We start from the raw sequence: 70,953 nt of genomic DNA, 5'->3' as shown, positions 1-70,953 counted from the left end.
TTTTTTTAACGAAGAGATTTTGTGGTGCTGGCATTTAAGCAAAACCCCACTAGGTGTCCCCCGTCTGTTAGAATTACTCAGAGGAGAATGTTGGAATTACTGGGAAGCAAAGCTGGAGCAGCCTGGTGAGCTTTGGGAGGGTTTGGGCTCCCTGCTCCTCCTCCTGCCCCCAGAACAGAGCTCAAATTTGGTTCTGATCCTCAGAACATTCCTGTGTCACTAGTGAGGCACCCATCAGTGTGTCCATGCTGCAATGAGACTTTTAAATGTGTGTTCTCTGGGTATGACTTCACACACACACTGTAGGTGTGCTGTGCACTTAGAAGAGGATCAGACATCCAATCCCAGCAATTTAAAACCTCAATATTTATCAGTATTCAGTGTGGAGATACCCAAGTGCATGTGCAGGCAACCAGATTTTAGCTGAGCTTGCAAACCTCTCGAGTCAGTGAAGGTCACCTGGTAATCAGACGACTTTTCTTCTGATTTTTTGGGGCATTTTTTGCTGTGGGGTTAGGGATACTCCACTCACTGCTGTGCTACCGCTTCCTCAGATCTCTCATTTTGCTTTGCTGGAGGTGGTGGGAAGGGTGTAGAAATCTCTGCATCACTTCAGTGGACCCCATTTAATCTCACACATTGCCTTTTGGGTTGTATTTTTGGACAGCAGAAGTTCAAAATCTCTGTAGAAAGCAGAGGTGTTTGAAGCCTTTCAGGGAGAAAATCAGCATGCAGACAAGGACTGTGGTTCAGAGTGTCTGCAACCCAAATTTAGCCTTACTAAATAAAAACCAAACCAAAAATCCCACTGGTTATTTTCTGAGTAGTTCTGGAATTTTTGTCCTAGTATTCCTAATGAGCTTTGTAAATAATCTTTAATCAAAATCTGGACTAAAGCTCTGTGAGGGGCACAGTGACCTCATGACTAAACTTGTAATTACAAATCTGTGCTCAGTGTTGTTTATGGTCTACTACACATCAGTGTCAAAGGGGGTTGGATTTTAGATTTTAAGGGGGCTGAGAAGGAAGGCAAAACCATTAGAAGGCACAAACCCCGGTACCCTTAGGTATCTATCCCAGTGCTATATTTGTTTTTAATATTTAATTCTGCTTCTGAAACATAATAGAAAACAATCTTATTTGAATGTTTCAGTAATCTTTTTAATAAGTCTGAACACTAGGTCTCCATAGGACCTCAAACATTGCTGTTTCAAAATATTGAAACTATCCTCTATTTCCACAAGAAAATTGTTTGTAATGAACAGAGACTGCAAGCTCAAAATAGAAATTAGCAAAAACCAGATTATTAAGTGCTCATGAGACTTGCAAATTGATAACTGGAGAGAAGAAAGTTCCCTGTGTAGCCCCGGGGCAAATAAAGCAAGGGCAGAACAAACACCAAGTGCTGCAAGATTGGCCCCAGGTCGCCCTGTTTCCAGCCTGGCTGAATGCTCAGCCTCCCTTCCCCAGGGCTGCTGCTCCTTCTCCTTCTCTCGACTCCTCCAGGGCACATCTGTGGCCCTGTCACCTCCTCTGGGTAATTTCTTTTCCCCCTTCTCCTAATGCTGATGTTGCTGATGGGGCTCTGGATGGCTCTGGCGCCTTGGTGCTTATCTTGCTGTGAAATGGGAGGTTGTGCCATGAATTCCCTGAAGGAAACCCCTCCGTGGGCACATCCAAGAGGGGACCTGGACCTTTCCAGCAAGGCAGACCTTGCTCTTGTGTCCTAAAAGGCAGAGTCAGGGCAGGAGCTGCTGTGACTCACCCTAGGTTTGAGTGACACGTTTCCTGATCCAACACTTCTCCCAGCATATTTCTCATCTCATTCTGATCTTAGTCATACAGTTTTATGAGTGCTTTTCTTCCTGGCCTTTTTACCCTAGCTCAACGCTGCTAAGCAGCCCTTTGTTCCTTTTAGTCATCCACCCACAGCTTTCCCAGTTTTATGACTGCCAAGATGAATGCTCCTGCTTCTCTAGGCCATTCAGCACATATTGATTCACCCAACTTCTAATCAGCCTTTTCTTATTCTCCGGTGTGGGACTGGGAATCACCTGAAATTTAAATAGAATCCTGCAGATTAGGATGTCTGCCGAAGCAGATCCTCTTTTGTACGGGGCAGAAGATAAGCTTTAGGTTTCCAAATGCTCCAGCAATCTCTCTGACATGATTAGCACTCCAGGGAGTGCTCCTGTTATCCAGAAGGGCTTTAATTGTGCCCTCGGGGTATTGTGAGGTGGGAGGGGAGCCGACCTGTGCTAGGGAAAGATAAATCATCTATCGCATATCTGGGTGTTTTGAAAGCCCCAGCAAACATCAGGTTGGAGCAGGAAGCCCAGCCACCATTCCTGCTGGGGGGAATTAGCTCAGGGATCATTCCCTGGTGGGGGAGGTTGGCACATCACCTGCCTCCAGGAGATCTGCTCTGTCCAAGGCACTCTTTGGCAGCTGTCAGGGCAGACCAGGTGTGCTGTGGCTGCTCCCCATCACTTACAGTGCTGGCAGTTCAGGGTGAGAGGGATCTCAAGGATTTCTCTCTGGCCTCATGGGCAGCAAAATTTGTTGTTTTTTTAATTTTTATTTGTAGCTCCTTTATAGGAATAGCTATCTCTAAAGTCAGGGCTTCATCTGGTAGAAAAAACCTTGTTATCAAGAAGTAGAGAGGGAGCAAGGTTATAATTTTTCACTGGTCTTTAATTAGTGGGATTTTTTTAATGGCTCTTTCACAGGCTAGCCCTTAAGGTTGCTGCTATTTCTGACTTGTCTGACTCTGCTGCCTCCTCCTTTCTCTCCCTCTCATTTCCACTTTTGGGTCTTTCCTTCCTGTTTTGTTGCATTTCCCTCCCTGCAGAGTTTGTGATCTCACACCTACCCCAGGCTTTGATGCAGAAAGGTCAGAGTTGCAGAGCCAGCGTGGACACTGACCTGTCACTGCTGTCACTCTGCTGCACGTGGCCAAGGGAGGTCTGGCTGCCGAGTCATTGTCTGGAGACCTCTGCAAGCTTGAGCTTGTGGGGCTGTCTCTGCTCGGTTCTTTTTCTTTTGGCAGGGCTCCCCTGTGACAAACAAGGGCTGGAGTCTTGTATACTAAAAGCCTTGAAAAGCAAAACAGCCCTCAACTCATATTTAATGTCCAGGTTTCCACCTGGAGCAAACCAGGCTTACAACCACGTGCTCTGCTATCCTTCTGCACAGGCATGTCCTGCTCTTTGTGGAGCTTAACTTCTGCTGTAGGAGTAGCACTGAGACTGATATTTAGTTGGCTCCCAAGCCTTAATATTCATGGAAATAGATACAGAAAAAAATATCAATCTATAAATTTGGGATTGCTTGCATGCCAGGTGGATTCTAGAGCACACAAAAAAATAAGTCCAGTTACAGTTATACCAAGTGGACAGCATGAACAAGAAGCTGAAGAACATTTGGTTTAAGGATATTTTAATATAGAATTAAACTAACTTAAGTGAGTGAATGGCACACTTGAGTCGACTCCCACCTGAGTCAGCAGCAAGATCAGCTCCACAAAAACGAAAATGATGCTTAAATAGGAGAAGCTCGATGTGACCATCAGGCTTCTCATGCAAAGGAAGAGCAGAGGCTAGACCAGTGTGCATTAAGCAAGCAGAGAAGAGGTGACTGCTCAGAGGCCAAACCCTGGTTGCCCTCTCCCTGCACACCCCAGTATCCTCAGCCTGGCTCCCTGCCCTGGCGTGGGCGGAGGGAGGAGGAGGAAGGAAGGAAGGAGAGCAGGAGCTTCCAGCTGTGGAGTGAGCCTTGCCTTGAACTGCTGCCTGGGAGCAGGGCATGGAGCACAGGGGCAGGGCAGGGGCAGCAGTCACCCTGCCAGGGCTGCTGAGGATGGAGCTGGGTGTGACCCTGAGCTGCACAGGGACAGCTGGGAGGGGATGCTCAGAAAAACCATCTGTGTTTTCTTCCTGAGGCTGTCTTTCTTTGTTTTCACAGCATTATTTGAAATACCTTCACTGAAGAAACAATTTTCCAAATACCAAATTTCTTGGGAGAGCAGCACAATTATTTCAAAAGCATTTTTTGGGGGAAAGTACACACACACAAAGTCTGTCAGGGAGAACCCTTAGTAACTTTCATGAAATATCATTCTAAAATCTGAGCATCTTTCAACACAGGAATCTAATTAATAGGCACAGAATTTTCATCATAAATGAAGCAATCCTCTCTAAGGCTGTTGTGCCAGCTGTGTGCTGGGGCTGGGAATTCAGGTATTTGTAGACAGGTTACCCATGGGATGCTGAAAGGAATGATCTCCTGTTTCTTGTGACCAAGGGTGACTTGGTGATGAGTGTCTGTCCCAATGCCACAAGGTAGAGCCTGGCACAGACAGATTTGCCTTGCAATGATGATACATTATTGATACAAGAAGTATTTCACCCAGTTACCCTGCAGACCTCTCCCACAATATCGTCTTGAGCAAGTGCATTGAAATCTCTGTTGACATTGAGTGTGCCCGGCTGTGTCATTCTGTTTCCAAACAAGCCACTCCTCCTCCCCATTGTTTCCTAAACCTCACGCCGAAGAAATTATTTATTTCAGTACTGAGCCACAACAAGAAAAATAAATATATATATACATATATAGAAAGCAAGCCCAAAAAATCTGTAGGAGAACACTTTTCAACTACTAAAAGAAGGAAATGCTTTTTGGGGGAGTGGCTTTAGGGGCAATTCTTTTATTGCATTCTACTACATTTTTTTTCTTCTTCATGCTGAAATTTTTCAGGAGAGGGAGATGACTTGCACTGAGCAGATCCATTACCTGACAAGTGTCTTATCTGAATTTCATGAATTAATTTCCCCCAAAAGAACTATTTTGTTAACCTTTTCTGGTTTTCTGCCCTAAACATGAATGCTTTGGGATGGTAACTTGTCTGCTGACACACTGTCTTCCTTCCCAAAGTATTCATCCACACTTAAAATACTTGAGATTTTTTGAGGGGAGGAGAGACTCTTGGGAGTTTTTTGTTTGTTTGGGGTTTTTGGGATTTCTTTTAATCATAGTGTTTGATTATCAACAGTACTGGGTTGTATAAAGATGTGGAACAAAGGGACCCTTTCACAGAAGCACAAGTTTACTGTCAGCCCAAGAATATCTTGAAAAATGTACAGAGTTCAGTGCCCAGGACAGGTGATATTCTGTGTCTCTACAGATATGAGTAGATAAGGAGATATTTACTGGCAATGAAACCTGGAATTCCTGTCAGTTGAAAAGTTTAAATGTTTTTATGCCAACCATAAAACTGTCTTAAAAGCAAAAAATTGGTCCATAAATCATTCAGATTGGAGCCTGTCAGTTGCTGCCACTGGATTTTCAGGTGTCCAGTTAGAACTGGAATTAGGGCATGTCATGTCCTCTCTTCATTTAGGATCAAGCTTCTATGTTGAAAAATATCTCCACTGAGGAAATATATATTATATGGCTTGGATAAGTAGAAAAGATATGATAAAAATCTAAATGTTCTAAGAAATCCAGCTCATTAGGAAACAATAAGGACACATCTGTCCAGTGTGAGTGATTTTAGAAAGGTGGTGTGAAGCTGCCCAGAAAAACCTGAAAATGCACCAAAAAAAAAAAAAAAAAAAAAAAAAAAAAAAAAAAAAAAAAATAAAATTCTGAGGTCAGAGTAATTTTTCATTCAAAAATATTTTTGCCAGGAAACTCAGGCTTGTATATGAAAATGTATGAAAATGGCAGAGGTGATTTCTGTGTAACTCTGCACGTACACTTGTTGCCTCCTGTATGCAGTCTGCAAAGCAGTCACACAATGACAAAGTTCAAGTGAGTAATGGGGTTTTTTCTTAAGGGTTTATGTGTGCAGGGATTTATATATCCTGTTGCAATGAGTTATCCTGTGTGGTAACTTCAGAAATAGATTTAGAGTGAACTTCCTTGCCAGTTAAGGAAAGTTATATATGTCCGCATAGTTATTCAGTAAAATGCCAGATACAGAGCAAGCTCTATAAGACCAATGGTAATGGGCCAAAAAATAAAAAAATAAATCTGGTGAGTCTGTAGTCATCCTGCACTGAATAGTAAATGTGGCACTGTTCAAAATGAGAGGAGCCTTATGTCAACTCATTTGGTCAGTTTTGAAATCTGAATTTCTTCATGTTTTCAAAAGGAACCCGTCAGGTGCTGTAGGCCTGTCTGCTTTGGGGTTCTTACCCAATTTCCTTATTTGAGCACACTTCTAATTGTGCCAGTTAAACAGTAAAACGAGGTTAAAAAACTCATTTGGACCAGAAATGTCCACGGTGGTTTAAGGTCAATGTGGCTTTTGGCAGCAGCAGTTTGCCTTCAGCGGCAGAGATTGTGCACCTGTGCTTTGGTGCCAAGAGACTGCCCATAGCAGGGTCTGAACCTGAGCTCAGCCCTGATGTTTTACAGCCCTGCAGTGCAATGGCCTGGGTTGCAAACACTCAGCAGGTAGCAGCATCCTAAATTGCAGCTATTAAACTTGGCATTGCCTGCTCGACCCCTGCCCTGCAGAGCTCTGCTGGAACTGCTCTCCTTTAAGCTGGTAACACCAAGACCTTTGCAATCTCTGTGCTTGTTTTAGCAAACTGATCTTATCTGCAGATCAAAATAGATTCTAAAGGTGCCAAACACTGGCAGTATATCTCCTATAGCAACACTTTTGTTGCAACAGGTGAAGGTTTAAGACTGAACAGAATGTTGGGCTTGGCTGCTCTCTGTGCTCCCTTCAGCTTCAGGGAGGCTGTGGGAGGGATGTGAGCCCCTCCACTGCACAGAGATGTGACTTTGGGGCTCTTTGCAGAGTGCATGGCACTCTGGGCCCCGATTTTGGCTGTTATCACTATGTTTCACAAGGACAACATTTGCTTTGACACACGTGGTGTTTTTCTTTCCTGTGCCTTACTATTAAATCAACAACTAAAAGCACGTTGCTGTGTAATTACACACACATGTCTTGCTTTGGGTTTAGAAATAAAATTGCAGGCATCTGCAAGGGGCATCTCTATCAATTCAAACAAGTAAGAGCCCTCTTGTAAAACTTGCCCTGTTTGTTCTTTCAGCCTCAGCTGGAATGAATTCTGCAATGACCCTTGGTGGCAGAGATCTGTGAAGGTGCCAGATTTTTATCTTCCATCTTCAGAAATGATGTTGTGATGATGCTGAAATGCTCTACAGCACTTAAAGGGTGTTATATAACCAGTTAAGTGTGTGCTTGGAGGAGCTGGAACACTTTGGCCAGGAAATTGGGCTGGGGTGAAGAGTCATCGTGGGTCAGGCCTGTGTCAGGGTGTGCAGTGGGGAGGAGGTCAGGCAGCCTTGGAATTTTGGAACAGAGCCAGACTGGAGACACTGCTGCTTTGGGATTTCTTCCCAAAAATTCTGATTGTGAAGGAGCATTAAACCACAGAAGGGACAGGGTGTCTGTCAGTCCATGGGCAGTGCTGGAGAGGGTTTTCCTGAGAGCTGGACAGAGAGCTTCTTCATGAGCTGTGCCCTAGGTAGTGAATGTCTGCTTGTGGGCAGAGCCAAAATCAGGGGGGCAGAGGGTGTTCAAGTGCCTTCCTTGCCCCAAGAACCCCACCTGCCCCACAGCCCTCAGCAAAGACAGCACAAGGTCACATCTTTGGTGCCATAGTCACAGCACCTTATGGGACAGGAGATGGTGGATGAAACCCAGCCATGGAAAACACTGCCTGTGCCTGGTGGAAAAGTCCCTGACCATCCTGCAGTCCAGCAGCAGAGCTGGATTTCCCTGCCACCATCCCTGGAGCACACTCAAAGCCTGCAGTGAGTTTACACCTGTGCACCTCCAAGCTGTGCTCTGGCTGCAGCAGGGAGCTGGACCCCAGATGTTTCCCAGGTGCATCACAGGTGCCATTAAACACAGCAGGGGGAAAAGAAAACAGACTTGTCTAGTGCTGTTTTGTCAAAATACAACCAGGACAAGTGCAAACTAATTAGAAATCGAGACAACTCCCATCCAAAACGCAATGGTGTGTCATGTGTGTGCCAACAGGCAAAGTGATTACTCAGTTGTTGTTCAGGCAAAAATTCCCACTGAGTAAGGTCAGAGTAATCACCTCAGGATCTGTCCCTGCTGTGCTTGCCCCCAGTTGCCACCGTGCTATCCATGAGAGGAGCTCCAGGCACTTTCTGCTCAGGGCTTTGCTGACTCAAGGCAAGGCTTGGCACGACAGCTGGACCAGCTGTGCTCTGGGAGAGGAGACACAGCTCATGGTCTGCCATGGTCCTCCTGCCAGCCCCTCCATCCCTGTGCCCACCCAAACTGGCACAGGGATTAGGCACTGCTGCTGTGGGAGTGATCACAGTCAGCTGAGCACCTTCCCCTGCCTCTCCACACCCTTCCCCAAAAGCTGTGCTGGCCTTTTTTCCACTGCAATGAGAGAGGATTGCTGGAGCCTGCTGTTTCCATCTGCCCCCTGAGGCAGGTGTATGTTTTCTTCCATTTGTACTTTTTTAGGGTGTGTATGCACTGGGGATTCCTCCTGTGTTCTCTTGAGATCTGTAATGGTAGAGCTGTGGTATTTTTGGTCAAAATCCTGGATGTGTCAGACCTTTCCCACTTCTCCCTGAATCAGCGTCACTCCTCACAGCCCAGCTCCAGGGCCTGTCTTTACCTGGAGGTCCCTGGCTTGGTCTGGTTGCCTTATTCTGCATCAGCTTTCAGGATCCTGGGCCAAAGTTTTTGGTCTCCAAAAGCAGGAGAGGGTGGGTGTGGTTTTTTCAAGGGATAGGATTCTGGTGGCTGCAGTCCTTTTAGTAGCTTGGGTAGTCCTTAACATCAGTGTAACAAACACTGCTAGACATTAAACTGTGTCACACTGTGTCCTCATCCTTCTATTTCAGCGATTTTCAGTTCCCTGCATCCTTTTCCCTTCCTCTGACATCTCCCTGCAGGGATGGATTGCATTCCCAACTTAAATACCAGGAGCTCTCATCATCCTCCCACTGCTCCCCCTCGCTGTCCTGGGCAAGGAGCTCCCCTGCCCCTCTCCTGAGCTGTGGGTTCTTTCACTCCTGCCCCAGGCCAGCTCCCCTCTGCTCCCCTTTCCTCCCTGGGCCCCACCCAGCTTTATCTTGGAGGCAGACAGAGATATGACACAGAGCTGTGTTCACCTGCCTGATGATGTGTCCCCAATCAGCCCAAATGCAAGCTAGCACAGCAAGAAGGAAAGGAAGTTACAGGGAGGGTTTGAGAGAAAATGTCCTGCTCTGTGGCAACAGCAAAGGAAGAAGAAAAAGAATTTTATTTATATAAAAAAGGAGGCTGCAAGGTGGATTTCTGGGCCAGTTAGCAGGACTTATCCACAGACAGGACAGCTCCCACTTTAACTTAATTTTCTTATGCTCAGTAATGGTTTTCTCTTTATATTTCTCTTTATGTGCCCCTGGCTTGATGAACCATAAAATCACAGAATGGTTTGGCTTGAAAGGAACATTAAAAATCAACTCCTTCCAACCCCCTGGCATGGGAGGGAACCTCCCACTAGAAAAGATGGAGATGTAGCTTTTGAGATTGTGTAAGAGCAGTGCTCTGGGAGGAAATGTCTCCCTTTCTGCTTGTGTGGGTATTAAGTGTGGCTGCTGGGAAGGAAAAGGCCTGTCCTTTGGGAGAGTCTTATTAAGGGAAACCAGCTATTAACAGGTATATATGGAAAGGGTGGGGTTCCTTATTACTGCACTCATTTCAGCATCTCCTATCTGCCTCAGGAGTGCATCATGGTGATATCAGCCTTTATTAATATAAAACTCACTATTACACACCCCTGATTACCCCACAGGTGTAATTCAGTGGGTCTCTGACACTGCAGCCTATCTGATTAAAGTGCCAGTGGAGTGATCAGCGACACCAAATTAAGCTGTCAGTGTCAAGGATCTTTTGGTGTAAAGTTAAATTATATCCAAGGATTAAAACCTGGGAGACTGTGATCTAATTAGCTGAAGTTTATCCTGTGAGTGGTTGGGATGTAATAACTTGGTGATGCAGAGATGAAAATGCCCAATGGCCAATTTTCTCTGTGGGAAAGTGAGAAGTTACTTAGGTTTGGTATGTGCTGCATGACTCTTCTGTGTGTTTTTTTGATTATTTTTTTTTTTTCAGTCTAAGAAATATACATACCATTGTGGAAAGATGTAGTCACTTTAATTCTTTTCTGGATTACAGAATTTTCTCTCTCTCTTTGAGGAAAAGTATCTTTATCTCATTCCTGCCTTTATTACAGAGTTACCACAAAACTCTAATTAGGGGAAGCTTGTTTTTAGTGGTGGGGCTGCTAAGAAATTAGTACTTCTGTTCTGAAGTCCAGGGTTGATATTTAAATGCTGTGTGAGAATAAAAAAGCCTGCACTTCTTGTAAAACAAAACCCAATTATTCCAGAAATCTTTCATTTTTATAGTACGGGTGTCTCATACTCTATTTTAATACAGATTTTAATAGAGAGATGACAGTTTAAAAAACACCCCATCAAAACAATTTTCTCATTAATTTTGTTAATATGAAAAATGGTTTGGTTTCTTGCTTTCTTGTTTTTATCAAGACAATTCTGAAAACCATTTAATTCTGTTTAAAATTACTTTTTCATTGTTGTTTTAGTAGAAACTCTTCCCTCAGGTGTTTAGATCACCTTTATTCAGCACAGGAGTGGCCCAGTGTTTCACCTGGGAGCTGCAGGGTGGCTTCAGATGGATTTTATGGGACTCAGCACAGCTCAGCGTGAGTCCCACGATATTTACCCAGGCATGAGACAAGCAGGTGCAATTATATTGGCTTTTATCATTTTCTCATGGCTGATAAGCTGCCCTTGGTGAGGGTTGCACGTTTCTGTGGCTGTGAGTGCACACAGACACCAGGGCTCCCCACTGGACCATTCCAGCCCCAAAGGGAGAGGAAACTCTACTCATTTGTCAGAATTGAGGTTTTTCTTGTCCTGCTGTTGGTAGTGAGGACTCTGGATGCTCCTTCCCCTTTTAACCTTCTCCTTCCTCCATACTTTGCTCAAACTGACCCTTCTTCAAAGAGCCTGGTGCCCAAACTGGCCTCATTCTGCACAACTTGGAAATAAATAACATTTCTCCAAATGCCATTATGCATGTAAACAGGCAGGAGAAGTCAAATTGGCCTTAAGGCAAAAGATGAGCTGGAAAAAAAGTGTATTTCAATGACAGTGAGAAAGTGATACAAGGGATGAAAACAATTGTGTGCAACTTAAGGAATGAAAAATATCCCAGATTGTTCTTTTCAATTTCTTTCTCTATATGTCAATATTTAACTGTACAATTTTAGGGAAGGGTTATCTTGGGATCAATACTTGTGTTTCAAGCAGTGCCTTTGACCCACTCACATGACAAGTTGTTACTTGGTGTCTAAATAAAAGCTCTGCTGGTGAGTAACCAATGCTGCTCCTGAGTGAACTGTACAGGAAATGTGCTGGTTTTTTACTCAGTTTCCAGCTGGGGAGACAGACTCTGGAGTGAAAGCTGAGCCTGGGCTCATGACTGTAAATGGAAATGGTCATCATCGCTCACAGCTGGTCTGCTTCCCATTCCCCAGCACCTTTTTGTTGTTACTTTGTCAGGTTTCTCTCATGAGGGATGTATTTTCCGCTCTTTTCACCTCTCTCATTTCTCTTTCCCTCAGTATTGCAGTTCCTGTGGAGCTTCCTCATACCTTCCCACACCTCTTGAGGCCAGAAAATTCTCCATTCACCTCCAAACCATCTCTGGGGAGAAGGAGCAGGAGTATTTGGGATGATGTGAGGAGCTGGGGTTACATTTCTACAGTGGGTTTGGGACGGTTATTTTAAGGGCAAAACCTGTAATTTGCTCAGAATTTATATTCATTTCATGAAAACAAAGTTCTGCTTCATGTTCCATTTTTAATTGGCACTTTTAATATATCCTACTGTGTGCTAGCAAGAAGAAACATGTTCTCTTTATGCTTCCTCCCAGTTTTTGATTATTTTCCTTTCACTCTGTTCACTTCCAACATCTGATCAGCCAATTTGTCTACCTAAGGTCTCTCAAAATATATGATTTGCCATGTGCACCAAAACATGATAAATGGACCAAAAATAAGGAATGTTAAGGTTTTTTAAGTCCTCAAATCTCTATATATTATATTAATTTTCGCAATAAAAGTTTCATGAATTATTTTGGAGATGTTTCATATAATGAGGACTCTTTCAGTCTTCTCCTCTTGATGCCTTTTTTTCCCCCTAACCAGAAATACATGTTCTTTTGCCTGATGCCATTTTTATACTCCTACCATTATCTCCCATGTATACTTTTTCATTTTAGTGTTTAATTGATGCTGGAGACTGTGCCCTGTTCAAAAACAATTACATTAATTCCTGTATTTTTCACATAATGTGCTATGTGTCTGCTGCAGCCTACAAAGGCTTAATAACAAGACTAAATGCTCTCTGTGGGTGCAGTGAAGATTAAGCTGGTCTGAGTAAGGAAAGTGCAGAAAGGAAAGTGGAGGGGAAGGGTTTTTTGTTCAACTGAAGTGGGGTGAGAAACCTTTTCCTCACCTGGGGCTACACAGGGTTCCCAGGCACCAGTGTCTCTGTGGCACCAGTCTGTATTTCCTTATCACCCAGCCCTGGGATGAGAACACAGCTACAGATCCCAGTGGGATCTGTGCCCCTTCCTGCCCCACAGCACCAGGATCCTTCAGCCTGCTGAGCCTGAAGCCCCCAGGGATGGGATGGGATGACACAGCCCCCACCTGGCACCTGTGTGGAGTTCTGCTCCCCCAGCACCAGAATCTGAACTGTGGGAGTGAAGGCGATCACAGGGCTGGAGCACCTTTCCTGTGAAGGCAGGCTGAGAGATTTGGGATTGTTTAGCCTGCAGAAGAAAAGGCTCCAGAGACACCTTAGAGCATCTTCCAGTACCTAAAGGGGTTATAAGAGAGCTGGAGGACTTTTCACAAAGGCATGTAGTGATAGGACCCAGGGGACTGGCCTTAAGCTGAAGGAGAACAGATTTAAATGAGATGTTAGGAAGAAATTCTTCCCTGTGAGGATGGTGAGGCCCTGGAATAGGTTGTTCACAGAGATTGTGGACTCCTCATCCCTGGAAGTGCCCAAGGCCAGGTTGAATGGGAGCAGCCTGGGACAGTGGGAGGTGTCCCTGCCCATGGCAGGGGGTTGGAACAAGATGATCTTTTAGGTCCCTTCCAACCCAAATCATTCTATCAGTAGGGAAATGGGAGTCCAGGAGCATCTTTGGGACAGAAGAGTGGAAATAGAGACTGGACAAAGATCAGTAGAGAGGATGAGGAACAGGGGTGGGACTTTGCAGGGCACTGGGGAATGTGCCTTAAAATTTCACACCTCTGTGCTCAAGAGTTCAGCTTTCAAACTCAACCAAGCAAGGAAACAGCTCAGTCCTAGCCCTGTGCAGTGAGAGCTCTGTGTGCACAGGGACATTCCCTGGTGGAAAACTGCACTTGTGGTTACAGCAGAGGGAGAAGCTCATGTTTTTGGGGAGGGTAATGGCAGGAGAGGAGGGATGCCCACACTGGTGTGTGCACAGGCAAGGTGTTGCAAAATTAGAGTTGTGTCAGCAGCTGGCCAAGCCACGTGGATGTAGTGAGGCAGAACTTGTTGCCTTTAGCCTCATTCTAGGGAGCCAGACTGGGTGAAACAAATTTATTAACCCAGGATTTAATTTATAATTTCTCCTGGAGGACAAAATTCAGAACTCATCTGCTTTCCTCCCCCCTCTACTCTTGCCATGCCCAAAAGGACAAGTAACCAGCTGAGGTTTCAGGTGTCTGGCAGCAGCCCTGATGCAATGGCAGTGCAGGGTGAAATAACCAGCTGCAAACGCTGCCTGGGAGCGTGGAAGATTTGCTGGTGCCATGCTGAGGGACAAAGCTGTCCCTGGTGCCCGTGGCTTCCCAGGCACAGTCCCACCCTTTCAGCCTCTGGTGTGGGCACTGCCCCAGGTGTTCCTGCCTCAGCAGCCAGAAGTGCTGAGCCAGGTGCTCTCAGGGTTCCCATCCTGTCTCCCAGAGAATCAGAGTTGTGTAAGGGCACAGACTGGGCTGGGGCATGGGGGAAAGGGAAGTTGTAATGAGATAAATGTGTGCAAGGCAAGATCCTGTGGGAGAAGAGAGGGTGACAGCCAGGTTTTTTTTATGATCACTCAGTTCACTCCCACCTTTGGATTGTTCAATCCATTGCTGTTAACCAGGAAGGATACTGAAATAGCCAGTCCATTATTAGCTGCCTCCCATTTCTGAGATGAGTTGTTGGTCATTCCTGTGTCTGACCTGATGTAAATTCCTGTTATCTGTTCCTGTATCCATGCTCTTGTGCCCAGCAGGTCCCTGTGCAATGTCACAGGATTTTAGTGATGACTAAAAGGTGCTGAAGTGTCAGATTTGCTCTTCAAAACTAGATTCCTCCCACTGGGTTCAATTTCTCCTGGAGATTTGTATAAATGTGCCCTTTGTGCATACATGGATTGGGTGGCTGCAAAGAAACTCTCACAAAGTTTCTTACCACACAAACCCTTCAATAATAAAAGGGAAAACCAAGATAACATGATATGAGGGTTTGTAACAGACCCCTGTGGTATGGAAAGGGATGCATGGTGATTTAAAAAGAAATAAAAATTCCTATCATGACTGTCTGAGGGTGGGACTATGTGGTAAACAGACATTTCACTCTCCCAAAGGTCAAGAGAAAAAAGTCAACAGGAGAAGGAATTGTGTGCCCAGGTTCCTCCAAGATGGGAGAGACAACTCATCTCAGAAATGGGAGGCAGCTAATAATGGACTGGCTATTTCAGTATCCTTCCTGGTTAACAGCAGTGGATTGAACAATCCAAAGGTGGGAGTGAACTGAGTGATCATAAAAAAAGCTGGGTCACCACGATAATAATCATGGATTTCAGGAAAGCTGCTTGCCTGTTATCTGGGACAAAAGTCTAAAGGGTAAAGATGACTGGCATTAAGATACTGCACACAAAACACACTGGTAGACTTTCCTGATGCAGCAGCCAGCTGGAAAGCTCTGTCTGAAATGCCCTGCAGTCCCTGGAGACAAGTTTGGTACAGACAGGCACGAACTCAAGTGAGGGAACAGCTCCTTGGCAGCTGCAGACCAGAAGGACCCAGCTGTGAACAGGGTACAGAGGATGTCCAGAGGCAAACCTGGCCCTCAGCAAGAATGGCCAAACTCTAAACAGACTTGTGCTACATTATGGGCTCTCTGGATTTGTTTTGTTTTGGGATTCCAGCACGTTGTACCTCGAGTGTTCCGTGTCCACAGGAATGTGAGCAGCACTAAAATCAAGATTAGGGTGATTGATACAGCACTGTTTGTTTGCTAACCTGGTTCCAAAAGGTTATTCTGCTTTGTAGTGTGCTCTGAGTTATAAATGAAAGTATCCTGACATCTGGGTCTGCTCTGGAACGTGCACAGTGAAGCCAAAGGTTCACAGTGCCCTGCGCAGTGCTGACATGTTGGTGCAGTCTGGGGAGACAAGGGATACAGCTCAGTATAATAATATTAATAATAATACTGATGAAAAACAAGAGATTTGAAAGAAATCTCATGTAATTACCAAAGCCCTGTGAATCAGCCAGCTTTGTTGTCTTGCAAGCCTCTTGCACACTAAATATGTTCTGTTAGCTACTGCTAGAGGTTCCTTTTACTGTTACAAAGCTGAAGCATGAAGAGAAATATGTGCCATGTCCAGCTTTTCCTGTTCAGGGAGTCATTTTTTCCATGACGTCTAATCTTTTTCTTTTGCTGAACTGTCAGCAAAGCCAGACCACTTTGGCTTGGCATTTTGCCCACATCCACCTACATATTTTTCTTAACAGCAAACAAACTAATTAAATGCCTTTATCTTATGAGGCATTCCTTTCTCTCAAGTAGTTACTGATTAAAAAAAAAATAAATAAAACTTCTCACTATTTTGAGAAAACAAGAGATGAGTCAGTGTGTTCACAGCTTGGTTTATTATTAAATAAGAAACCAGGATCAAAAAAAAAAAAATGAGCAGGGTGGAAAAAATGTTAGTGCTGTCATATTGTGTTTGTGGCCAGTGAAAAAAAGACTGTTCTCCCTCCAGTGAGCATTTCCAATATCCATTAAAATTCATGAGCAATACATTTGCACATGAAGGTGGACAGGGGTACATAAAAGAGGCAGAGGTACCTCTCATGTGAAAGATTATTGTAATAAAATGTAAATTTTAGAAACCGAAGTTCATATTGCTTCGTGCTCAATAGCCCTTTCAGTAATGCCAGCTGGAAGTAGAAAGGCAATTATTCACAGTCAACAGAGGTTCTCCAGCTCTGATAGAAAACAATGACCTTAAAAAGAAGACAAAACTTCAATTAGAAACTTTATTAAAAGAGTTGCACATTTTTAAAGTGAATTAATTGGGAATGGAAAAATTCAGACAGGTCACCTAAGCCATCATCTGCTATTGGGGATGTGTTCTCTGGAATTGGTAGCTCCCAAGCAATTCTCCTGATGGTTTGGATAAATTCCCTGGATATATCTTGTCTGGTGGGTGCCAGGACACACGTGAGCTGCAGAATGGCACAGGATAACGAGGGAGCAGGAGCAGGGACACAGAGCCTGGCTGGGGCCATGAGAGCAGCAGGGCTGGCTCTGAGATGGTTTCTCCTGCCAGGACTGAGGAGCAGAGGTGGTGCTGGCTCTGGAGTTGACCTGAATGGATCCCCGTGGATCTCCTGAGCCTGAGCAGAAAGCTGCCACTGTCTGAACACTGACTGCAGCACCCTGACCAACCCAAGGCACCAGCCAGGCACTGCTGAGCACGCTGATAATCTCCTGCCAGGACAGCACCACTGCAATGCTCTAAGCTAAAGTGAAAACAACAATAAAGACCTCTTCACTTGTCTCCTTCCCTAATATTAAGCCCGGTTCTAGGCTTGCCTGTGTTTGTCTGGAGAACATTTTGTGCCCCAAGACAAACCAGGAGACGCTTGCTGCTATTACCAGCAGCCCTCATTCTCCCTTGGGAGGTGTTGCAAAATGTGTAAATCAGCTTAGCTTTTCATCCCTTGGTTTTCTTAATCAGAACTTCAACTCCAGCCTTTGATGCAGGCTTTACTCACAACAGACCTATTAAGCTATTTGCTCCTGCTATTGTATACCCAGGAGATCCACACATGCCCCACAGTTACATAGAAGCCATCCAGACTGACACCAGTGTTTATGCAAATCTCCAGGACTGATCGTTTGGCATAGACTTTTGGGGTAAAGTGCCAACCCTGTATTTAAAAACTACCATGGCATGGAGTAGCATCCCAGCCCCAGAAAAAAAAAATAAATTAAAAAAAAATAAAAAAAAGAGCAGGAGCTATTGGCTTCCAGTGGCACCACCTCTAATCCCAGCCCTGAGTGATTCAGAAGCAGGCTGAGATCTCCCATGCATTGTTTTGATCCCTAATCCTGCCTGGTCCTCCTCCTTTGATATGCAGCACAGGGCTGCTGTTCGCCAAGGGGTGATTGGGAGACGGCAGATGCTGGAGGTTTGGTGGCACTGGGCAAAGTGGAGTCAGTGTGGCCTGAAAAAGGAGCTCATGGGTGGAGCTGGGGGTGAGTTTGGCCAGACAGTGATGGTGAGGAGGGCTCCATAACCCTGACACCAGCTCCCACCCTGCCTTGCCACTGGGCCAGCTACAGCAGGAAAACAGGCTCTGCCAACCCAAGCATTAAGTGTTTGCCTGTAGACACAAATGTGGGAGTCCCTGGCTCATCTCAAAACAGCCCAAAAGCCTTTGGCTTGTTCTAATGCCAGCCCTCCTCCTGCTTGGGAGCTCTGTGGATCACCTGGGCTCCACCAACCCTGCTGCTCCTAATCTTGGTCCTCATCTCAAGCACAGGATCTCTGGGAGCTCATCCTTATGGAAAACATTAATCCCTCTGGGGTGCTGGCAGTCTCATCCCAGGCTGCTGGATTTACCTCTTGGCAGAACAGGAAACTCCTCAGCTCCTGCTGAAAGGAGCCCTGGCCCTGGCCTGAGCTTTCTGGGGCGTTTCCACTGCCTTTGGGCTTAGATTAGAACTGGTGCCATGTGGGTGGGGGGTTGAGGCTCCCATGTCTGAGGGGCCACGTGGAAAACTAAGGCACCAATGCATGGATCAATGTGTCTGTGTGCCTGCAAGGCCAAACAAGCAGAAGTGAGGGTGTCATCCTCAGGGAAAACAGCCATCTGTGATTTGTCCAGGTTTTTTTATCAAAACCATGGCAGAAAGCAGGATGGTCAGGGGTTGGTTGATATGGGCTGAAGATCTTCTGGGCTTTGTGTCCTGTTCTGCTGTGCCCTGATGGACATTTCAAAACAGGATGGCTACCCTGTGGGTGAAGAGTCCTCACTCATTTTGTGCCAATTCAGGAACTGTGAGCAAGGATATCACCCCATCATTAGGGCTCAGGCTGCTCACAAAGCTGTAATTTCTGTTTGGTTCTTGTAGTCCCATAAAACTGAAGAGTCAGCATCACCTGGGGCAAAAGGGTCATAATTCACTTAGGTTCAGCTCAACATGGCTGGATTAGAGTGTTGAGAGCAGAAGCTGAAGAGTTTGATATGACATGAGCATCTGCAGGGCCTGTCTGGCTAAGATAAGGGCTGATTTGTGTGGAGGCACAGAGTCTTTGATTGGCTCAGAAGGCAGATGAGATTTTACTGTAAGGCTAAAATGAGCCAGTGCCTCCTGGTGTAATCCAGCATTGATTATTCTAGCCTAGATTCAACTCATTATTTGTATATATATATATATATATATATATTATATTATATGTACTGAACAGGTATTTCGGTTTGCACCCATGAATAGAAAACTACAACGTAAAAGCAGAGACAGGGCTGTGGTCTAGGCTTAAGACAAGGGACAAGATGGGTGTTAGGGCTCAGAAAAGCAGTTTTTCCTCATTGTGAAGAGAAGTGAGTTGCAAACTTGGCTGATCACTGGTGCCAGGAGTGCTGAACCAAATATCTTCATTTAGGATAAGTGGATGTCGAGTGTTACTGGAAAGGCTGTGATAAGTTACTTGTTCCTGTGATGATCATTGGCTTGCAATCATCTTCTAGGCAATGTTGCTCAGGTTATTTGTGTTGATCACAAAGGAAGCTTCTAGCAGCTTCTCATAGAAGCCGTCCCTACAGCCCACCCCCAACCCCCAAAATGTTCCCATGGAAACCCAATACACCCAAAAGATCACCTGGCATGTACCTCCAGCTCTGAGCCTTCCCTACACCCGGGAATCCTCAGCCAGTATCTCCAACCTTTCAGAAACTTTCCTCCATTCCTCAGATTCGTAGGTCATCCTCTGTCAAGGCAGAACCCTAACACAGGAGACCTTCCTTCCTGTCTTTTCTTTCTCTTTCTTTTCTTTCTTTCTTTCTTTCTTTCTTTCCTTTTTATTTTTTTCTTTCTCTCCTTCTCTCCTTCTCTCTCACTTTCTCTCTCTCTCTTTCTTTCTTTTTTTCTTTTCTTTCTTTCTTTCTTTCTTCCTTCCTTCCTTCCTTCCTTCCTTTCTTTCTTTCTTCCTTTCTTCCTTCCTTCCTTTCTTCTTTTCTTCCTTCCTTTCTTTCTTTCTTTCTCCCTTCCTTCCTTCCTTCCTTCCTTCCTTCCTTCCTTCCTTCCTTCCTTCCTTCCTTCCTTCCTTCCTTCCTTCCTTCCTTCCTTCCTTCCTTCCTTCCTTCCTTCCTTCCTTCCTTCCTTCCTTCCTTCCTTTTCTTTCCTTTCTTTCACACACCAAAGGAGACTCCTGCAATGGGAAAAGCAATTGTTCTTGCTGGAGTTGCCCTGCAGGGCTCCAACCCAGAGGAGAGGCTTCAGGAAATGGCAGGTGTGGTCCCACCTGCAGGCTGGCAGTGCACAGCCAACTGTGAGGAAAACGTGAGAGAAAGCAAATTATCCAGAACCACACTTGATCTGGACCCAGCTGTTGATTTTTTCCTTGGTGTTGCTCCGCTTGCCTTCAATGTTTCCAAACTAAAGAGAGCATGGGGAGCAAATTCAAAAGTTCAAGAAGACAACAGGAAACAAAACTGTGTAAGATTTTATAGCACTTTTTCTTTTGTTAAATTTTTTGTGAGTAGACATGTTGCTCCTAACAATCTCTTGATGACTTTTGAACCACACATGTTCATAATTATTTATTAATATTATTTATTGTGCCTTTTGAACTTCAGGTACAACAGACAAGTGCCATCAAAAGTACTTTTCTCTGCCAAAGAGGCTAAAACACGCCCAAAGTGTGTTTGTTTCCCCAAAGAGACTGAACCCCGTGTGTTTCGTGTCCCATCGCACGCCCCGGCCCCGGTATCTGCACAGGGGATGTGTCCCGGGGCAGCCGTGTGGCGATGCTGCCGCAGCCGAGCGCAGCCCTTGGGGCCGCTGTCTGAGTGCATTTGGAAGGGCAGGACACCATTTCAGCGCCGTCTGTCTCTGTGCTCCGTGTCTGTGCTGCCCGTGCGGGCGGAGCGGGGCTGGCGGGAGCCGCGCTCCCCTCACAGCCCCTGAGGGCGGCAGCGATGGCGGCGCCGCTCCCTCAGCGCCCGGGCCCGGCCCCGGCGGGCGGGGAGCCCTCGGCAGCGCCCTGCTGGCAGCAGGGACCGAGCCCCGGCCCCGGGCTCTGTGCCCGCGGCGCCGCAGAGCCCAGGGGACACCTGCGAGAGCGGCTGCCATGCTCGGCCATGGGCCCGAGGCGGGTGCAGCAGCCGCCCCTGGGTCGGGGAAGCGCAGGAGGCTCTCGCCGTGCCCCTTGGGCAGCTCGGCCGGGTGCCCGTGCACGGCCCCGGCCTCGCCTGCTGCCCCTGCCCCGCTCAGCTTCCCGTGGCCGGCAAAGGCGCCGAGGCTGCGCTCGCTGCCCCTGGCTGGCACTGCTGAAGGCGGGGACGAGCCCCGGGCCCGGGCAGAGCCCTGAGGGACAGCCCTGCTCCCCGGCCTCCCGCCCACGCGGAGCCGCTGCCCACAAGGCCCCGGCACGTCCCTGGGGCCGATTGCTCGTGCCCTGGGCAGCGCAGCCTGCAAACCCAGGGCTCTGCAGCCTGGGGCTGGGGCTGCCGTGTGCCAGCGTGGCCAAAGCCTCTCAGGGCTCTGGGCACAGCAGGGGCCACAAGGCCACGAGTGCGGGGCTGCTCCCAGCCAGTTCCTGGCTGCTCCACTGCTCCTGGGGTGCCGGGGGTGGCCCTTTAAGACACGGGCGCTTGGTGTCATGGCCCTTTGTGACGTGGGACATGGTGGTGGCCAGAGACCCTTGTGACATCAGGGAGCCCCACCCTGGCCTGGGGGTATTTAAGGGGCGCAGAGCCCTGCAGTGCTCAGTCCCAGGAGAGTCGCTCTCTGAGGAGGAAGCAGCTCCCTGGACCTGTCTCCGCTTGAGGACAGTAGAAATTCTCGAGAAAATGGACAAGAAGCCCAACTCCCAGGCCAACCAAGGCCCACTGCTGAGCCTGAGGAGAAGACCAAGAGCGATGGATGAGGAAGGAAGGAGTGGCCAGTGGATAGAGAAGGCCAGGATCTTTGCTCTGTCAAGGGAGCCGTCTCCATCCTCATACTCAACCTCATCCTCATCCTCAGTCTCATCTTGCTCTTCACTGGTGCCCGTCAAGCTACCACCAGTGCACCACGGGCAGCCAAAGTCAGAACCCAAAAATATTCAACCCCTCACAGTCCCAGAGGTGGAGCTCAGGCAGCCACAGGCAGCGCCGCAGGGCAGCCGGAGCCAGGCCCTGTCCCTCTGTGGGGACAGGCTGCCACCGCTGTCACCTGTGCCACGGCCACCATCACTGCCCCGCCTGCTGAGCCCCAGGGACACTGAGAGCCGGGGCACAGAGCTGGGCAGTGCAGGGGAGAAGGGGCCACAGCCCTGCAGCCCCTGTCCTCGGCAGCCATACAGCCCCTTGCCCAGGGTGCTCCTGCCCCCGCTCAGGGTGTCCCCGGAGGGCACAGCCCGTGTGTCCCCGAGCTGGCAGCTGCTGCCTTTGCCACCCATCCCTGCGGGGGCTGGAGCCGTGGAGCGCAGCCTCAGGGCCACAGGGCCTGAGAGGCAGAATAATGACAACCAGCGTTCCCAAGAGGAACATGGCAGTGACCAGGAGCTGTTCCAGGTGATAGAAGACATCGAGCTCTTTCAAGGGGACACCCTGAGTGAGCAGGAGCTGTCCCCTGTGGAAGACGACAGCGAGCTCTTTCCAGACGACAGCACAAGTGACGAGCAGCTGTCCCAAGTAGAAGAGGCCATCAAGCTCGCTCCAGGGGACAGTGACACAGAGCCAGACCTGTCTGAAGTGGAAGAGGCCATAGAGGCCACTTCAGATGCCAGTGCATGTGAAGAGGAGCTGTCTCCAGTAGAAGAAGAAATTGAGGTCGGTCCAGAGGACAGTTCAAGTGACCACCAGCTGTCCCCAGTTGGTGAAGACATTGAGGTCGGTCCAGAGAACAGCATTAATGACCAGGAGCTGTCCCCAGTGGAAGAGACCATTGATGTCATTCCAGAGGACAACCTGACTGATGTGGAGACGTCCTCAGTGGAAGAGGACATTGAGGTCTTTCCAGAGGACAGCAGGAGTGACAAGGAGCTGTCCCCAGAGGACAAAGACATCATGGTGGTTTCAGGGGACAGCGTGAGGGAGAAGGAGCTGTCCCCAGTGGAAGAGGCCATCAAGCGCGCTCCAGGGGACAGTGACACAGAGCCAGACCTGTCTGAAGTGGAAGAGGCCATAGAGGCCACTTCAGATGCCAGTGCATGTGAAGAGGAGCTGTCCCAAGTGGAAGAGGCCACTGAAGTTGCTCCAGAGGACAGCACAAGTGATCACCAGCTGTCCCCAGTGGAAGAAGACATAGAGGTTTGTCCAGAGGACAGCACAAATGACCAGGAGCTGTCTCAAGTGGAAGAAGACATTGATGTTGTTCCAGAGGACAACCTGACTGATGTGGAGACGTCCTCAGTGGAAGAGGACATTGAGGTCATTCCAGAGGACAGCAGGAGTGACAAGGAGCTGTGCCCAGGGGAAGAAGATGTCATGGTGGTTTCAGGGGACATCGTGAGGGAGAAGGAGCTGTCCCCAGTGGAAGAAGACATTAAGATCAGTCCAGAGGACAGCCCAAGTGACCAGGAGCTGTCCCCAGTAGAAGAAGAAATTGAGGTCGGTCCAGAGGACAGCTCAAGTGACCACCAGCTGTCCCCAGTTGGTGAAGACATTGAGGTTGGTCCAGAGAACAGCATTAATGACCAGGAGCTGTCTCAAGTGGAAGAAGACATTGATGTTGTTCCAGAGGACAACCTGACTGATGTGGAGACGTCCTCAGTGGAAGAGGACATTGAGGTCTTTCCAGAGGACAGCAGGAGTGACAAGGAGCTGTGCCCAGGGGAAGAAGATGTCATGGTGATTTCAGGGGACAGCGTGAGGGAGAAGGAGCTCTCCCCAGTGGAAGAAGACATTAAGATCAGTCCAGAGGACAGCCCAAGTGACCAGGAGCTGTCCCCAGTAGAAGAAGAAATTGAGGTCGGTCCAGAGGACAGCCCAAGTGACCACCAGCTGTCCCCAGTAGAAGAAGAAATTGAGGTCGGTCCAGAGGACAGCCCAAGTGACCACCAGCTGTCCCCAGTAGAAGAAGAAATTGAGGTCGGTCCAGAGGACAGCCCAAGTGACCACCAGCTGTCCCCAGTAGAAGAAGACATTGAGGTTGGTCCAGAGGACAGCATTAATGACCAGGAGCTGTCCCCAGTGGAAGAGACCATTGATGTCATTCCAGAGGACAACCTGACTGATGTGGAGACGTCCTCAGTGGAAGAGGACATTGAGGTCTTTCCAGAGGACAGCAGGAGTGACAAGGAGCTGTCCCCAGAGGACAAAGACATCATGGTGGTTTCAGGGGACAGCGTGAGGGAGAAGGAGCTGTCCCCAGTGGAAGAGGCCATTGAGATAATTTCGGTGGACAGCACAAGTGACCAAGAGTTGTCCCCAGTGGAAGAGGACCTTGAGGGCAGTCCAGAGGACAGCTCAAGTGACCACCAGCTGTCCCCAGTGGAAGAGGCCATTGAGGTAATTTCGGTGGACAGCACAAGTGACCAGGAGCTGTCCCCAGTGGAAGAGGACATTAAGGTCAGTCCAGAGGACAGCTCAAGTGACCACCAGCTGTCCCCAGTGGAAGAGGTCATTGAGGGTCAACTGCCCCAAGGGGATTACTATGAGGGGGAGAAGCTTTCCCCAGATGTCACATATGAAATAGTGCTGTGCTATGGGGAAGACTGTGATGTCCAAGACATGTCCCCATGGGAAGAAGGTGGCAACAAGCAGCTCTCCCTGTGGGAAGAACATGAGCAGGAGGAGCTGACGAGGAGGGCCCTGCTCAGTGGTACAGACAGCTACTCAAGCTCATCACCTGAACTGAAATCACTGGGGACACGGAGCCCCCCCAGGCCCTGGCCTGCCCAGCCGGGAGCCCAGGCCCTCCCCGGGCAGCCGGCTGCCCCCAGGAAACGCCCCTCCCGCTTCAGGCGGGCGCTGCGGGCGCTGCGGGGGCTGTTCCGCTCTGGCTGCCTGAGGCCACAGCCCGAGGACTGAAAGAGGGGAGGAAGAAGATGAAGGAGATAAACACGATGACAGCGACAAAGCAGATGAAGATGACAAAGAAGAAGACGAAGACAAAGGCAAAGAACATGACGACGACAAAGCAGATGAAGATGAAGACGATGAAGAGAAAGAATACAGAGAAGACAAAGAAGAATAATTTCAAAATACATATGAGAAGAATAGTCACGAGTTTAAGAATAGGGGAATAGTTGTAAGAATTTAAGAATTCATAGAAGAAGAGAGGAATAGGAATAGGAATAGGAATAGGAATAGGAATAGGAATAGGAATAGGAATAGGAATAGAATAAAACTTTAGAAACATAGAAGAAGCGGAGAAGAATAGTTAGAATAGTGAAGAAGAAGAAGAAGAAGAAGAAGAAGAAGTAATTAGAATAGCAAAGAATAGTAATTATAAACAAGGAGAATAAGAAAAATAAGAATAATTTCAGGATACATAAATGAAAATAAATATGAATGAATAAATAAAACTAGTAAATTTATTTATTTTATTATATTTTGTGTATTTGTCAACAGTCTATGTTATAAAAACATGACTATACAATATGTTGTATTATGACACATTATCATTTCCCAGAAAATGCACAAAAAAAGAAAGAACTGTTCCAATTACTGAAGAATTTGTGTATTTTCTAATAAGGTTTGTAAGACACAAGACAAGAGTCTCCAGCATTCATGTCCTGTCTCTCCGAGGTGCTGATGCATTTTCCCCCTCAGGGCCCCTGGGTCCCCTGTGAGCAGTGGCTGCTCAGCCCCAGCCCAGCGGGAGAGCTCCCGGCGGGGCCGGCAGGGCAGGGCTGTCCCTGCTCTCTGCAGCAAACAAAGGGCGCGGCTGAGAGAGAGCTGTGCTGGAACCGCTGTGCAGCAGGGCTGGCCAGGGGACAGCGGAGCCAGCACAGCCCCGCTCGGTGCTGCCCACGGCCAGGGAGCCAGGCTGGCTGAGACACGCAGCGCCACTTCGGCAAGGCTGAGGAGCGATGGCTGCTCCTTCCCAGCCTTGCTGTGGCTGCAAAGGTGCTGCAAAGGCTCTTCTCACCCTTCTCATTTCGCAACTTGCAGCTGGGCCTGGGGCTAAAGCCTTGCCCCCTCCCCTGTCCTTGCCCAGGGCCTGCTCAGCAGAAAGCACCTGTGGAGTCGCTGCTGGAGTCTGTACAGCTTCTACACCAATAGACCTTCTACTCCTTCCTTCCTTCCTTCCTTCCTTCCTTCCTTCCTTCCTTCCTTCCTTCCTTCCTTCCTTCCTTCCTTCCTTCCTTCCTTCCTTCCTTCCTTCCTTCCTTCCTTCCTTCCTTCCTTCCTTCCTTCATGACTGAGAAGGGTGGGATGAATAAAAAACGCTTTGTTTTCCTCATTTTTCTCTCCACTGGTTGCTGGGGGAGCTTTGGCACACTTGCAGGGACACCTGAAGCTGGGTGTGCTGGCTATGAAAATTTATATTTTATGAACAACATAAACTGTGATTGAGTGTTGCTGAGTAGCCTTATTCACCATGTTTTAATAGTCTCTGACTTGGTCATGTATTTCTAGCCCTTCCAAATGTGTTACTTTGGTCCTCTGTTGGTGCTGTCAATAATTAATTGGTCAAAATATTACCTGTTGTGGTCTGAGTACAGCCCCTGAGCTGGGGTGTGTGGAAGGAGACCCTGCACTGCTGCTTGGTGCTGCTGTGGGAGGGCTCTGAGTCCTTGGTGATGCTCAGACCCTCATGGCCATGAGTTTCAGCTCTGAGAAGCTGCTGTGCTGTGCTGAGGCAGAGAGCTGAGCCCTTCCTTGGGACCCCTGTCACTTCTGGAACAGCCTGTGAGGCACACATCCGTGTTCATCCAGCATGTTCTGAGCTGGAATGGATGGTAAGAGGAGGCCAGGGAGAGATGCAGCAGTGAGAGGAAAACAAAACAAATCCACAGCCTCCTTTTTCTAGGAGCTGTCAGAAAAACACTGGTGGAGAGCTGATTTCAGCTGTTACCTGACACCATATGGTGCTGTCTTGGGTGGGGTCTGCAGAGAACAACTTTGGTACAGGAATATTAAAGATGTAATGGCTGATTCAAACAATGGGAGCCAAGGGAAATAAAAGAGGAGGATAAGAAAGTAATTGTCATAATTAGGCAGGAGGGGAGAACTGAATAGGCTGTGTTGGAGGCAGAAAAGCGCTGCTGGGTTACCTGCTGCAGGTGTTGAGCTGTAATGGCAAAGTCTTAAAAGGAAAAATTAAGAGTTGTGTAATTAATACCCCATGAATAATGCAAATAGTTGCCCTCACAAGTCGTTGTATAACTGATTTTGTTACAGGGATGCTGCATAATTCCACAATGTGCTTTTGATTTCCAACTCTCTTTTTGATGTTCTTCCTGCAATTTTCTGTTACAGGAGTTGGCTTTCTTCTAAGTTTGCCATGTCTGTCCCCATTTTCCTGCTGCTAGAGAGAGAGATCCTTAATAACTCAGCTCAGCTGAAATAGGAGGAAGTGAAAGGTGGGTCCCTGGGGACCTCTGTTGTAGGAGTCAGAGAGAGAGAAAAAACCTGTAGTGACTGCAGGGTAACAGACTGAGTTACAGAGATGCTGGCAGCTGTACTCCCACAAAACACTGAAACAGCTTCTCCAGGCAAGCAGAGACCTTCAGCCTCTGGAGATCACAGAGCAGCCCTGCAGGGTACAGAGGGGAGAGAAAATCACCACTGGAGAGGCTGAAATACATTGGCTGTCCTTTGTGTTCATCCCCCTGCCCTGTGAGTCAGTGAGGATTCACCTTTCAGCTCTGGGTGCATGAATTCACCTGGACTCAAAGGGCAGGGCCCAGAAGAGGAGCAGGGGATGAAGAGACGCTTATGCACCCTTCCACAGGCAGCTGGCACACCTGGGGAAAGGCAGGGCAGGACCCTTGGCATGTGTGGTGACTGCAGGCACAGCTAGAGGTACAGCTGGGTCACCCTGCAGTGGCAACACCCCTGCAAATGCTGCTTCAAGGGACACCAGATGTGGGCATCTAGGAGCTGGCTTAAAGTCTGGTGGGTGAAGTTTGCAGCTTAGTTGAAATAAAGACAGGACAGATATGTTTGCAGCTTCATGACCTTTTTCAGACAAGAGATGTAGTCTAGGCACAAAGCAGGCACTAGATTGGAGCAGCCATTCCTTGGAGAGCCTCATAACTTCTTATTTGCATAGAAAATATCTCACTGGGATGTGAGCATTTCTGGTGAGGAAATCTTCCTGTCCTGGGTTCTCTTAATGGCTTGGTTGAAGGATGGGATGTCAAATAGCACTAAATTTAATCCATGGTTAAAGGATTATTTCTTGGCTCTTCAACAGCAACATATTCCATGGAAACCTGGTGATCTTATGTGTGTCACAATATAATATTTATATTCTCATTAGGTATTACTTGTGTCACAACTTGGACCTGCAGCTGGCATCAGATATGTTTGTACTGACATCTCAACTTCCCTGCTGTTGGCCAAATGCCTTTTGGGCAAAACTGGAGGATTAGATTGCTTGTTCAGGAAGAACTTCAAGGAGTTCAAAGCACTTGGAGAAGGAGCCAAACCCAAAAACTTAGGCTGGCTCTGACCTGGCAGGTTTCTCCTGCAGCACCCATGTCTTCCCTCTTCTGCTTCACTCAACTCTCCTGGTCTTTTAGGGAGCAGCAGAGCTGCCCCCAAAGCCCCAGCATCTCTCAAGAGCTGTGCTGTGCCTCTCCCAAAACAGACCTCTCAAGAAATTAAACTTTCTGCAGAGCTGAGGTGCTGGGGCTCTCTCTCCCTGCAGGACACCCAGGGCTTTGCTCAGAAGCGAATTGCTCTGCAGCTGGGTCTGCTCCTGTCGCTCAGTGCTGGCACAGGAGCTTTGATATCTGATCAGGGAAGATAATTGAAGCCTCTCAGAGGCCTTCGAGGAAGCCATAATCCTCTGGCACGACAATGTGGCTGCAGAGGAGTGGCCAGGGCTTGGCACAGAGCCCCAGGCACTCACCAGCCACAGCAAGGGAGCAAGGGGACACTTCCAGCTGAGATGTATAAACCCAGCTTTGCTGGGAGCATTCACCCACTTGGCTGGAAGTTTTTGCCCCTTGCACCTTGGTCTCTGGTGAATTTTGTTAATCTGGGATACATTCAGGGCCTTAGAGTAAACCTGGGGAAACAAACAGAGCTTGGGAAAGCAGCAGAAGGGCAGGAAGAGGCTTGATAAAAAGCAATGTAGCAACTACCCACTGTGTCTGCAATGGATGTAAGAAATACTTGGTAAATCCCTTCTTTATGGGCCAAAGAGTGACCCTTAGAGGGACAACAGTTATTAAAAATATGGTGAAGAAGGCAGCTGGGGACATGGGGAGGAGCCATGGAATGGTTTGGGTTGGGAGAAACTCTAAAGATCATCCAGTTCCAGCCCCACTGCCATGGGCAGTGCCACCTTCCACTGGGCCAGAGCCTCATCCAGCCTGGCACAAATAAACCACAACAAACCACTGCAAAGAGGTGAGGCCAAAAGTAAGTAAGTTACTTGCAGCTCCTTTAGCTTTTGGTGATGCAGGAGCAGCAGCCCCATGTACGATTTTGGACCCAGGCCCTTGCACCTGGGTTTGGATTTGGGTTGTTGGGATGGGATAGGGTTGGAGCTGTTGTCAAGTAGGGGAATCAGTAGGAGTTTGTATCCTATCTCATGTAACTGCTAAAAAGAAGGTAAAGATGACTTATTCTGCCCCAAGAGGAGGTAGAAGCAGAATCTAAAGGCAGGATGCCTTCAGACTGATCAAATAAATGCTCTCAAGGGCTTTTTTAATGTGTGTGAATATATATATATATATATATATGCATGCACGTATATATTTATGTGTCTGAATATGTATAACAGTACATATATATCTATTAATATTTTAAAATGGTAACTGAAGAACAGTGCAGAATTCTGGAAATAGGGAAATATTTACTATAGATAAAGTGGACACTGTGGTAAGGACTGGGAAGCAGAAGGCATTTTCCCTATGAGCACTGTGTTTCCTAACTGCTTAGAGAGGAATTATGGTTTGACTTTTCCTTAGGCTTTTAACACAGGAAACTGAGGCAAAACCAAATTTGAGGAATGCTCTGACCCAGGCTGTGTTTTCTGAGTTGGGGACAACCATACCCATGTTCCTGGCTGAGGAAGTGGATGTTTTTTCCTCTTTCTTTGCAGATGGGATTTGAATTCTTTCTGACAGGAGCAGTGGATTACAGGGTTGTGGCAGAGCTGTGATGTGTCCAACTCCTTTGTCAGCCTCCAGAGACACACCCTGAGGGATCTTTTAGCTCTGATAGACCTCAGGGAGCTGGTGTAGCTAAAGGGGAGAGCTGCAAACTGCTGTGGGACCAAGCAGTCAGTGGGATTGGGTCAGCAAAGCATTGCACAAGCACAGATGAGTTACTGCCATCTCCATCCTCCTGTTTTACTCTGCCCCTGAAAGCAAAGAGTGATGGCCCTGCCTGTGAGCAGCCTGTGCTGGGGGGAGTTTGGTGGATGTAGTGATGTGAGAGCTCCCTGCCTGGAGAAGTGGCTGATTTTCAGTGTGGAAATGAGAAATTTCAGGATGCTGTAGAGCATTGGCTGGAGCAGGGTGCTGCATTTTGGGGCAGGAGGGAGCAGAGGAGGTGGCATTTGAAGGAGCAGTTCCAGATGTCTGCAGGCATCAAGCACAACACTGGCCAAGTCCCATAAATTGGCGTCCCTCTGGTTTTAATGGGAGTCAGGTGCATAAAATCCTTGCAAACAGGCAAACACAAAAATCCCCCAGAAGGTGCACGAGAAATGGCCAGAAATAGTCCTAAAATCTGCACTAAAAAACCAAAAATGGCCCCAAAATCCAGCCAGATTCCAGGGATTTCTGAGGAATTAACTGGGAAAAAGAACGGGCAAAATATCTGGAGGAAATATAACTTAGAAATGGTGCAAAAACCCCTAAAATTGCATGAAAAATGACCCAAAAACTCCTGAAATCAGTACTAAAACACCTAAACTCTGCCAAAATTCCAAGGATTGCTGGGAAAAGCATCAGGAAAAAGCCAGGAATAATTCAGCATTAAAACCTAGAAAAATGCCTAAAAATTCGCACTAAGAAAATCCCCTAAAAGTCGCTGCTGTTGTTAAAGGGATGACAGCCTCCCCTGGAGCACCTTTTCTTGGCTTGCTTCAGGCTAGAGAGTCTGTCAGCACAGCTCTGAATGTACCTTGGAGCAGGACAGTCCCTTTCCAAGGGTGGGCTTGGCTAGCTGTGCCTCTGGGGGCTGCACCCTCTGCCTGACCCCAAGCCAGCCCTGCTTCCCCCTGCCCTTCAGCTGCCAGCACCCAAAAAAAAGGAGAAAAATGGAAACCCCTCTAGGCACACACCTCTGCCAGCAGGGTGTATTCCTCCACTTTTGTTGGCCTTTTAGTTTATTTTTTCTTCTAGCTCCTCCAGGAAGGAGGAGTTGAATTAGCTCTCAACTAATTGAGAGGTGAGGGAAGCTCAGAGGGAGGAGGGGGAGGATCAGCTGTGCCTCAGCTTCCCCCGTGGCACAGGCTGGTTCTGAGCCATGGTGACTCCCCAGCCCTTTCTCCTCACTGGGTGTGCTTGCCAGCACAGCTCATCAACAGCAGCCTTCACCATCTTGCTTTGAGTGGCTGTTTTGGTTACTAATTAGGAGAAATTAATGGATAAAGTCTAGTGGCATCTGCAATGCTGCCTCCCTGCCAAAAACCGGCTGGCAAAGCCCAGCCAGCCCCGTGAGCTGGAGCCGCCTGTAGCGTGGTGCTTGCTGGCACATGCAGAGCTGGCTGCTGCTGGGGCTGAGAGCTGCAGAAATGCTGCAGAAATGCTGCACAGCTGCTGCACAGCTGCTGCACAGCTGCCTCACCCTGGCAGGCCTTTGGGAAGGAAACACAGCCTGCTGTGCTGAAAGCATGTCTGGGGCTGTGTCCGTGGGGATGCCAGCAGCAGTTCTGCATTTCTCTCTTTCCCCAAAGCTGGCAGAGACAAGGATGGGAAGTGAGCCCCTCAGTTTCTGTCCTGGTTTGAAGGACAGGTGTCTGCCAATAAAGGCAGAAGCTTTTCTTTGAAATGGAGAATGTAAATTCTCTTCTTTCAAATTATTATTATAATTTTGAAATTAAGGGGCTCTTGGGCAAAGATATGGGAATTAGGAATAACAGTTCTTTACTAGGAAAATTAAAATAGAAATGCAGTATTACACAGAACAATCCCAACCCTGCCAGAGTCAGAATCCAAGCTGACACCCGTCAGTCAGTCAGGGTGTTGGCACAGTCCCATTCAATGGTGGCTGCATCCTCCTGCAGGGGCAGATGTGGTTCAGCTGGAGCAGTGCTCCTGGAGAAGGTGCAGTTTCCTCTGAAGGTCCAGGGATGATGTGGAAAGGTCTGGTTTTCCTCTGGAATCCAGTGAAAGAAGGTAACTTTTTGTCTAAAATCTGAGTTTTTATCTAGGTAAGAAAGGCTTGGCTCCTCCCCCTGGCTGGAGCATCTCCTAGTGGGATGATGGAATTTTATCAGTCATGCAGTGGAATTTAATGGTCCAGCAACAGATGATGTCTTCTTGGAGGAAGGATGGTTTGTGGAAAAGATAAAGATGATTGCCCAGCTGGTTTAAAGATGGCCCATTAGCAGATAATATGTGCTACAGGGATAAGGAAATCACTGCCCCACCCGGGTTCAACAGATGGTGACAGAATTCACATTTCTGGCCACATCAACCCAACACAGTTTCCAACTCTGGAAAAATTTTTGCTTTGGAAATGACCTAGAGCTGGAGCCCTTTTAGAAGAGAAAACACTGACCTGGTGAAAGGGAGGGAGGTGCAAGCTGAGGGCTGTACCTGTCGCCAGAGAGCTTGTTTGCATCTGCACATCTGGCTGCCCTGGTTTGCTGCACTGAATCAAAGTTCTTCCCTGGGAATTGGTGCAGTGAGAAATGTGTCAGGAGCCCAGAAGATAAGGGGAGAAGAGAGATGATCCTGAGAGCAGTTTGGCTCAGTGAGCAATGGAGCAGTACCACCTTTCTTTAATAAATCACCATCAGAATCTGGATTTATGTCGAGACCTGGGGAATAAAGGCTGTTCTGCTTTGGGCTAAGTTAATCTCAGGGCATCCAGCATCTTCTTCAAGCTGAGATGGCCTGGGCTGCTGAATAGATTTTAAATCTTACCCTTTTTTTTAAAGGAAGATGTAGTCTTTTGTGAGCTGTGGAGACTGGGAGAGGTTAGGCTGAAATCAGCCTTTATATTCACCACAAATGTCTAGACTTTGATTTTGCAAATGCCTAAACCCCACTGCACGTGTACTTTTGGATGTAGCTACTGTGATAGAAGTTTCCAATGTCAGTTATAATTGTGGCCTGCTAAACCTCCTACAACGCCCCTAGCTAAGCATCTTTGCAAAAGCAAGGCAATGCTGGGGCAAAGCCAGCCTCACTGGGGGTTTTAAAACACAGCAGACATCAGTAATTCAGCACAGGACTTGGCATGTTTTGTCTGTTAGTGGACTAAGAAAAGCAATCCTATTTAAATAGATAAAAGGGAAATGTATTGGACCCGGTCCCTGCTGAGGCAGGGTCAGGGCATGAACTCCTGTGAAAACTGGCTCTGCCAGGATTTATTTCCTCTGATCCGATCAGGCAGTGGAGACTGGGGTGGGAGAGACTCGTCAGGCAAATTTCTCTCCTTGTGCATGTTCTGAGTTGGCCCATGGCCCTTGTTCCTGTCACGGTCAAGGGTTACTCTGTGCCTCTGGGGCAGAGCAAACGGGCTCCTGCCTGCTCTTCCAGGGCAGAGTGCAGAACATTTTTCCCCTTCTCCTTGCCACAGCTGCAGTGTTTGTCTTACACTTCTGCATGTTTCTACTCGAGTCTCTTAGACAAGGTGTTTCTGTGTAGATCACAAGTTGCTTTTCATGAGCTTTTAAATGGTCTTAGTGCTACATCACTGCAGAGCAAAGCCTGAAAGCCTCTCCCACAGTATTTCAAAAACATCAGGTAAATAAGCTAGTGGGAGCACTGATTTTAAATCAGATTTAAAAATAAATTTTTAAATCCTTCAATCCCTTTAATTCTTCCTCAAACCCTGCTGAGTGTTTCTCTATAAGCCCAGGACTTCTCTGGTGCAGCAGTGAGGGTTTTCCAGCCCAGCTGGGTGTCCTGCCAGCCTGTGCAGGGTGACAGTGTCAGTGTCCCCGGGCACAGCCTTCCCACCCTGCTCTCCATCCCAGCTCAGTGCCCTCTGACAGCCCCTGACGCCCAGCCCGACGTGTTGGGATCTGCCTGTGCCACCTCCCCTGGAAAAGGCTTCCTGTGCTCTTACCCTGCCCTGCTTAATCAGCACTGCCTTTGGGCTGTGAGTGTCTCCCTGGCTTGAGGTGGCAGCAGTGGTGGACATGGCAGTGCTGGGTGAAGGGTTGGACTCGATGATTTTGGAGGTCTTTTCCAACCTGAATGATTGTGTGATTCCATAGGAGTTCCTGGGTTTAGCATTTTACCACAGCTCTGGATGGAAGAGTGTTCCAGAAGAATGGAGAGGGGAGGCAGAGGGGCAGTGCTGAGAATGATCCATCCCTCTCCAGTACCAAACTGGTGTGGCCAAAGTTGCTACTTTGAGAGACCTGGGTGCATTTTCAGGTGGTTTTGGCCAAAGAACAGCACAGGCAAAGTGCAGCTGGGCATCTTCCCTCAATGCCCTGGCCCCAGGAGTGTCTAAAGAACCCACTGCTCTGTCTTCCTTGCTTGTGTGGGTCTCCTCCAGAGAAACACATCAAAAGCCAAGGAAGAGGAAAGGCATGGGGACAATGGGACCTGAAAACAGCTGAGCCCAGAGACAGCCAGGGAGGTAACACAGGTTTGCACCCCAAGAGCATTTTAGCACCTGGAGGCTTTGCCTGGGGTTTTTGGAGATGTTCATGAGCTGGTTTGTGCCTTCTGCCACTCAGCTGGGGTTAAAGGAGTGTGGAGCAGAGGAGACATCCCCTCCTCCAGACCTCTCTGCTGAGGGAGCCTTGCAGAGCAGCTCCCACATGCCTTGTTTTTCTGATGTTGAGTGGAGCCAAGGTGGTGCAAGAAAGGAGAGGAGGCAGGAATGAAAGGGCTGAGGTTTGCCTTGGGGCCTCTCTGCAATCACCCAGCAATTCTCTCCCCTCTCTGTTTGAACCGCAGGCTTGTCGAGTCCTCTCGAGGCCTGTACAAACACAGCACTGAGCTGCAGGTAAATAAATAAAGCTGCCTGGTGCTGGGAACAAACTGCTGCAAAGACAGGTAATGCAGCAGGAGCTGTGCTCTGCCCTGGGGGCAGAGGCTGGGATGGAGGAGTCAGGAATGGGGATGGTGTGAGGCACCTTGGGGCTCCTGCACGGGGAGATGGCATCAGCAGGGCTGGCAGGAACCCAGGCTGGGCCACCAGAGCTGTGCAGGCACAAAAACCACATCTGCAGGTGGGAAGGTGAAGGTTATTGTAATGAACATCATTTCACTGATTTTTTTTCATTATGTTTCTCCTTGGGCTGAAATAGCCACCTGGGGCTATGGTCAGATGCCTTAGGGAAGCAGATGAGCAGTCTGCAGAAGTCCTGCAGGCAAACTCTGCCTGATCCTGCAGGTGAGCAGGAGGAGCAGATGCTCATCTTTCAGGCCTCTGCCTGATCCTGGAGGTGAGCAGGAAGAGCTGATGTTCATCTTTCAGCCCTCTGCCTGATCCTGGAGGTGAGCAGGAAGAGCTGATGTTCATCTTTCAGCCCTCTCAGCTGCAAGGAGGCAGCTGGGGACCTGGAGTAGGCTCAGCTCCATGGAGCCCTTTCTGTCACACACCAACTCAAACCCACCTCCCAAGCCTACAGGTTGTTTTTTTTAAAAAAAAAAAAAAAAAAAAAAACAAAAAAAAAACCATACCTGAGATTGGAAAGAGACAAAGCAATGCCTGTAAGCTTTAGGTCAACAGCCAGAGACTTCAGCTAAGTCAGAGGAGTGCACATACTAATAGAAAAGTCACCCGTAGGAGACCTTTACAAAACAGTAATTCCTAATTGCTGCATTAGTGCCAATTTAGCACCCCCATTCACCCCTCCTGCCCCCAAGGAAGGCTGGTTCACAGGGAAAAATACCCACTCCAGTACTGGCAGCATGTCATTGCAATTCTTTGTTGTTTTTTTTTTTTGTCTAGTGCCAGCTGTGTTGCCTTCTCTGTAATGTATAGCTGGTGCCTATTGTGAAAGACAGCATGGAAATAAGGACTCATGAGTGTGGCCTCATGTTTAATTAGAAGCTAATGTACTATTATTATTAGGCACTGAAGGAATGTACTGGCAAAGCAGTGTTTGAGCTGTTTTAAAAGCATTTTACAAGTGTACTTTCCCCTTGCCTCGCTGGTGTGAACCACCTTTATTGGGAGGTGCAAGACTGCTGTTACCTGGTCTTACAGCTCTTTTGCACTTCGGGCAAGTACTGGAATTTAAGTATCTTTAATCTCACTGTTCAGAAGACTCTGAAATAGAAGGGAATGGTGTGTGCTAGGCTAAGCCAAGCGTTTAAGCTTGAGAGACCAAGTGGTCTGTGGTTGAATTTACTATCCTGAGACAGTGATTAAAAGCAGCTTAATGAAACATGGCCATCTTATTGGTCTCCAAAGTGGAAGGAAGCAGTAGGAAAACGACAGTTTTGTTTGTTGAATGAGAAGTTTCACTGTCAGCACCTTTAGGAGCTTTGGGGACTGCCATGCTCTGCTAAGAGAGGCATTGCTTTGTAATGTAGTGGCAATTTGCTCCATGTAGTGGCATGAGCGTGGCTTCACCATCTCCTTATTAATTCCATTTTGTTCTCCACAAACAGCTACAGCACAGGAGGAAACCATCCCAGTTGTCCTTCAATGTGTTACACTCATAAAGATTAGGTTACGTGAGGTTTTATTCAACAATTTTGTTCTGTAAATAACAAACACCTCCCATACCTTCAAGCTCCTGACTTTCTATAAAGTTGTAGGAGATGTAAAACTGAGGGCTCTTTGGGCTTCAACACCATTCAAGACAAGGTTGGATGGAGCTCTGAGCAGCCTGATCTAGTGGAATGTGTCCCTGCCCAGGTCAGGGGGTCTTTCAGGTCCCTTCTAACCCAGGCCATTCTGTGATCACTAAACACAATAGTTGTGTTCTGCTGTTGTTGGTCAGTGGCTTTTCAATTGCTTTACCAAAGTACAGACAATTTGTGGAACACAATTTTTTATTAATAACAGGCCACATTTGTACTTCGAAAAGAGTGAAATTAAAAGGTGTATTAAAACATACCCACTCTAAGCAATCTATTTTCTTCTGTAGAAAAAAAAAGCATACAACAGGTAGAAATCCTATATACACAGTATATCAGTTCCAGTCATCAGCCCTTCCAAACAGCGTTTTGCAAATTGGTAAAACAATGTTAGAACAAACCATCCAGTTCCAGTCCAGCACAAATTTCAGCTCTTGACTTGCTCATTTAAGACAAACCACTAAGCACCTAGTCCAGTTTACTGATCTCAGGATACATACAAGGTAGTACTGTACATGAAGACAGCAGTGTTAAGCTTTTACTTCTGCTTGTTTTTTTGGAATCCTGCCTTGTTATTAAGTCTGCCTCATAAACTTTTGAGTACATGGAAATCTGTAATCAATGTCTCCATTAAAAAAACACAGCAGAAACCTGATTAACTGTGCCTTAAACAGCCCTTTCCTCAGCTCCTGCATTAATTTCAAGCAGATTGCTGTTGTGCTTATTCTACACTGGAGGCTTTCAGCCCAAAATATCGATTGCTGCAATGAACCACAAATCTATGCCATCTTTTTTTTTTCCTTTTTGTTTTGAGGAAAATAAAAAAAAAAGCATAATGTTAGTTTTTAAATTAGTTTGGCACATCAAGGAAAAAAAAAAAAAAAAAAAAAAGCAGGGGGAACGCACAAGTCACATCCTTCTCTCATAACATCCTTGGGAGGGGAATGTCCAGATCCAGGCAGGGTGGGCAGGCACAGAGTGAATGGCACAAACCAGGGCAGGCTCCAGCTCGCCTGGCCTCAGTCACACTCAAACAGCTGCCACTGCTGATGAGCACATCCTGCACAGCTGGAGAAGGCCCCGAGCTCCAGCAGCCTCCTCACACCAGGTGAAAAAGCACCACTCAGCTCCTTGCGCTTAAGTGTCACTTAACAACACCGTGGGCGAGCTATTCCTGCCCTGCTGAGCGGGCGGGAGCAGGGCCTGGCCCTTGGCTCTGGGCATGTCAGCGTGAGCCCCGTGCTTCAGCAGAACCTCCACGGCCTTGGCGTGGCCGCCTCGCGCCGCCAGGTGCAGGGCCGTGAACCCCTGGCTGTCAGGAGCGTCGATGTTCTCCGCGCTGGCCAGTTCCTCCAGCACCTCGGAGTGCCCGTTCTCCGCAGCCAGGTGCAGGGCTGTCCTGTCCGCGGGGCCTCTGGCGAGAGCGCTGGCCCGCTCGTCCAGCAGCAGCTTGGTGGTGGCCAGGTGGCCGCTGCGGGACGCCAGGTGCAGGGCCGTGTACCCCTCGGCCGTGGCCGCCTCGATGTCGGCGCCGTGCTTGAGCAGCAGGCGCGAGGTGCTGGTGTGGCCGGTCTCGGCGGCGATGTGCAGCGCCGTCTGCAGCAGCCCGTTCCTGACGTTGACGTCCGACTCCAGGTCGATGAGCAGGCGGGCCACGCGGTAGTGGCCGCGCTGGGCGGCCAGGTGCAGCGAGGTCCTGCCGTCCAGCGTCTGCACGTTGACGTCGGCGCCGCGCTGCTTGGCCAGCAGCTTGACGATGGGCAGGTGGCCTTGCCAGGCGGCGTAGTGAAGGGGCACCCAGTCGTCCTTGCCCCTGGCGTTGACGTTGACGCCTCTGCGCAGCAGGATGCGCACGATGTTCTCCTGGCCGTACTGGCAGGCTATGTGGATGGGGGCTCTGCCCTCGAAATCCACCTCGTTTAAGGACGCGTTCTTGTCCAGCAGCATCTTGGTGCTGAAGTCATCCCCGTTTTGGGCAGCAAAGTGGAGAGCGGTCCACTGGTCCTCGTCTTTGGCGTTGACGTTGATTTTCCTGGCCATAATCAGCTCCACGATGCTTTTGAATTTTTTCTCGATGGCTATGTGAAGAGGGGTGGACCCTTTCTTGTTGGTGAGGTTAGGGTTAGCATTGTACAGCAGGAGCCATTTCACACACTCTTCTTGACCTGCTTCAACAGCCAAGTGCAGAAGGCTGGAGTTCCCATCCAAAACAATATCAACATCTTGAGGCTGGAGGATCTTCATCAGCTTGCTGGTATCTCCGGATAAAATTGCCTCCGTTAGCTTTCTCTTCTGTATGTCTGTAGTACCAATATCTACATGGAGAGAAGGAAGAAAATTTTTACCATGAGGGTGGTGAAGTACTGGAACAGCTTGCCCAGAGAGGTGGTGAGTGGATGCCCCATCCCTGAAAACATTCGCCTTGATCTAGCTGAAGATGTCCCTGCTCATTAAAGACCCATTCAAACCCATATTAAGGTAAAGAAAAGGCAGCATTACAATTCTGAACCTTACCTGCCCATGGTTTCAGCAGTGAGCTGCCTGCAGAGCAATCTGCCCCCACATCCCACAGGAGTCCCTGAACATTTTCAGGTCAGATTTGGGCCCCCAGTAACTCTGTGTCTTGTGGCATGAAGACCAAAGGATGTTGTGGTTGATCTCCCTGCACTAACCATTGTTTACCTAACTGGAAAACAGATGTCTGGGGTTTGCAGCACTGGAATGAAAGGTGAGGGGGTCTTTATCTCAAGGGTCCCACAGGACGCTGAGAAAGTGGCTTGAATCCTCTCAAAGGTGCTCAGCTTTAGGTTTAGTGTAACTGAAAAAGCCACAAACTCAGCTGGCCTGACTGGGCAGTGGCTTTAATCCCATGTCAAGGGGATGCTGGGCTAGTAGTGACCTCCCTTCCAATCAACCTCCACATGACTGATTCTGTAATTGCTTTAATGGGAGTTTACTCCTTCACAAAAGTAAATAAGATTTATTATTTCTCATTAGATCATGTTTGGGAACCACATAATTTTTTTAATTTTATTTTTTCCTTTTAAATAACTACCTCCAGTAAACAAATTTGTAGTGCTGACAGCAAGAGAAAGCAAAGCTAACAGTAATTTCCAGAATGTTGTTCTACTCTCCAACCCATTGCCTCCCATGCCCCAGTCCAAACAACTACAAAGGAAAACTTGACCACTACCTGAACTCTCCCTTTCAAAGGAAAGGGAAAGGGATCCTCTGGATGAAAAAGCTGAATCTACAGATGAAACTCCTGACAGCCGCTTGTCACTGGAGGCAAGTTTGGACTCAGAAGAGCTGCGGCTGAGATCCTCAGGGCCTTCCATAGTCTGTGAAATCCCTGAATCCAACTGGGACAACAGCTCTGAGAGACTGTAATCCTTCACTGAAGGTAGAGCAGGCTCCTGTTTCTTCTGGGACAGTGCACAAATCCCCTTCAAGAGAAGCACACAAGCATTTTAGAAAGGTCAGCAAACAAAACTGAGTGTGAGGCTTTACAGAAGAAACATAAATTTGTTGGTTTGCAGTTAGCCTTTAAACACTATTTGTATTAAATGAAACCTATGAATAAGGTCACTGAATTTTTCAGGAGCAGGAGGGCAGCTTCCATTAGAGCTCACAGAGCTACTAAATCCACGTGGCTCTTCTGTCTACAATGGTTTTTAAGATCAGTCACACCCACGCAGTTCCAGCCTTTATTTCCTAACTGTCCTGCTCTCCCTCTGCAGAATAAGATGCATTTGGTTCTGCCCTGAGGTTTTCCATGCCACTGCTGTCATTTGTGCATTCCAGTCCTTCACCAAGACACACTTCTGTCAGGCAAGGTGGTGCTCAAAAGCAGCAAAGAGAAGTTCCTCCCAAAACCCAAAAGTTTGAACAAGAAATGAAAGAGAAAATACCTCAGGCTGCTGCTCTGGGGCATTCTTGGTGTCCAGGTCCTGAGTTATCATCTCTTTTGTTTCATCTTCTGGTTTTTCACAAAGGGCCTCTGTTTCTGAAGTGATTTCTTTAAAGAAAATAAGAGAAGGTTTTAGTGCTTGTTTTTTTAAGAAGGAGAGCTTCTGAGATACCCTGCTGCCTTTCTCTATCTCATTTAAAATCTCTGAGATACTGAGGGAGAAGGACTCCAGTCCTGACCATTCCATCCAGCACCTCCTCAGTGGGCACAAGTGTGCCAAGGGCACCCAGGGCTGCAGAAACAATTCATTTTCAGCCACACGAGACTGGTGTTACACAGGGGCCACACTGCAGGACTGTGAAATGGGAGCCACTGTACTGCTGGCACATTTAGATTTTTTTTTTTTAAAGATGGAATCCCTCATCCCTTCAGTCCTCATTCCTTGCTTGAGCAGGAGGAGAGGGAAGAGGCAAATCTCTCCCATTGATGCTAAACGAAGTACATGGTGACAGCACTTGGTACATCCCTCTGCACACCTGAGATCATAACAGGTGCTTTGGACAAGTTCAAACCTTTTACTGGCAGAGAAGTGACTGCACAAACTGTTTCATTACAAGAAAGCAATTCCCTCTCTCAACATACAACAGTAGAAATTTCAAGAGCCAGTTCCTTCAACGCTTTGGCACACTGCAAACCACACCAGCTCCAGCCTGGCCTGTGTCCTGACACACACTATCAGAAATAAACAATTTCTGGCTGAATGGACCAGCTGGTTCAGTACAAGGCTTATGCCTGATGTGTTTACATAACACCATCATGGTCAGGCATGTCCTCAGATAATCCCTTCCTCCACAAATGAGTAAGTGGCCTGTATCATTGTCTCCACCACACAATGTGCTCTATTTATTCTGTCACAGAGCTTCTCAGCGTTTACCCCAAGGATTAGCAGAGTCCTGAGCAATAATGTGACTCACAGAAGAATAAATGGGCAGCCAAGTTACGAGGAAATCTTACCTTGAAATGTTGGCCGTGCACCAGGATCATCCTGCCAACATTTTTGCATCAGTTTGATCAAGTTATTACATGAATGAGGTCTGGATTTGGAAACAGCAGGTAGCTCTGGGCGGTGGCCTTTAACTACTTTTACCATAATATGTAAAATGTTGTTTTCCTCTGTAAGGCAAAAGCACACAAATTTAGATGTCCCAGCAAAAGGAATCACTTCTCTTTTTTTCCAAGAGCATTAAGAGCGCATTAGGCTGAAATTTTTTCACAAATTTTTGTCTAGATTTCTCATCAATAGGGGAAAAAATTGTTGGTTGTCTTTTCCAACAAGGTATTTTTAATGCAGTAACATGCTTCTCATGTAGCACTTAAAAACAATTTTCAGCGAGTGACTGTGTTCTTTTCCCAACCATTAAAGATAAAGAACAAAAAAACTCAAACAGTTCTTTGCTACCTATATTTAGATTTCCATATCTGCCTGTAAAGAGCAGAACCTTGGATTTTATTTAGACAAGGTACCTGAACTATTCCTAAAGGTGAAGGAAGAAGACAAATCAAGAGGTGCAGTAATGCAGCTCCTGACTGTAAATCAACCACTGGGCTAAACAGAATCCCTCACTGGGAGAAAAACTAATAGTAGACTGGAACTTGCTGGGACATGTTTGCTATACATAGGCCAGTGACAGACACAGGAAAGTCATAAAGAATAAATAGCTGCCCGTGCATTTACTGCAGGGTGGAACAGGGCTTATTCTCACAGACAGCTGTTCTTTTTTTTTATTATTTATTTTTATAAGGAACAAATCTGTACCCACAATCTACAAATAAACTACAGAACCTCTCTACAGAGGAGCTGTAGAACAACAGCAGAGCTGCCTGCCAAGTTGGCTTTGCCACACACTGATCTGAAGCTGAGCAGCAAACTCCAGCAGAAGCAAAAATGTGCAGACAAGGGCCCCTGGAGAAATACAGGCTCTGTTTCATGACATAGGACAAAGGGAGACTTAAGCTTGTGGTCAGAATTTGAGAGTTTAAAAGTGTCTGCCACACAAGACTGTCAGAATTTGGAGGTCACACACAAAAATCTGGTGCTGGTAGGGCAAGAAATGTGCTTATCAATGGGAAAAAGGAAAGAAAAATTCAAGATAACACACAACTTACCTGCAAAAGGCTTCTTCTGTGTAAGAACTCCCCAAACCACGATGGAAAAGCTACAAAAAAAATTTACAAGGTAAAAAAAATATTCCTAGATTTTTTTATTAAACAAAACAAAAAAACTCATGGAAGTATAATTTATTTTCATTGTCCCTCCACTTTTGCATCTAATTCAGCTGATGAAAACACACACACACACAGATGCAGCTAAGAACAATGATTTCAAAGTCTAGCTTTGGCAGGGAGGAACCTGAGGCAGCAAACACAGGGACTTTCTGGATGTTGCCAAGTCCTTGGTAGCATTTACCAACCACTCCACATCCACCCTGACAAAATCAGAGACAGCATTACAGTGGATTCAATTTAATGCTTCTACCCTGCAATATAACTTTAAAGAAATCCATTTAATTTAGAATAAGAGATATCTTTCCAATCTAAAGCTGTGATTTCCTTTTCCTAATAATCTTGCCATGAACAAGTGCCAAAGACCTAGTGATGAAATCCACCAAAGATAACTCAGAATTTTTTATCACAGATTTGAAAAGTAGGTCAGGATGTACCTTTAGAGGGGAAATTAAAGGTGGGCAGAGTGCCTCCCATTGCCAGTTGCTAACAAATAGTTTCAAGACCCAGCAGTTTTTAAAAGGCCTCTACCCTACAAAGACTTTGCAAAACCCAAAGCAAACGTGACACATTTCAAGATGAGGCTCAAATTGGATCTCGGGGTTTCATGCTTAAAAAATGTAAAAAAGGGTTCATTTTACAGGGTTACCAAAATAGCATTTAGGTGTTTTCATAGTTCACTGACCTGTACACATCATGTTTGGTGTCAAAACATCTGTTTTTCTCCTTGATGCGCTCTGGAGGAAGATAGGCAATGGTGCCACACAAGCCATCCATGCTGATGTCATGGGAATGGGACAAGCCATTGCACTTTGCAAGCCCAAAGTCAGAAATCTGCCAAAAATAAAAAAAAAAAGGAGGAGGAAGAGGGTGAGAAAAGTGCATGGTGCCATCAGATTTTCAAAGTGTTCACAAAATATTTTCTGCAAAGAACAACAGATGCAACAGGATGACCCAACAAATACAGTGAAATGCTGTTCAGAAACAGTAAGGCAATAAAAATCTCAGGAAGGATAATGCTACAGTAGGTTTTTTGTTATGGTTAAGCTAAAAGATGAAGAAGGAAAAAAAAAATAAAGGCAAGCAGTTTTTGCAAGCAGCAGCATGCCAGCCCTTTACATAGCAAACACAACAAACAGTCAAGACAATTTATTGTAATTTAAACCAGTCGAATTTAGCTACTGCAAACTACTTTAATGTAATTATTGGCTCTGCCACCCTCTTTCCCTACATAACCTCACGTTGTAGGATGTGTTTGAATGTCCTGGCTCTCCAAAGAGCTCAGGAATCACTCCTTGAGATACCACTGTTACACTGGCCATGCCAACGAGGACCAAGACCAACAGCAGAGCCAGCAAGTGCTCCAAAAACCCAAATGGAAACACACACACACCAAAAACCCACACAGGGAACTCTTTTTGGCAGCCAGGAGACACAGCAAGTTGGTGCAGTGACGCAGGGAGCACAGCTGAAATGAGCACAGCAAGTGACAGCAAGTTTATAAAAAGGACACACCTCCACTTTAATTTGAAGTGTCAGGCAAATATGCATTCATTTGCTCTCAAAGGCATACCAATCATCGAGCAAACAGATAGGCCAGGAATTTCCTTTGTCTTACTTATTTCCCACTGGACAAAAATGTCTATTAAGCCAAGTGGAAATTTCAAGGAAAGTCAAGTCTTTTTGGACCATTGATTTTTGTCTACATGTCAGATAAGATTCCCCCTCCCCCTAACTAATACATTCTTTTTATCTAATAAATGCTCAGGTTTTTCAATGACTCATTCCCCTTTTGATCTTCACAGCTTCTCCTTTGAGAAAGTTTTCCCTCAAAACAACAAGCATAATTAAAAAAAGCTTTGCTTTTTTTTTTTTTTTTTTTTTTTTTTAATAGGCTCCGACTGTACACTTTGAGAAGTTTCTCTCTAAAGATACCACAAAACTAGTTGTAACACGTGTCCATTACTGGAAAGGGAGAAAATTGCTGCCAGCTTCAGCCTCCTGGAGAACAGGCAGGTTACACAGCCATGCAAGGAATCTCCCTTTGCCATAAAACAAACAAAGCAACCCACACAGCTTCAGCAAGAACTTCTCCCATGGACAAAGAGCTCAGCATAGGTATTCTGAAGAGCTGGAGAAGTCCTGCACCCTAGAACACAGGTATGTCCAACCTGTTGTCCCTCTTTAATCTGTAGGGTAATGTGGGAATGACTTGAGAACAAAAAAGCACACACACAGGAAAAAAATTTAAAAAAAAAAAAGGAGGGGGAAAAAGGGAAAAAGCCAAGTTATCTGGAGGAATAGCTTCTCATCCTTGTAGAGCTACACTCTCAAGAGAGGGATTGCTGGACTCCTCAGCAAGCCAAGCACTGGAAAGCAGCAATTAGTCAAGAAACCCTTGTCCACATGCCAGGTCACCCTGAGAAGAGCCAAATCGACCACCACAGGAAATGCTGCATGAATCTGGGGCCCTTGGTGCTCCAGAGGAGAACAAAAGCACAACCCCAGCATCCCACTGCAATGGCTGTGGCGTCAGGTTAATAAAAGAACCAAACGCTGCAAGTCTGAACGGATCCGACGTGGTGAGCGCTGCTCTCCTTTGATTAACATGCACACCTCAAGAAATCCAGGCATAATTAAAGCCACACACCTCCCTCTTTGTCTAAACAATGCTGTGTTTCCTACTGCCTGAGTGAAGAGATGAAGATGAAATGCAGACAGCAGGGTGACACTCCTGTGTTTGGAGCCACCAGCTACAGTGTGTGAATCTAAGGCTGGGGGCTAAGGCAGAGCTGAGCACTCCAGACTGAAAAAGTCACCCTACAAACTAAGAAACAGCTGAGGTACATGGTATACACCCTCCCTAGGCTAGCAAGAGCTTCACCTTGTGGAGCTGTCCCTACCTAGTGTAAAGGACTGGGTGTTATGTCAATTAATTAAAAAATCACCTGTAGAGTAGCGTTTTGGTCATACCAAATTCTGCAGGAGAAAGCACTGGAAATTGAGGAATTGTTATCTTGCAGGCTGCAACAAAATAGTGAGATTCTGCAGACGGCTTTTTGTGGCTTTTATTAGTTGCTCTAGGGTGAATTTTCCACGCTGCATGGCGTATTTAGTCATGCAGGTTCTTTAAACACCAGTGGGAACTGCGCAGTGGGTGGAAGATACAGCCACTTAACTTGCCTGGTTTGCCTTTAAATTGCTTGCCAGGCGCCTCGTTCTGCAACACCCTTTACTGGGGAAGGCAGGGGAAGTGGAGCACCCTTCCCCACTCCTTCCCTGCAGCCCACCCCAGGCTCTGCCCATCCCCAAAATTCCGAGGGAATCCACAAGCAGCGATTCCAGGCGGGTCCCTCCAGACGCGGTATCAGCAGGGGAGACAGGGAGGCGACAGGGCTGCATGCAAAACCCGCGGCGGGGAGAGGAGCGAGGAGCCCTGGCCAAAGCCCACGCACACAGTGGGATGGTTCATGTTCAGGCAGCTCTGCTCCTCCAAGGGCTGCATGGGAACCAACACGTGAGCGCCGAGCACGCACGCGTTCCCTGCCCGCTTCCAGCAACGCTCCCCTCACCAAAGCGCTGGAGTCTGGAAAAAAAGGCCTCTCTGAGCTCCTCTGAGAGATCAACAAGTTCTAGAGAATGTTGAAAAAAACTAGATATTAGAGTTGAAAACAAGTTTCTGTGTACGCTCCAAGAACATAGTTTTAGACACAATAAAACTAGAGTAAGAATATTGCTTACATTTCTTAGATAGAACAAGATAGACCATATGCGTAGTTTATACGTAACCTGGCGTGCTAAGAAACTAGAATTCTAGTAGGTAAAGAAGAAATGGTTCAAATTCATGATTTTAGCTTATTGGGTATTTTGTATATAAGAATTTATGTACTGGGGAGAGATTTGCTTTTGCTTTTGTTCTTGCTCTCTCCCTTTTCTTCTCTCCATCATCATCATCACCTGAGGAAGACAGGAGCTGCAACACTGCCTCTCCTAGGACCTCGACAAGAGTAGCCTCTAATTGGGACTTTCTGTTTGGGACTCTATGCAGAAAACTTTTAGCATGGACTTTAAACTCTTGCAATTCTTTGCCTTTCAAGACTGATGTGCCTTTACAATAAACAACTTTATAGCAACCAATAGCTGCTCGGCTCCTTTAAAGAAAACACCACAACCCAACTCCCCAAGATCTCTGAAGATTTAGAGTTATTTATTTATTTTTATTTTGTGTTTGGTCTGTTTTTAACACACTCAAGCAAGGCTTTCTCTGCTTCTGCTATTCATGGATCTTTCCATTGTAGCTCGTAAAAAACACTCACTTGCAAAGTTTTAGATGCTTTAAGAAAATATTTTTGTAATTTTTTTTTACAATTTCTTTTTAAACTAGAAGATACGCTTCACATAACTACAACAGCTACTACAGTCAGCTATTCCCAAGCACTGCAGGGACCTAGTTCCCAGAAACAACATGAGTGCTTGGAAAGTGGATTTTTTTTTTTTTTACTGATGACTTCTGACAGACTGCTCTGAACTCTGCTCTCACCTCCTGATATCCTGAACTGTGCACTTAGCTCCTGATACTTTATGTCACTTTTCTGCAAGCAAAACTCAAGAACCCACTGCAAGGGACTCAGGGACAGAGTTCACCAAAAGGTTTTCTGCATCAAATACACTGGATTAATTTTTAATCTCTGCTGGAACATCCAGTATTTGTCTCTGTACAAAGTCTCTGCACTTGGATATTGAGAATGCCCCCACGTTTGTCTGTGGGGTATTCAGGTATCTGGTAGTGGGGGACATTTCCTTTATTTGCTTTTTCTGGGGCTAGAGGAAAAACACTGTTCCATTTTTGTTCTTAAGAAATGCCTGAAATTTTTAATAAATTTGCATGGGTCATAGATTTAGACTACTAAAAATGTTGATTAAAAATTAATCCCAAATACCAACACAACGTGCACTTCAAACCTATCTCTTTATGAATAGGGTTTTTTTATGAATGCACTTCAGTTAGCTTCTAAAAGACACTTCTCTGAAACAGACTGTATTTCCATCCTTTTCCAACTTGTCCTGAAACTTTTAACTCCCCCAAACTCAGGTGGGCCATTTGTAATGCTCCAGCACAAACCAAAGCCAAGCACCCATTTTAATCCATTGTGAACCTGCATTACTGTAACAGGGATGGTTTTGTTCCTTCCCCTGTGCCATCACAATCAGATCAATCAGAGAATTGATCAAGGTGCAAACCAGCTTTGTTGGTTGGGATTAAAGAGCCATGCAACAACAGCCCTGCATGGAAACCTTGATCAGAAAGGGTGGGAAACAAGCAGAAGGGACACACAAAACAAAGGCTCTCCTTATCTTCAATAACAGGAGAGCAATTGCTGATATAAAATGGATGTGCTACCTACATCAGGCAGTCTAATAAAAAGAGACAACTGCTCTTTACCAGCCTGGCCTCTGGGTGTTGCCTGGACCTACAGCTAACAACAGCCTACATGAAGAAGCTTTCTGATCATGAAATTTGCCATCTACCCAGGCTGCTTCTAACTCCATGCTCAGAAATTTTGCAGCTGAAGCAAATGAAAGTGAAGACCATGGGCAACCTTTCCATCAAAGCCATCAGCACAGTACAACACAGCAGCAAACTTCACACTGGTTTAAACTGGAGAACTGGGGAGGGGAGAAAAGCAACTACAGACAGCTTAAAGCAGTGCACAGCTGAGAGCAGCTTGTTCTGCTCCAAGTTCTTTAAATCCAAAATCTGGGAGATGAAAAACAACTGGTCAGGTTTTTCTCTTTGTGTACATGAACCCACACATGTATATATGCATGTCTGTGTTCAAATAGGACAAGATGAGGAGCTGCAGAAAAACCCAAACAAGAAATTAAAATAACGTTTCTGCCCAAAAGCATTAAGTTGCAGTATTAATTTTCAACACCTGAACAAAAAGTAACACTCGTGACCGTGAGATTTTGGAAGACAGGAAACCTGGGAAGCAGCCACAGAGATCACGAGGGCATGGCAGCTGGCAGCAGGCTGGGCACGAGATTTCTGCACGGGGTGAGGTGTTTATTCTCCTTCCAAGGGCCCTGCAAAAAGATCCCATCGCAGCAGGGAAGGAGCAAACTCACAGCCCACGAGGGCAGCGCTGGAATGTGGCTTTGCTTCCCCTGTGCCAGCGATTGCCACATCACAGTAGCTCAGGGGACACATCCAGAATGTGTGTGGAGGGCAGGAGAGCTGAAGAATGAGCTCAAAAGTTGTGGTTGAGTTGAGCAAAGAAACAGATGTCAGGACAGCATGTAAATATTGAAAGAGTGGATATAAGGAACGCTGGAGAAAGGGGCAAGGGAGGATCTTGCTGGTACAAATAGAAGGAAAAAGTTCATATAAAGGAAGAAACAAAAGCAGGCTGATCCCTGCTGCTGGGATATGGAATAATCCTGCCAAGGAAAGCAAAGTGTTTGAAGCAAACAAGATGGAGCAGAATGGCAGGGAAGGAGCTCCCACCACCAACTCACAAGGGAGGATGGATGCATCCACCTTCCCAAAACCAGCAAAGCTTTACCTTGAGCTGTACATGTTACACACAAATACTTAAAATCACCAGGGAATCCCCCAACATGCCTTTGGTATAGTTAATATCTGTCTATCTATATCCCTGCTTGGGATAATCCCATCCTCCTCATTATCCTCCCAGTTCAGCACACACTTATGTAATGCCCAGGCTTTATGATTTGGAGGCACCCACTTGATGATAAGTTCTGTACAGCAGCACTGCCTTAGTCACCAGCCTCACTCAGGGCTTTACAGTGAGCTCTGTGCTTGTAAAAGGAGCAGGGTGTGTTTGCAGTTAACTGCAGGATGGCACAGCAGCATTTCTAATGCTCTCCACTGGAAGACTGACTGTTTCCTGGCTCAAGGGCAAACAGTTTGTAAAAGTCCTCCCTACCTCCAAACTCTACTTTTGCAGTCTGCAACATCTCTTCACTCATCTTAGGACTCTATTAGGGACAGGTCACATACTAAATTAATGCTGACATTTAAAAGCACTTCAATCAGCAGCTCCATTAGCCTTCCAGCAAGAAAATGCACATTAAATCGAGCTGCAGGGTCTAAAATTTAATTATAAATTTCATGTCACACAAAAAGAAGGTTTGGGGCCACATTTTTAAAGTGAAGGCTCCTCACAGAATATGTTCATCTCTTATTTTGCATATAGGTTCCTGTGCCTGCTTTGCTTCTTGGAGGGCTTTCCAAGATACCTGAGGATGTAAAAGACTGCTGGCTGGAAAAGGTTTGGATTAGACCATTCCTTTCTGAAGCCCACTGAAAGGATCTGAAGAGCTTGATGTGTTTCATACAGAAGCAACAGCTCAGGGATGTCAGGGATGACCTCACAGTGACTTTTCAATTTTTGTCCATCTTGCACTTTGCCCCCTTGTGTTACATCACCACCCAGATATAGGCTGTGCAGCAGGCACTTCAGCCTCCCCAAACAGTGAGGAAAACACAGCCTTGCTATCTGGGCTCATGGATGAGTCAAGAAGCAGGAATTTAAGAAGTTATGCAAGCAAGCATGAACTTTTAAGTAAATAAATACTTAGCAAAGGCCTCTCAGCATCATTGTGTGAGAACAGCCTTTCAACAGTTCAAATCCTGATGATTTGGTCATAATAGCATGACCACCTGTAGATGCCTCCTACTTCAGAGAGAAAATCCTTCTAAGAAAAAAATCACTAAGAGGCCTAGTAAAAAGGATGAGAACATCACAGGTATGATTTCATTAGTGGCACACACCTCTTATGGCTCCAATCCTCTCATGACATCAGAAAACCTGTCTTTATTTCATGAAAACTTCATTTTTAGAATGATACAGGCAAGACCAAAGTCACTTGATCAGTGAGGGAGCCAGGAAAACAGGTAGCAGATGGATTATAGCACTGCTAAAAAAAATAATTGAACACTAAAAAAAAAAAATAAAACCAGGGAAAAAACTGTATTTCAGTCTCTGGGCTCTCTAAAAAAAAGTTGAGAAAGCAAGCACAACCTTCTTGGTGCAGCTGACCACAGAACCTCCAGCAGAGAAATTTAACAAGTTTGCCAGTTTACTCTGGAAATGGATAATGAAAATAATTCCATGCTGTTACAGCCACAAAAAAAATGCCTTTCAGTGATCTCTGGTATGCCTGAGCAGTCAGGACAGAGATGCTTCCTCACTGTACCTGCTCTGAGCAAATGGAAATGAGCTGCCTCTGGGAAGCCTTCTCCAGACTCCAGCTGGAAACGAGATCTGTGCATTTAGTGGTGCAAAGACCTGGAACAAAGCAACCATGGCAACTGTGGGAGTGGCAGAGATGGTTTAGAGGGTCACACCATTTTTCTCCCCCTGTTCTCATGACCCTGCTGCAAGGAAATTTGTAGCAGGACCCATTAGAGTTCACTGCATTCTTCTAAAATTTCAGGAGGGCTCTCACAAGTTCCCTAACCATACCTCTATTATGTACTGAAGTGGTGCATAAACCAGGTGGATTTATTCAGGAGTGGATTTTAATTTGGGAACCAGTGGCCATTTCTCCAGTTCTAAGGAATGCTGCCGGTTTTTTCTCAGGACAAACACCCTGACAGAGCACCCAGTGCATACCTTGACGTGGTAGTGGGCATCCAGCAGGATGTTGGCAGGCTTGAGGTCCAGGTGGAGCAGAGGGGGGGACATGCAGTGCAGGAAGTTCATGCCCACGGCTGTCTCGTGGATGATGCGGAAGCGCAGCTCCCAGGGCAGGGGCTCGGAGGCCAGCAGCTTTTCCAGGGAGCCTGTTTCCATGTACTCCATCACCAAACCCACGGGCTCTTTGCAGATGCCATAAACAGGGAGGATGTAGCGAAACTTTGCCATTTCCATCTTCCTGGCTTCTTCCAGTAACTCCATGCGCTCCCTGGGTGGAAGAGAATGGGAGGTGAGGGATGGAGCAGCTGTTTCTCCACGGGCCAAAGATGCACAAAACATTTCTTAGAAAGCCAAACACAAAATTTTGTGATCATCCCTGACAGAAAACCAAACACCGAATTTTGTGATCATTCCTGACAGAAAACCAAACACTGAATTTTGTGATCATCCCTGATTGACGCACTCTGCCAAACATGCACAAAACATTTCTTAGAAAGCCAAACACCGAATTTTGTGGTCATCTCTGACTGATCCATGCTGCACCTCAGCAGCCTGCACTCCAGGTGTATTTCCATATTTACTGATTTGGGGTTTGTGCTCTCAGTGGTAGGCAGCTCCCAGCTGTAGGAGCACAGGTGAGCCCCACACTTCTGAATATCCCAAGTGCAGAGCCCATCTCCCTGCTCTGCTGGTTATGCTGTGCTGTTCAGGAGGAGGGTTTAGCACTGCTGTAACTCTTTGGGCTGAATTCATTAACTTTTTGTGAGTCATAAGGCTGTGTTAATCAGGACAGAGACCAGTCAGCATCGCTTCAGCAGCCCTGCTGGTACATCCTGGGTGTACACAGACCCAAACCTTGGGAGAGAAATCCCTGGAGCCACTATTGAGGGGAGCAAACTGCCTGCTGTAACCAGGGAGACACAACAAAAGCCTCCCCAAAATACAGATCTGACAAGTCCAAAACTGCTCTCATCTCCAGCAGGTGCCCAGAGCTCCCAGCACACCATTCCCAGTGATGTAACAGGCCCGGTCCTGGCAGCTGTAATGAGCACCCGGGTTGTTTACAGGTCGCTGCAGCCTGACCCTGCACAGGGTTAAGTGTTACTCAGTCCCAGGTCAGGACCCTTAATTGCTCTGCCTTTCTTCTGCACCTCCCTCACAGCCTTCTGCAACAGCCCACGAGGCTTCAAGTTGGAAAGAGGGAACAAGATCCTCTCCCCAGGCTGGCTGTGCCCACACTTGATGGTCTAAAGACCCTTCAATGTGTAAAAACTGCATTTTTAGTGATAATGAACCTGCCCAGAGCAGCTTTGGGCCGTGGGCACTGGCACATCACTATTGCTGCCATACATTCACAAAAGAGGGCACAGGGAGGTCAGACAGGTAATTTTCCCAGAGCAGACCCTCTCTAATTACATAACAGCTCCTGCAATGCACCCAAAGATGTGCACACTATCTAATGGACAGCAGTACCTGAAGTAATAGGACAAAGTTTGTGCTCTGTGCCACCAACAAGTGATGCCAGTCACCACTGTGGGAGAACCTCATGGCAGAACCTCAGCTCAATCAAACTGTTCTGCTTTTAAAATTTCAAATCCAAGGCAGCAGCACTGCCACTCCTAAAAGGAGAAAACACCAAGACCAGCCTGCACACAGCCAAGTCTTTTTTTCTCATGTGTCCCCCAATGCCTGGATGAACTGAGAGAAACTGAAACACAGCCTGAGAGGGACCCTCAGATTTTGGGAGATGCCACTTGGCCCCCAGACTGTCTGGGAACGTGGTTTGCTGCTGCTGCTCACCGCTGCAGGTAACATCTCCCACCAGGGCACAGCCAGCAGCAAACCCATCTCAGAGGTTGAAAACCTCACACCCATCAAGATCAGGCTGAAAAATATTTTAAAGAGGGACGCACACGCTGAGAGAGGAACAAAAAAAGATAAGGGAAATTTTTTCTCTTAACCATGTCGGCTCCTGCTGCTCCCTACAGCAACTTTCTTGTGAAATAATTGCCTTTGCAGACAAGTACCCAGTTTGCTCTTTGGCACGCTGGAAGGGAGCGCCTATGAATAACACAACCAACTCCTTGCCCCCAAGCCACACGCATAGCCAGCATAATTCACCGGGCTGAGCGCTGGAGTCAGGGATGTAAAACACCCGTCTGAGCCCTCCCAGGCAAAGCAAGAGCCCAGCAACAGCCAGAGTCTGACAAGAACCACTAGGATCCTCGGGATGGGGTTCTCAGAGCATCGCCAAAAACGCAGATTGGCTGCTGGAAATGGGGCGTTTTCTAAAAAAACACCTGAATTTTCCTTTTCATTAAAGTAATTTTTAAAACAAAAAAATGATTCTTGCTTTCTGCTTGGACCAGATCCAGTTAATTGAGTGAATTAACAGAATAACAGGCGAGTGCCCTCTATCTAATTTGCCTGTTTAAATAAAGCCCCCATGCAGCAATTACCACCCTTAGCACTTTCCCATACCCAGAGCATTCAAAACTGAGCCAGCCAGAGGCCCGGGACAGCCAGGGGAGCTTTCAGACAGCTTTCAAAAGGGCCCCTGTCACCTTTTGAAAACAGAAAAGGAAAACAAAAGAAGTGAGGAGAGCCAAAGCAGTCATTAGCCGGGTGCTGGAGCGCGCTTGCATTAATGGCATTAACACCAGGAGCTCGTTAAGCCCAGATCTGCCGCACCAGGCAGAGATCAAAGGTCTCTCCCTTCCCTTCCCTTCCCTTTCCCCTCGCAGGATGCCACGGGCGCTCGGCACAGCGCTGGAGCGGCAGCAGCGGGGATGGAGCCGCAAATCCGCATCCCGCACATCCAGGGATGCGGCGGGGCTGTGCGGGCTGCCCCGGCACCCGGAGCTGCTCTGAGCTGGGAAAAGCAAAGCTCCCGGTGGGGTTTTTCAGCCCAGAGCCATAGGTCTGGTCTCTCTCATAATGTTTTTATTTAATACCCGCGCGATTAAAGTCAGAATTATCTTCTCGAGGCGCCTCTGCTCCCCTCTCCCTCCAGGAGTGTATCCTAATTTTATCGTACTAAAAGAAAATGGGAAAAGAGGGGGAAGAAGGGGGAACATGGAGAAAAAGGGGGGAAAGTGGAAAGGGGGAAAAGAAGGGGGGACAGAAAGAAGAGGGGTAAAGAAAAGTGGAAAAGAAAAATGGACAAAGAGACGCAGAAAGAAAAAAGGAAAAAGGGGGAAAAGGAAAAAGGAAAAATGAGGGGAAAGGGGGGGAGAAGGGGGGAAAGAGGGAGAAGGGGGAATGGAGAAAAAGGGGAGAAAAGAAGGGGAAACAGAAAGAAGAGTGGAAAAGAAAGAAGGGGGAAAGAAAGAAAAGGGAAAAAGAAAAATGACAAAGAGATGCACAAAGGAAAAAGGAAGAAAAAGAAAAAAATAGGGGAAAATAAAAGGGAAAAGAGGGGGGAGAAGGGGGAAAGATGGGGAAGGGGGAAACGGAGGAAAAGGGGGGAAAGTGGAAAAAGGGGGGAAATGGGAAAAGAAGGGAGAAAAAGCAGGGGGGAACAGAAAGAAGAGGGGAAAAGAAAGAAGGGGTAAAAGAAAGAAGAGGGAAAAGAAAAGAGGGGAGAAGGAAAATGGCAAAGAAAAATGGGCAAAGAAAAAAAGGAAAAAGAAAAATGGGGGGGAGAAAAAGGGAGAAAAGGAAATAAAGGGGGAAAAGGGGGAAAATTAAAAGAAAAATAAAAAAGAAAAGGAAAATAGAAAAGGGAAAAGAGAAAAAAAAAAAAAAAAAAACTTACACACAGGATAGCTGAGGTCATGTAAATGATGGGCTGCACACACTTTCTCCTGTAAATAGCACCAGAAGAGAGGGGCCCACACATCAAGAGCTCCAGCACTGGGTCCAGTGCCAAAGAGCATCTCTGTCAGAGAAGTCAGTGCAGATCAGTCATTTTCAAAGCAACTAGAGATATTAAATGGAGACCTCCAAAGAGCTGTCTGCTCCCACTCCACATCAGACAGACAGGACTGCATTCCTTGGATTCTCCTGGAGAGACAAGGGCCTTGCTCTTGCCCACTGCCCCAGTCCCCAGGGCCCAGCCCTTGTCCCACAAACCCTGCCACAAGAACAGCAGGAATTACAGCCGTGCCTGCATTTGCATGGATCCAATCTTTGTGCCCTAGAGATAACACTGCTGTAAAACTGCAACCTTAGACTCACCAGGCAGTGCTCATAGTTTTATATTCTACCACCACCACCACATTTCCCTAATGGAGTCTGAGACAGAGCAGTTAAAGTTGCTCCAGAGAAACTCCAAAAGTTGCTCCAGAGAAGCTCAAAACTTGTAATTGGGGCCATTTGTGTGAGCCACCTCCAGCCACAGAGCAGCCAGGCTTCTCCCAGCCCAGGGGAGATCCAGCCCTGCTCTGCAGGCAGGAATTTAAGTTTCTTCACAAACTGCTGGTGGTGCAGGTGGGGGTCCACCAAATTACACCACCCCTGAATGTCCTCAGGAACTCTTCTCTTCTGCATCATGGCAGAGCTTTCAAGAGCATACAGTGGCCTCTGCTCTGCATATTTAGCAACTTCCACACTGCCAACTCTCAGAGCAGAATGTGACTATGAGAAGACAAGAAAAACCACTGCATGGTCAGGGCAGAATGTTGGGGTGGTGGGGGAAAGGAAGAAAATCTCTTTTTTCAGGTTAACAGATGTCAGCCCTGCTAACAGATCCCTGCAGTTCTGGTACCAGAGGATTACAGGACAGCCAGGCTCTCCCCTAATTTTTAAGGAGCACAGGATGACTCCTAGGTTTTCCCTGTACAGAAGAGACATTCATTCACCTTCACCACCTAAATAAATGCAGCATCCACTAACAGTGAGGCATTTCTAAATCCTCCTCAATTTCAAGTCTTGCTCCATTCCCAAATTCAGAATGTGCAGAGAGAGATATATGTAGGGTTTTGCTTATTTTTTTCCTCTTTAATCAATAATTTTTTCCACCTCCACGCCCTGTAGTCACCCCCATGACCAACACCTCCAGTAAAGATCCCTCTCCAGGAAATGTTACACCTTACAGTCAGCACGTTTATGTTCAGCAGAAGAAATCAGCAAAGTTTTCTCTCTCCAAGCTTGCCACTGTTTTTCTGCAGAGCACACTTCCATTCTGGCCCACAGGGGTGAAGAGAAGAGACTTCACCCTCTCCACTGCAAGTGCAGGGGGAGAGGCTCCTCCACCTTTCACTCTTTTGTTCAGATTTACATTGAACCTCCCCATACTGAGAGCATCCCATGTGAGGAACGAGATCTCAGGAAAGTGGGAGCGAATAAGGTGTTAGGAATGGAATTTGGCTGGATTGTCTGAGAGGGCTTAAAGGTAAAAAACACTTCTGGCTCCACATTCAGTGTTTCTTCTGCTTGAGGCCACTGGGCTCTATGATGTGATAATTGCCGAGGGAATTACTCCAAATCTCTCAGTGTCTGCAGAAACACAGTAAGAGACTACACAGAGTGTTACCACCACCGAGCCATTACAAACAGGGTTTTAATGTGGTACCAAATAAATACATCAGAAAAAGGCTCTGTGCTTTTCAGTTAATGTTTCTGATACCACTGGCAATTCTTCTAACTCTTCACAGGGTTCCAAGAAACAGCTAGTCAAGTTAATCTCCTGGATTAGCAATCTAATTACACAGGCTTGTTGCAACCTGCCAACTAAAGAGGCTGTGTTTGAGTCTGTCTGTGCCCCCCACCCCACCATTTGAATAGCACGAGTTTATTAGAAAAGTTTTGGGTAAAAAGTCTCAGCATAACCATCTCCTGAAAGGGGTTTGATAGAGCAGCCCAAGAGGTAAAGGAGAAATTAAAATAGAAAAAAAAATTAATTTATATTTATTTTGCAGGGGCAGCTGTTTCAAGGGCCAGGAACACTCCAATTTCTTATCAATGCTTTCCTCAAGCATCTGAAGCACAGATTCTGCAGTAAAATAAGTATTTCACGGAGTGGTTCATTACAATCAGTCAGAAGCTGCAGGAGCCCTATGGCCTCAAAGTTCCCAAATTCTCAAGGCATTTTTTTGCTTACTGAGCTGCATGTTTGTATTTGCACACTCTATAGCCACGGAGGGACAGGTGGCTCTCTACTGCACATGGTATATATTGAGATCTGATAATAAATCTCAAAATTAATTGTTCATATTAAAAGAGATGACAGCACCCTTTGTCTCAGAAGGAAAATTAACTTTTGGAGTAAATTTCTAGATGTACACTGCAAATGAAAAGTTCTATCTTATTTTTAAGATATGTTTTAATCTTAATTTCAAAATTAAGCAGCCACGGTACTATTTTGATCAATAAGCATCAAACCTGAAATCTCCTTTGAGGTTTTAATAGCAGGGGGCTTGCAGATTAGCACAATAAAATACACTCTGCAACTTAAAAGTCGTTTCCATTTTATTCGCAGACAGCACAGTTACCCTATGCAAATAGTAAACTCTCCCTCTCCACAGGACATTTAATTTCACTTACTACACCCTACAAGCCATGCCTACTGCAAAGTCAGCAATTCAGATACTGGGAAAGATGCTCAACTACCCCAGAAATCCTGCAGAAGATGGGTTTACAAACGTTTCCAATCTTGGGCTAGCTTATCTCCCTCCTCCTGCAGGAAAGGCACTAACAGGAAACCTTTTGTGACTGAGCCAATCCACGTCTCAAAAACTGAACTGCAGAATCGGTTTGTGAGCTGGTGGAGATCCCAAAGATCAAGTGGAGCTGGGAAGGCTCCAGGAACACGACTTGTGCACAGAGGCTGAGCTGCTGGAAGGCACCACTGTCCCTACAGCACAGGGATGTTTCTGAAGATGCATCTGACAGCCTTCCTCTCCTGGGAAAGGAGACCCGCACTGCACAGCTCCCATCCCTGAGGTGTTCCAAGCCAGGATGGGTTTGGAGCAACCTGGGATAGTGGAGGCTGTCCCTGGTCATGGCAGGGGGCTGGAAGGAGATGAGCTTTAAGGCGTTTTCCAGCCCAAACCGATCTGTGATTCTGCGGTGACACACACACAGCACAGCCCAGGACCACAACGAGGGACAGCGGGCAGGGAGTCCCACCGTGGGGCACCCTCACCTGCAGCACAATCCACCTGCAAGGAGCCATCCCGAGCAGACAGACACACGGACAAACGCTGTCCCTGCTCTGGAGCCGGGCACCTTTCCCAGCTCGGCTCCTTTCAGACACCAAACCCGCGGCTCCAGCGCCCGCACCCAACACCCCCAGCCCGAGCCTGCTGCCACCGCACGAGTCACAGCTTCTGCACTGCCTGGCTCTTCCCAAGCGCCCGGATCCAGGCACATCCCTCCCCACAATCTCCTGCCCGTCCCGTCCCGGGGCCGCCGGAGCCGCTCGCTCTGTCCGTGCAAGCCGGCACACGCTCAGCCTGGGCAGGGCAGGAATGCTTCCCGCACGGCTCCCAGGGAGCAGGCGAGACATCTGCGGTATTCCATCGGATATTCCATGGGATATCTCCTGGGATCTGCTGTCTGTGAGACGGGCAGGGCTGCACACACGGAGCGCTCGGTCGCCCCGCGGCTCCTCGGCTGCGCATCCGCGGGGTGACCGAGGGCTCGGAGCGCCTCTGTGCCAAGAGTCCCTTGTCCCCCCCATTGCCCCCCATTCCCTTCGTGTCCCCCCCTTACTTCTCATCCACATGAAGGCTGGGCGAACACTTGATGGCGAGCCAGGTCTTCCAGTGGAGGTGCCGCACCTTATACACCTGCCCGAACCCTCCCGAGCCGATCTTCTCCCAGCTGCTGAACTCGCTCTCCTCGAAGGTCTTCAGCAGCCCCATGGCCCAGGGGGAGCCGCCGTCCCTCGCCATGGCCCTGCCGTGCCCGGACGCCGCCCGGCCCGCGGAGCGCAGCGCGCCCGCTCCGCCCGCCCAGGTGAGTCAGGTGCGCCGGGGGCACCGGCTGCCGTCACTTCCTGGGACGGGCGAGCGGCTGCGATTTCCACAGGTGCCTTTTCTGTCCCGGGATAGGCGAGCGGGGCAGTTCCCGGCCTCCAGCTGCCCCGGGGCGATGCTGCCGTCCGGAGCGATGGGGCGGGAGGGGAGCGCCGCGCTGGCTGCTGAGCTGGGACAAATAAACTGTGACAAAGGAGCTGCTCAGTGAAGGAGAGGGAAGCGCCAGGCACCTCATTCCTGCCTTTTCTCCTTCACCTCATTCCTGCCTTTTCTTCCTCATCTTATTCCTGCCTTTTCTCCTTCACCTCATTCCTGCCTTTTCTTCCTCATCTTATTCCTGCCTTTTCTCCTTCACCTCATTCCTGCCTTTTCTTCCTCATCTTATTCCTGCCTTTTCTCCTTCACCTCATTCCTGCCTTTTCTCTCCACCTCATTCCTGCCTTTTCTCTTCACTTCATTCCTGCCTTTTCTCCTTCACCTCGTTCCTGCCTTTTCTCTCCACCTCATTCCTGCCTTTTCTCCTTCCCCTGCCTGCAGCGGGTCCCTGTCGCTCCGTCCCTGCATCCCAGCCTGGCGTGCGGGACTGCGGCCAGCCTGCCCCGGGCTGCTGACTGTCCAGCCACGCTCTGAAGCAACGATTTTTAGGCTCTGGGAAGCTGTTGCCGAGAATTCAGACGTCTCTGGGTTTTAGTTGCCCGTGGGATTAGAAGGTTTGATGATCCCAGTGCTAGATTTCAGTGCCTGGATCATTTTGTGGATCTAATTGCAGGGGCTACAGGACCCCCAGAACTGTTTTGTTTGGAAAAAACCTCCAAGATCATCAAGTCCAACCACTTGTCAACTAAACCATTGCACTAAGTGCCATATCCAGTTTCTTGAACCCCTGCAGAGATGGGGACTCCAGCACCTTCCTGGGTGTTTCTCCCAATGCCTGACTTCCCTTTCAGTGAAGAAATTCTTCATGGTTCCAGCTAAAGCTCCCCAGGTGCAGCTTGAGGCTCCCCTCCTGTCAGGGGGTTGTAGAGAGTGAGAAGGTCCCTCCTGAGCCTCCTTTTCTCCAGACTAAACACCCTCAGCTCCCTCAGCCACCCTTCACTGGACTGACACTCTAGATCCTTCACCATCTCCTTTGCTCTTCCCTGCATACACCTCGATATCTTTCCTGAATTTGGGGGCCCAGAACTGGACACAGGATTTGAGATGTGGCCTCAGCAGTGCCCAGCACAGAGGGACAATCTCTGCCCTGGTCCTGCTGGCCACACTATTCCTGCTACAGGCCAGATGCCATTGGCCTTCCTGGCCACCTGGGCACCCCTGGCCTCGTGTCAGCCACAATTCAGACCAATGGATACGGGGTCCCACCCTGTTACTGAGATGCTGTTGGAAGGAAGGAGCCTGCACCCTTCAGTGTGTAACAGGGTTGGTGAAGAGGCTGTTCCGACCTGCATCACAACCTTCACACCTATCACAGGTCTGAAGGTTAATAATGATTGTCTTTGTTTGTTCTACTGAGTATCAGACTCCAGGTGATTGTTCCAGGCAGCCAGTGTGTGTCATTTAATCTGGCAGGTTGGGCAATAGATAGAGGACAATGTGTTTTAAAGCCAGGATAATAGCAGTTCTTTGCAAAGCTCCATTTAAAAAAAGACATTACAGAGACATTTAATTACTTTCAAAGGACACAAGACATGAAGCCTGTACTCAAGGCTTTATTCCACAAGGGTTTCTTCCTGCTTAATTTACTCTGGATTAAACTAAACAATGGCTTACTCTGAATGAGAACATCTTTGTATAAATAAATCAGGAATAAGAAGTAGCTGTGTGTAGAGAAAAGCCCATAGGTCACCTCTATGACCCAACAACACACTTCTATGTGGTCTCCTTCTCCTGGATATCATCCTGACTTGCTTAATTTGGGATTCAGCTCTGGGTGGATCAGCCTGGAGAGTGCACTGTGCTCTCAAGGAATTCTGCTTAAACTAAAGGGATTTGGAGAACCAGGGCCCTGGGCATTTCTGGAAGAGTGCACAACTTTGTTCACAGCAGATATTTTATTCCTCTAATGACACATTGCCATTCAAACCCCTGTTTCACTGGGAAGATGGTGAAAATTAAGCAAGACAAAAACCCAGCTTGCACTTACCTGGCAGTTAACTTTTACCAAATGTGAATTGTGCACCTTCTGCCTCCACTGTGATCTGAGAATTAATTCAACAAACACTGAGCAAGAAAGGAGTCAGAGCTCATGACAGAACATGGAAAGAGCTCATCTGAGAGAATTTCAATTGCTTACATGCTTTCAAAAGGGCTAGGCCTAAACAAAATTCACATTTAGAGTGCTTAGAGGACTGGCTTCCCAGGCTCTGAGCTATTTCTTGATGAAATGTAGGAAGAATGGAAAATGACACCAGAAGATCTTGTCTTCAAGAGGCAGAAAAAGAAGCAAGAAAAAGAAAAAGAAGCAAGGGAATTCCAGAGCAGTCAGGTCACTGAATAAAAATGAATTTTAAATAAAAAATAATAAATAAATAAATAAATAAATAAATAAATAAATAAATAAATAAATTTAAATATCCTGCCAGTTGGCCGGGCTGACAAGCAACAGTCACTACTAGGTTTATTGAGAACAAATCTCGTGCAACCAACCTAATTTATCTTTTTGCTGCCGTTTTATGTAATTCCTGCTCTGCTGTGTGTCTGTGTTAGCAGAGCACCACAGAGAAACTCTTCTTACTCTGCTCCATTGTCTTGCTTTTCCCAGTCCTTTCAGAGAGCAGGATTCAATCCAGTGCTTCAGCCTGGTCTTTTTAGAATGAAATGCTTCTAAAGAGTTGCTAAAGTTCTAAAGAGTGAACTCAACCAACCTGTGCTTCAGCATGTCACAGGCCACCTTTGTCCTGTATGTTAGAGCTAAAATATTTTGCTTTTACATTCTGTGAACAGACAATGGCTGGCAAATAGGTAATAGCTTTAAAGTTGATATAAAACAGCACTAATTTGCAAAACTATTAAACAAAAATCCATCTATTTGTCCACTCTGCAAATATTTAGCTCTGTTGGCTTTTTCCTACACAGATGGTGCAATAGTGCAGCTGGGTTAAGCCAACCCAGAGCTCTGAAGGAGGCTGCCTTCCCCTTCTTGTGCTCCTATTCACACAGCTGCCTTTGCACCCACGTGGCTGAACAGTACCTGAATCAGCTCAGTGATCTCACTTTGAAAAAACTCCCTTGGTTAGTTTGCAGCCAGATCAGAAAGCTGGCCTGGCTTACCAGGTGCTCCTTCATGTCAACAGCGAGGCAGCGAGTGGGCTGGGAGGGAAGTGCCTGGGCAGGAGGTGATGAAAGGGACAGGCTGCTCTGGAGATGTGCAGCTCCTTGCTGATCTCACTTAAAGCTCACAAACCATGCAGAAGTGTGGAGATGGAAATGAGCAGTGGGAAGGCAGGGGGAATTCTGAAAACAGCTTTTACTGAGGAAAGTTTTTTAAGAAGCAAGGTGCAGATAATCCTGCTGAAGTCAGAGACACGCTGGAGCTGGACTGCTCTGGGCACATGCATGAATTTTTGGGAGTTCAGAGCTGAAGGTGATGGCAGCTCTGCCTGCTCAGTACCCCAAGAGTCAGTCCCTTTATAAATTGATCTGAATGCACAAAAGTTAAGCCAGGAATTAAAAGGCAAGTTGAAGACCACACTTGGGCCTTCAGTAGAGTGGTTTTACTGTTCATAATAGCTGAACAAATGAGATAATAAAAACCTTGTGGCTTTCATGTAAAGATGAGAACTTTAGAGGCAGAGAATTGAGGCACATCATCATTTGCTGGAGATCACATAAACTCCTTGTTGTAGACCAAATCAAACACTGTATTTGATGTGATCTAGTGAGAAAATTACTGGTTTGGGGCTGGAGGAAGGCTTTGGAGATTGCTTTTAACAGGTCTTATTTCATGGAATTATATGCTAAAAATTATATCAGGGCAACCACTCCTCTCGCAGACACCAAACTTTAAAGCCTGTGCAAAATAATAGCACTGCTTAGTGGACCAGCTTTGAGATTCTTTTTTCCCAGAGACAAATACTGTGTTTTTTCTCTACTGCTTTCTTAGAAACTACTGAATTCTGTTTGCTAACATTCTTCCTCTGCAAGGATAATGAAAACCCCTGCATTCAGGAGTCTAATTGAGAAGTATTAAACGACCCAATTTTTACATGCAGTTTGTTATCAGTTCTGCTAACGATGGAGAGCCTGTACAATGTGAAAAAATAATAATTAAAAAAATATATAAATCACGTTTGCATTAGCAGCACAAATTACTAACCTGGGTTGTTTGTGTGGTATTTGGGAGAAGAATGCCTGGTTTTAAATTTTAATTCTTAAACCTCTGAGAACAGAAAACACTTCTGCATTATTTCCTCCAGCTCAGTCTTGCTCTGCTTCTTGGCAGCTGCTCTCATTGTTTGGGTACATTCATTTTCCTGCTGCAGGCTGTGCTCCAGGGCACCAGCTCCACAGGCACGGTCAGAAAGGCTCTTGGGCAGCTCCTCCTGCCTCCACAGAGCCCGGGGCTGAATCCAGGTCCCAAATCCCCGGGATGCTGTGCCAGGGCTGAATCCATGTCCCAAACCCCCGGGATGCTCTGCCAGGGCTGAATCCACATCCCAAATCCCCCGGGATGCTGTGCCAGAGCTGAATCCGTGTCCCAAACCCCCCGGGATGCTGTGCCAGGGCTGAATCCATGTCCCAAACCCCCGGGATGCTGTGCCAGAGCTGAATCCGTGTCCCAAACCCCCCGGGATGCTGTGCCAGGGCTGAATCCATGTCCCAAACCCCCGGGATGCTGTGCCAGAGCTGAATCCGTGTCCCAAACCCCCGGGATGCTGTGCCAGGGCTGAATCCATGTCCCAAACCCCCGGGATGCTGTGCCAGGGCTGAATCCACATCCCAAACCCCCGGGATGCTGTGCCAGGGCTGAATCCATGTCCCAAACCCCCGGGATGCCGTCCCAGAGCAGAATCCATGTCCCAAACCCCCCGTGGATGCTGTGCCAGAGCTGAATCCATGTCCCAAACCCCCAGGATGCTGTGCCAGAACAGAATCCATGTCCCAAACCCCCCGGGATGCTGTGCCAGGGCTGAATCCACATCCCAAACCCCCTGGGATGCTGTGCCAGGGTTGAATTCATGTCCCAAACCCCCGGGATGCTGTGCTAGAGCTGAATCCATGTCCCAAACCCCCGGGATGCTGTGCCAGGGATGAATCCACATCCCAAACCCCCAGAGATGCTGTGCCAGAGCTGAATCTACATCCCAAACCCCCAGAGATGCTGTGCCAGAGCTGAATCCATGTCCCAAACCCCCAGAGATGCTGTGCCAGAGCTGAATCCATGTCCCAAACCCCCAGGATGCTGTGCCAGAACAGAATCCATGTCCCAAACCCCCCGGGATGCTGTGCCAGGGCTGAATCCACATCCCAAACCCCCTGGGATGCTGTGCCAGGGTTGAATTCATGTCCCAAACCCCCGGGATGCTGTGCTAGAGCTGAATCCATGTCCCAAACCCCCGGGATGCTGTGCCAGAGCAGAATCCATGTCCCAAACCCCAGGGATGCTGTGCCAGAGCTGAATCCATGTCCCAAACCCCCGGGATGCTGTGCCAGGGTTGAATTCATGTCCCAAACCCCCAGGGATGCTGTGCCAGAGCTGAATCCGTGTCCCAAACCCCAGGGATGCTGTGCCAGGGTTGAATCCATGTCCCAAACCCCCGGGATGCTGTGCCAGGGCTGAATCCATGTCCCAAACCCCCGGGATGCTGTGCCAGAGCTGAATCCATGTCCCAAACCCCCCGGGATGCTGTGCCAGAGCTGAATCCATGTCCCAAACCCCAGGGATGCTGTGCCAGGGTTGAATCCATGTCCCAAACCCCCGGGATGCTGTGCCAGGGCTGAATCCATGTCCCAAACCCCCGGGATGCTGTGCCAGAGCTGAATCCATGTCCCAACCCCCCCGGGATGCTGTGCCAGGGCTGAATCCATGTCCCAAATCCCCCGGGATGCTGTGCCAGGGATGAATCCACATCCCAAACCCCCAGGGATGCTGTGCCAGGGATGAATCCACATCCCAAACCCCCAGGGATGCTGTGCCAGGGATGAATCCATGTCCCAAACCCCCCGTGGATGCTGTGCCAGGGCTGAAACCACATCCCAATCCCCCGGGATGCTGTGCCAGGGTTGAATCCACATCCCAAACCCCCCGGGATGCCGTCCCAGAGCTGAATCCATGTCCCAAACCCCCGGGATGCTGTGCCAGAGCTGAATCCATGTCCCAATCCCCCGGGATGCTGTGCCAGAGCAGAATCCATGTCCCAAACCCCAGGGATGCTGTGCCAGAGCTGAATCCATGTCCCAAACCCCCGGGATGCTGTGCCAGGGTTGAATTCATGTCCCAAACCCCCAGGGATGCTGTGCCAGAGCTGAATCCGTGTCCCAAACCCCAGGGATGCTGTGCCAGGGTTGAATCCATGTCCCAAACCCCCGGGATGCTGTGCCAGGGCTGAATCCATGTCCCAAACCCCCGGGATGCTGTGCCAGAGCTGAATCCATGTCCCAAACCCCCCGGGATGCTGTGCCAGAGCTGAATCCATGTCCCAAACCCCAGGGATGCTGTGCCAGGGTTGAATCCATGTCCCAAACCCCCGGGATGCTGTGCCAGGGCTGAATCCATGTCCCAAACCCCCGGGATGCTGTGCCAGAGCTGAATCCATGTCCCAACCCCCCCGGGATGCTGTGCCAGGGCTGAATCCATGTCCCAAATCCCCCGGGATGCTGTGCCAGGGATGAATCCACATCCCAAACCCCCAGGGATGCTGTGCCAGGGATGAATCCACATCCCAAACCCCCAGGGATGCTGTGCCAGGGATGAATCCATGTCCCAAACCCCCCGTGGATGCTGTGCCAGGGCTGAAACCACATCCCAATCCCCCGGGATGCTGTGCCAGGGTTGAATCCACATCCCAAACCCCCCGGGATGCCGTCCCAGAGCTGAATCCATGTCCCAAACCCCCGGGATGCTGTGCCAGAGCTGAATCCATGTCCCAATCCCCCGGGATGCTGTGCCAGAGCTGAATCCATGTCCCAAACCCCCAGGGATGCTGTGCCAGGGCTGAATCCATGTCCCAAACCCCCAGGGATGCTGTGCCAGGGTTGAATCCATGTCCCAAACCCCCAGGGATGCTGTGCCAGGGCTGAATCCATGTCCCAATCCCCCGGGATGCTGTGCCAGGGCTCAATCCATGTCCCAAACCCCAGGGATGCTGTGCCAGGGTTGAATCCACATCCCAAACCCCCAGGGATGCTGTGCCAGAGCTGAATCCACATCCCAAACCCCCCGGGATGCCGTCCCAGAGCAGAATCCATGTCCCAAACCCCAGGGATGCTGTGCCAGGGTTGAATCCATGTCCCAAACCCCAGGGATGCTGTGCCAGAGCTGAATCCATGTCCCAACCCCCCGTGGATGCTGTGCCAGGGCTGAATCCATGTCCCAAATCCCCCGGGATGCTGTGCCAGAGCTGAATCCATGTCCCAAACCCCCGGGATGCTGTGCCAGGGTTGAATCCATGTCCCAAACCCCCCGGGATGCTGTGCCAGGGCTGAATCCATGTCCCAAATCCCCCGGGATGCTGTGCCAGAGCTGAATCCATGTCCCAAACCCCCGGGATGCTGTGCCAGGGCTGAATCCATGTCCCAAACCCCCCGGGATGCTGTGCCAGAGCTGAATCCATGTCCCAAACCCCCGGGATGCTGTGCCAGGGCTGAATCCATGTCCCAAACCCCCCGGGATGCTGTGCCAGAGCTGAATCCATGTCCCAAACCCCCGGGATGCTGTGCCAGGGTTGAATCCATGTCCCAAACCCCAGGGATGCTGTGCCAGAGCTGAATCCATGTCCCAAACCCCCAGGATGCTGTGCCAGGGTTGAATCCATGTCCCAAACCCCAGGGATGCTGTGCCAGGGTTGAATCCATGTCCCAAACCCCAGGGATGCTGTGCCAGAGCCGCAGACACCGCGCTGCTTTTCCGTGCCTTATCTGATGCTCCGGCTCCGCCAGAACCGGTCCCGGTGACTCACGGCCACCTCATCCCAGCCAGGAGATGTTTTCCAGGCTGGATCCCACAAATCCCGGCGAATGATGCCTTGTTCCTGGCGGAGTCTTCCTCCGGGGAGGAACTGGATGGAGAGGGATAAAAATTTGAGTTTCCCAAGCCCCGTGTGAGTTCCGAGCGTTCCAGGCACCCCCCTCTCCTCTATGGGACAGCGCTTGCTGCTGAGAATTCAACTCCAGAATGGGCACAACCGAAATTCTGCTTTTCAAACCCAAATGGTTCCACACACAGTCGTTTCGGTACAAAGAAATTAAAATTTGCTATCAAGAAAGGCGCGTCTTTTCACCAAAATGCTTTCAAATGGGTGTTTTATTTTGTACGTTCACACCAGCATCTTGGGGTGTTAATAATTGTAAGGAAAGATTATAAAAATCTTAACGAAAGATTATTAAAATTTTAACATAGTAGTATTAAAGATATTAACACAAAATTTGAGAAACGCTGAAAAAACCCTGAAATTCGTCATTGCTAACTGTTGCTGTCTAGCAGAAACACGGGTGTTAGCAAAACCTCTATATACAAAGTAATGCAAAACTGTAAATTCTGAAATAGATTACTGACAAAAAAAAACCCAACAAAAACAAAAACAAAAATAAAAACAAAAACAAAAACCCCAAAAACAAAACAAAAAACCAAAAACAAACAAAAAAAACCCTTTTATCTTTGCAAATCCCTTGTGTTTGCAAGCTATGCAAACTATGTAAATAATAATCAAATAAGCCAGGCACCTAAGCAATAATAGAACAAAACTCTAGAGTGTCATTAAGCAGCCTAACCAAGAATAATTATTTTAAAAAATTATTTTCAGAAATGACTCTCCGTTAATAAGTTATCCCATTCGGTCTGACCCCATAGTTGACTTTGCCTTACAAAATGTATTTAAATGTATTTAAATGCATTTATTGGGCTCACACGAAGAAGTGTGGGGGGATTTTGGACTTGCAGGTTGCATTCTTTCTCGTATTCAGCTCCACAACACAAGTAAAAAACAAATAACGCCGTGTTTTAATCTGCCGTGTGAAACCCTGCATGACCTTGGTGTAAATTAATTTTGGCACCTGCACTGAAGGCAGCACGGGGAGTAAAATGTGGGATATTGGATTAGAGACTTCAGGTAAGCTGCTGTAAAAACCTGGAAAAGGCTCCTGTGTGCTCTGACTGACTAATACTTTCCATTACAAAGGGCTCCTTCCTTTCCATTATAAAAGGTTCTTTCTTTGGGAAGGGTTAACACCTCTGCTGTTCGTTGCAGGCCTTTGATATTTAGGAGGGGAAATCCCAGAGGCTCCAGTGGTTCCGATCCATTGCCCAGTGAAACGTGAGTCAGTCCTGCCCGGGCTGCAAAGGATTGGAAATCCTCCCTGATTCTCGCTGATTAAAATCAGGCTGACACCCACATGTGTCTGGCCTTCCCCCTCTGCACAGATGGCTCAAGTGCTCTTGAAACATCATTTAATGAGATTAAAACCCGAGCAGGAGATCTCAGCTGCCTGCAAAGCAGGAGTTTTTGGGGCAGGAACAGCCACGGGAGGAGATTTTTACACCTGCCCCTTTTATTGTGACTATACTTGTGACAGGGCTCCTAAATTCCTTTGCAATATTTCCATTGTAACAAGAAAGTCTCTCTAATAACTTCTGAAATATTTTTGAAGCCCCTAAATAAAGCTAAGAAACCTGCCAAAAATTTAATATACTTTAATACATCTAATAAGCCATTAACTAATTTCTAATAAATAACAAAGTGGGCTAATAAAAAATGGGATTTTTTACCCATCAACTCAAACTCTTGGTCTCATGCATTGGCTCAACGTTTTCCCCACTGTATATTTTTAAAAAATAAATGAAATGATATTTTTAAAAAATAAATATTAATATGCTATATGAATATAAAGTTTCTTCTCAGAAAGGGTATAAATGAACTTATTGTGTGTGCACAGCATTATGTTGGTCTTGCATATATTCTCTAAGCACATCAGAATAATTTAACAAGAAAACTGAGAAAACACAGTGTTATATACAAGATGTCACAAGGATAAAAGTGAAAACTTTAAAACTTGCTTTGTTTAAGAAAGCAAATTTCTTCCAAAGAGTAAAAACCTCACCTTTTTTCATAGTAAAAATCCAATAAAAGAGTTTTTCTAGAAATATGTCTGAATTCCCAAGCCCAGTTCCATCTCTGCCAAAACTGCTTTGATTTGGTCAAGACTTATTTGTCACCATCTAGAAATCCTGACCCAGTCCTTGGCTGCATCCAAACTCCAGTGACTTCCATTGATCTTTGTATCTAAGGGAGAAAAAATTGCAAATAATAAACATACAAACTACAAACATAGCATTTGCAGCAGAAAATAAGAATAACATCTAACTAGATTGCCAAAACTGATAATGTCAGCAATTAAAAGATGAATTGGGTTGTTGTTTACTATGTGGCACTCAAACAAAAGAAACTCTCTGTGATGGAACACCTGCAAGAGGGTCCAATAAGTAATTTTTATCAAATATGCAGCGTGTAAGAGAAAATAGGAGATACATATTCATAACAATATTTTATTTGTTGGATTTTCTTGTCCCAAAATGGAGAGAACAGCTTGTTTATACTGCAGAAGCTGTTCATATATTTCTGTACTCTCTTCCACGGATACAACTTGCAGGGCTTAAAAATTTCTTCAAACAACATCAGTGACAAGATTTTCACAGTTGTAAAAGCTATAAAAGCAAAAAATCCTTTTTATTTGCTTGGTTTAGCCATCTGAAGTTTTACTACCATGACAAAAATCCTAATGCAAAGTAGTAAATTGTTTCACACTCAGCATGTTTAAAATGGAACCAAACTTTAGAAAACTTTAAATTAATTATCTGAAGCTCTAAGTCAGAATGTTTTAGAAAAAATACTTCATGGTTTGAGCAAGGATCAGCTGGTAAATTACCTGAAATGAGAATGGCTGCTGAGTTTATGAGCTTTTTGAAGATGTTGGGTCAGTGAATAACTCCAGGAGAAATATTTTGACAGATATGGAATTTATATTTCAGAATTTCTCTTGGAAAGGAAGACTTAGAGTCATGGAAGGCTTGCATGTGTATATGACAAAAAATAATCCCCTGTTGAAAAGGGGAAAACCACTCCAAAAAGCTGAAGAAGTTTTGAAGTAGCTTCTTAAAATATTTCCAGTTTGTGATTGTTAGATCTTGTTTGATTAAGGAACCCCAACAAACGTGGAAATTCTCTGCACTGGCCATTGCTACTGCAGACTGCAAGAGCAGGGTGGCAACAGATCCCATTAAAATATATTTATTTTACAGCACAGGAGTGATCACAGCTCAGGAAGCTGAAGAAACAAGCAGCAAGCATGCATAAATTATAG

The 70,953-nt window shown here is 47.2% G+C and overlaps 1 protein-coding gene and 1 long non-coding RNA gene across 2 annotated transcripts; one reads left to right on the top strand and one right to left on the bottom strand.

Moving 5' to 3' along the window:
• Positions 1-36,835: 36,835 nt before the first annotated feature.
• On the bottom strand, positions 36,836-60,047 carry RIPK4 (receptor interacting serine/threonine kinase 4). Its single transcript, XM_056497938.1, has 8 exons — positions 59,174-60,047; positions 51,494-51,785; positions 43,537-43,685; positions 42,735-42,784; positions 41,583-41,741; positions 40,570-40,676; positions 39,852-40,104; positions 36,836-38,973 (listed from the first exon to the last, which is right to left on the bottom strand). The coding sequence occupies exons 1-8, from the start codon at positions 59,353-59,355 to the stop codon at positions 37,796-37,798; spliced, it is 2,370 nt and encodes a 789-aa protein (XP_056353913.1). The 5' UTR covers positions 59,356-60,047; the 3' UTR covers positions 36,836-37,795.
• On the top strand, positions 59,339-60,947 carry LOC130256371 (uncharacterized). Its single transcript, XR_008841102.1, has 2 exons — positions 59,339-59,419; positions 60,501-60,947. It is a non-coding gene; the product is annotated as an uncharacterized LOC130256371 (long non-coding RNA).
• The last annotated feature ends 10,006 nt before the right edge of the window (positions 60,948-70,953 follow it).

This window comes from Oenanthe melanoleuca, chromosome 1 (genome assembly GCF_029582105.1).
Source record: "Oenanthe melanoleuca isolate GR-GAL-2019-014 chromosome 1, OMel1.0, whole genome shotgun sequence".
Classification (NCBI taxonomy): domain Eukaryota; kingdom Metazoa; phylum Chordata; class Aves; order Passeriformes; family Muscicapidae; genus Oenanthe; species Oenanthe melanoleuca.
This window is presented reverse-complemented; position numbering and strand designations above follow the sequence as displayed.

What these genes read in the sequence shown, in the direction of transcription:
- RIPK4 (XM_056497938.1), bottom strand. Translation starts at nt 59,355, where the DNA reads ATGGCGAGGGACGGCGGCTCCCCCTGGGCCATGGGGCTGCTGAAGACC. An exon ending in ACCAAACATGATGTGTACAG is followed by an intron (nt 42,785 to 43,536) that starts GTCAGTGAACTA and finishes TTTTTTTTGTAG; the next exon opens with CTTTTCCATCGTGGTTTGGG. An exon ending in ACAGAAGAAGCCTTTTGCAG is followed by an intron (nt 41,742 to 42,734) that starts GTAAGTTGTGTG and finishes TTTGCCTTACAG; the next exon opens with AGGAAAACAACATTTTACAT.